This window comes from Triticum urartu, chromosome 1, assembly GCF_003073215.2.
Source record: "Triticum urartu cultivar G1812 chromosome 1, Tu2.1, whole genome shotgun sequence".
Lineage (NCBI taxonomy): Eukaryota > Viridiplantae > Streptophyta > Magnoliopsida > Poales > Poaceae > Triticum > Triticum urartu.
In genome coordinates this window covers 74143154-74215242 of record NC_053022.1, presented here as the reverse complement: position 1 = coordinate 74215242, position 72089 = coordinate 74143154, and positions in this window count along the sequence as shown.

Here is a 72089-nt window from a genome sequence, read left to right as displayed (position 1 = left end):
ATGTACGTACATGGTTGTATTTTCTTTCTTGCACACTGGCCGCTGTACGTACGTGTACATGCTACGTGCGCGCCTCTACATCGACCAGTATGTATGTACACGTTCATGACCAGAATGACAATGCTATGTACGCTTCGACCAGGTGGGTCCCGACTGTCAGACACTTCCTTGCCTGCGAAGATGTAGCTGGTGGGTCCCAGCAGTCAGGGGGGCGAATCATTTTTTTGCCCAGACACACTTCCTTGCGTGCGAAGATGTAGCTGGTGGGTCCTAGCAGTTAGGGGGAAACGTTTTTTTTTCATGAAATATGGTGGCCCGTCCGGTTAGTCCCTGTTGTCAGGTGGAGGAATAATTATTTTGCGCGTAATAAGGAGGCACTTCCTTGCGGCCCGCCATGGACCCAGCTGTCGGCCTCTCCACGTATAGTACTCTTCCGATGGAAGTCGTTCCTTGACCACGTTGACCACGCCGCATCGAGAGCACCAGGGCGGTGGATGACGGCGAGCGGCGAGGCCTAGGAAGGGGACGACGCGGAGCCGGGGAAGACGCATCAGTGGAAGCCCGCGTGGAGAGGAGTACGAGGGTACACTAGTTTGGCTGCGGTGTGAGGCTGCCGTCGCCGCAGGGCCTGGCCAGCGGTGGGAATAGTAGGAGGCGGTGAGGCCTCCGCGGCAGCATAGCCGACCACGGGAGGCAGGAGCATGCGGCACGACCAGCACTACTTTGGGCGGCTGGAGAAAGAAGACCAGATGTTGAAGAAGCAACTACGGCCGTTGGATGGACATTGTACGGTCATTGGAGCTAGAATCGTTCATATTGACTAAGTTGACAAAGCACTCCGTCCCCGTCAACTTAGTAGGCCCACAAGTCAGCCTCCCACCAAGGTGGGTCCCAACTAGCAGGGGGACTATTCATTTTTTTGTGCGTAATAAGGAGGCACTTCCGGTGGGTCCGAGCTGACAGCAGGGGGAACATTTTTTCGTTAAATACGATGGCCCGTCCGGTGGGTCCCAGTAGTCAGGGGGGAAATGTTTTTTCGCCAAATACAGTCGCCCATCCGGTGGGTCCCTGTTGTCAGGTGGAGGAATAATTATTTTCCACGTAATAAGGAGGCACTTCCTTGCGGCTCTCGTGGACTCAGCTGTCAGCCTCTCCATGTACAGTACTCTTCCGATGGAAGTCATTCCTTGACCACGTTGACCATGCCGTGCCGAGAGCACCAGGGCGGTGGACGACGGCAAGCAGCGAGGCCTATGAAGGGGACGACGCGGAGCCGGGGAAGACGCGGCAGTGGAAGCCCGCGCGGAGAGGAGTACGAGGGTTCACTGGTTCGGCTGCGTTGTGAGGCTGCCGTCACCGCAGAATAACAGGGGGTGTGGGTGAGTGGAGGGATGGCCTGGCCAGCGGTGGGAGTAGTAGGGGGCGGTGAGGCCTCCGCGACATCACAGCCGGCCACGGGAGGCAGGAGCAGGCGACACGACCGGCGCTGCTTTGGGCGGCTGGAGCAAGAAGACCAGAGGTTGAAAAAGCACTATGGCCGTTGGATGGACATCATACGGTCACTGTAGCTAGAATCGTTCATATTGACTAAGTTGACAAAGCCCTTGGTACGCGTCAACTTAGTAGGCCCACAGGTCAGCTTCCGAAATGGTGCACCCCAGATGTTAGGGGGAGGAATCATTTTTTGGGCAGGTGAAGCTAGAATATCCGAGATTGTAGAAGAAGCACAGCATCCGTTGGATGGACATCCAACGGCCACTACTGCTAGAACCGTGTATTGACTATAATAAGTTGACAAAGCCTTGCATACGCGTCAACTTCTTTTTTCAGGGGACGCGTCAACTTAGTATGCCCACAAGTGTCGAGGGTTTGGTGCGACATATGCCAACGGATGGCTTATCATGGTGGGGGCGAGTAGAACATCGCCGGTGCCTGGAAACGGGATGAGGCGAAGACATGCACGCCGGCGAATCTTACCCAGCTTCGGGGCTCTCCGGGGAGATAATACCCCTACTGCTGCTCTACGGGGTCTCCACATGATCACTATGGTCAAGTGTTTACACGGTTGCTCCTTGAGCTGTGTCTGGTGGTAGGAGAGGGCAAGGCTAGCTCTCTCCTTCTATCTGGTTTGGTATAGAACTATTGGGATCCAACCCTTTGCATGGGTGCCCTGGGGGTTTATATAGGCCTACCCCCCAGGGGTACAATGGTAATTCGACTAGCCGTGGGCCCAGCCGTCAGTGCCTCCGACCTCCGACTTCTCCGTCGACTGCTGGGGCCCGCCGACTGGTGGGCCCCGCCGACTGGTCTGGCACGGAGCCGACAGGCCGCGTCCGCCGCGGGCGGGTCTTGCCAGCTGCTGATTATTGTAGCCGTGCTCCTGATGACGCAAGCTTGGTCATGGGGTTGTGGCAACAGCCCCGCCGCCTGGCGGGCGATCACTGTGGCCACTCCCCATCTCTTCTTGATTAATGGCGCGTGGGCCCCGGGGGAGGGCACGGCCGACTCCCCCGGGCCGACTCCCTACGGGTCCGACTGGCGGTTCTCCCGCCGTCTCCCGAGGTCTCGCTGACTGGTGGGCCCCGCTCCCTCCAGGCCGTACAGACAAGCCGTCGTGGGTGCAGGACCCGGTACAGTGGTGCTGATGTCAGGGCAGGCCGGGTAACAGTGCCACGCCGCAGGGAGATCTTCCCAAGTACGGCGTGCTGTAGCCATGCCTGCCCTTGGTAAGGGGCGGGGAGTGGGCTTCATTGTAGCCACGCCCCTGCCCCGTCCCCTTCGATGAGGTCACGGTTTGTTGGAGTCGCCGGCCGACTCCCCAAAGCCGGCTTCTCTGGAAGTCGCCCCTGGGACTCGGCCGTGAGCAGGCAGTTGGCCACCTTGCCGTAGAGTCCCCAGGAGGCGGCTCTTCGCCCTGTGGTCTTGAGGGGCGCAGCCTGCCCCGATGTCTTGAAAGGTTATGGGGCTCGGGTTGGCCTACCCGTGGCCCATTACTCCGACAGTAGTCCCCGAAGCTGGTGAGGCGCCGCGGACGATCGGCCGAGAAGCCTCAGCAGTTTCTCTTTCCGGGTGCTCAACACATGGTCTTGATTGACTTCTAGCAGGCTGACTAGAAGGAGTCGGACTCGCCCAACTTGGACTCACTCAATTCCGACTTGCTCAGTAGTTCAAACGTCGCGGCGGGATTTCAAGTGGCGTGGTAGCTAAGCTTCCAGGCTGCCGCCCGTTCTTGGCCTGTCACGCGAGGACACGTGGCCAGGACGTCCTGCCAGCCCACGCGCGCGACGGGACAGGCCCGTAGGCGGGGCCTGCCACTACTGCACCTCGGCGCCCGAGCGGATCCGCTACGGCCCCGGTGGACGGTTGGGATTCCCGTGAAGTTACTGCATGCAATAACTTTACGTGGATCGTGGGGTTGCGGGCGCAGTAAATCCCCATGTCCGCCCCCTCGGCTTCGCAGCCCACAGGGCTATAAGTAGGGGGAACAGGGGGGCACGCGCGCCCCTCCTTCCCACTACCCCTTGCTTTCTTCCTCATCGCAACTCCTCGCTCTCCTGCTTCCTCTTCTCTTCTTCGCTCCGCCGCACGCCCAGGCTCCGGCGAACACTGCGGTGACAGCTCGCAATGAGTTCTTCCTCCGTTGCCGCGCCTCCCCCAGTGCGCTCCGACACCTGGGACGGCTCCGAAGTCCACGAAGACAATATCGAGTTCCTCCGCCGGACCCGTCGGCTTCCCGGCAAAGATCGCGTGCAGGTGCGTCTTGCGCCGGTGGGGGAGATTTCCCCCGCCCCATAGGAGGGCGAGCGGGTCATCTTCCGCTCGCACTGCCTGCGCGGGCTGGGGCTGACGGCGAGCAGGTTTTTCCGGTTGTTCATGGAGTTCTACGGCCTCCAGCCGCACCACCTCACCCCAACACAATGGTTCTGCTGTCCGCCTTCGTGGCTCTGTGCGAAGGCTTCCTCGGAGTCCTCCCCACCCTCGAGCTCTGGGGGGAGTTCTTCTTCTCCAAGCTCAGCACCCAGGCCGCGGGCGTGCCGGCTCAGTGCGGCGCCTTCATCGCCGTGCAAAGGACAGGAGCAGACAACCACTTCCCCTCCATCTCGTTGTTGAAGTCAGTGAAGATGTGGCAGAGGTCCTACTTCTACGTCAGGAACGTCGCCACGAGGGGTGACTGGGTCAATCTGCCGGCTTTCAAAGCCGGCCCGCCGGCTGGCAGACTGCCCAACTGGTCGTACCGGGCCAGGTCGCTGACGCCTGCGGGAGCCGGCGCCATCACGCGACTCCGAGTGTTGGCGCAGTCGGAGGGTCTGACTGGTCCGGACCTGCTGGCCGCCTTCGTCTCGCGCCGAGTTCTCCCACTCCAAGGCCGCCCTCACATGATATGCCAGATGAGCGGGGGCCGCGACCCGAGTCGGATGTGCACCAAGGACATGCCTCACGAAGAGGTGGCCCTTATGGTGAACTACCTCTCGGACAGCAGGCTCCCGGAGGACTGGCAATTCGGCAAGGAGCCATACTCCCGCGCCAACCCCCCGCCCGTGGTGAGTCGCCTTTCTTTTCTTTCTTTGGATTGTCTTCTTCTTGCCGAGTTTTGTTCTGATCAGTCAGCTTTGGTTAGAATCCCCTTCTTCACCCACCAGCCGGCACCTCGGGGCCGGCCCGTGAGTTCGTCACCGACCGGGCGAAGAGTGACGTCGACGACCCCGATCTAGGGGCGGCGGCTCTGGAAGACGACGCCGAGGGAGGAGGAGGGACGACAGGCGAGTTCAGGCCCTCGGCTACCTTCGCCGACTGGCGTGAAGACGACATCGAGGGAGGAGTCGCCCCTCGCCATCGGCCAGGAGCCAGCCAGCCGGGCGCGGGCTCTTCCACCGCGTCGGGCGCTCCAGGCAGCCAAAGAAACCCAAGGGCTCGGCTGCGGTGACCCAGCGGGACGAGGCAGCCGCGAAGGCCATCCGCTTCCGTAAGGAAGTGAAGAAGCCGACGTTGGTCTCTGCGTAAGTATTCTGTCTTCAAAGTTTATTCTTTCTTCGTGTTTTGTCTGAGTCTCTGCTCGCCCCTCTTTCTTCAGGGCTCCCCTCTCTCTTGAGCGGGTCGCCGCCGCCTCCGTCATGGGGTCAGCGGAGACGCCCGCCACCACTCGGCGGATAGACCCCATTGCCGACCTCCGGGAGGCGACAGAGCAGAATGCGCATGAGAAGCGCAACGAAGAAGAAGCCCTCCACCTGGAGAAGGCGGAGGCCGACAGGGCGGAGGCCTCCGCTAAGAAAAAACTAGCGGAGGCCGAAGTCGCCGCCGCGGCGAAGCAGCACGCTGAGGAAGCCGCACGCCACCAGTTGGCCTTGCTTGTTACCCCGCTGAACTCTGCGCTGCCGCCCCCGGAGTTCACGGGGCGGACTGGAGAAGCCGGCGGGGAGAACCTCGTCGAGGAGAGGGAAGGCGGCGAGCCCTCTACTCCGGGCGTGAACGTTCCGCCGCGGCCTCCGCCGCCGTCTGAAGGCGTGCAAGGTGAGCAGCCAGCGGACCCTCCGGTACCGCCGACCGAAGACGAGGCCGTGGCGAGGCTACTCCTTCAGGTCGGCTCGCCAGCGCGCCATCGTCTGGAGAAGGCGACTTCAGCACCCCGCCCCCTGGAAGCCGGCACCGCCAGCTCGGCGGCTCTAGACGCCGAAGTGACGAGCGCCGCACTTGTTGGGTAGGTGCAAGGAGGCAGCACAGGGCCGCTGAATCGGGCGCTCCTGGACATCCAGGCGAAGCTCCGCGCTGAGGGTGACGCCCTCCAGAGTTGCACCAAGGCGTTCCTAGCGTCGCGGGCAGCCGTCCGGGTATGGTTTTTCTTTGGGCCTTTGTTTTTCTTGTTCCTCTCTATGGGGGCGCGCCAGCGCACCCACTGGGTGTAGTCCCCGAGTTTCGGGCCGGCTGCTGAGCAGGCGGCCCCGAACTCCAATTGATGAACTTCTGGGTACTAACTTTGTCTGAAATGCTTGTTGCAGGATTACCACATCCTCCGCGTCACTGCCTTCAACCGTAATGTTGAAGAGTTGGGCAAGCGGACCGCCGACTTGGCGGAGAGCCGGAGTAAGTCCTTCCCTCTTTTTTCTTCTCTATGGGGGCGCGCTAGCGCACCCGCGGGCTGTAGTCCCCGAGATTCGGGCCGACTGCTGAGCAGTCGGGCCGGATCTCCCCGGCGACCTACTTTATTGACGACTGTTGTCTTTCTTCCTTTCCTTCAGGAGCCAACGCTGCTCTTCAACAGGAGCTGAGCGAAGCCAACTCCGCCCTGCTTGCCAAAGGGGAGGAGTGCAGTAGGCTCGCCACAGAGCGCGATCTGCTGGCCACTCAGTTGGCAGAGCAGAAAGAGCTGCTTGCAAAGTCGCAGAGGGAGGCGGAGGAGACGGAAACCGCCCTCTTGGCCGAGTTCGCGAGCGAGCGCTCCTCCTGGTCTGACAAGGAGGCGCTGCTGTCCTCCGGCTTCCACGAGATTGAAGACATCGTTGATGGTGAGTCCCTTTATTTTCTTTCTTCGAGCTGCCAACTTAGATCGTGCCGACTCCTGGTTTTTGACTTGCTTTTTCGTTTCTTTGTGTCTTTTGCAGACTTCTTCCCTGGGCAGTCGCAGGCCGCTATCCAAGCCATCGAGGCCGATCGTGAAAGTCGGAGGGCGGAGGGCGCGGAGATCACCGCCGATGCCCCCCGAACTCTTGATGAGCACATTTTGAGCATCGAGGCTCGCCTCCGGCCGGCTCACCGGATGCTGCGCCGGCTTCAGCGCGTAGGTGCCTAGGCGATTTCCGCCCTTTGGCCGGATATGCAGGCTCCGTGCACCCCCAGCCTGACGGCCAACTGGTTGGAGGTCGCGGCTGGTCGCCTCGAGGCCTGGAAGGGCTCTTCGGCCCGGGCTGGAGCGCGCCGGGCCTTGGAGTTCGTCAAGGCGTGGTACCCGGGGCTGGATCTAGACCGGTTGGCCACGCTTCGGTCGGAGGCCCAGCCGGAGCTGGCGGCTGCGGAAGCGCCCTCGTCAAGCGTGCTGCAGCGATTGCCGAGTACACCGACACAAGCATCTTCGTCCCCGAGCGGTCTGACGACAGCGAGGAGGTACCGCCGGAGTGGTTTGGGATGAACCCAGACTATGGCGAAGACTCGGCGGAGGTGATTGGCTCCAGCGTCGAGGAGGAGGACGAGGCGGAGGATGAGGGCGAGGCGGAGGCACCAGAAGACGGAGCAGACGGCCAGCCTCAGCCCGACCACGCCTCCAGCAACGAGCTGCGTGTGACCGTCCCGACTGCTGCCGGAGGCGATCAAGCTGAGACTAGCCGGCCGACCGCCCCGACGCCTGACGCTGGCGCCTCCTCCGACCCCCCGAATCCGTCTGCCGCCTCCTAACCTGCCGCTGTGTCTTTTGTTTTATCTGCTTCAGTAGTCTTTTGAAGAACTTGTTAATTCGCACAATTCCACCCGCGAGGTGTATTTTGAACCCCTACTCGACAATTCGGCCAAGGGCCTATGTTATATATATCTATCTTTTCTTGCTCATTGTTCTTTTGGTTGTTTTCCTTTGCCGCTTTCTCTTAGTTGCCTGCCTTGCCAATCGGACAGCCACTCTGCGGACTGTTGCTGGATCAAGTGCTAGGCTACTTTGGGAAAGCAAGTACTTAGCCAATTTCAAGATTGTTTGAGCAAGTTGGATAGAAAACGACAATCCGACTGTCTGAGAGTCGGTTTGTGAGAAAGGCTGGAAGCCGTCTTGAGCTATGTTTTACGCTTTGAGTCCTTAGCCATTTTTCATGCGAGCACGCATTCTACCTTACCTCTGCCCACCGTACAGTCGCTCTGCGAGCTGTGGCTTCTCACAGAAGATGGCTTAGGTGTTACACACTACTTGTCCGGCTGCAGGAAGCATTTCATAGTGCAAGGCGGCAAGTCCCCGGGCCGACTTTTCGAGCCCGGTGCCAAGCGGCATGACAAAGAGTAACATACTTGTAGGCATAATTTTTATCATACAGACAAAAGAGGGCAGTCCCCGAGCTCGTCTCGGGGGGCCCAAAGTCTTGGTACTTTAATACAAAAGGTAGCATGGTACATACTGCATCAACTGTAAAATCTTCGGAGAAGATTTGCATTCCATGGCCGCTCTGTCTCCTTGCCGGAGTCGTCCCTCTTGCGTGCTCGGGGCTTTTGAGCATCGATCAGGTAGTAGGAATCGTTGCCTAGTACTTTGCTGATGATGAAAGGGCCTTCCCAAGGCGGCGACAGCTTGTGCTGGCCGGCTGTTCGCTGGATCAGCCGGAGCACAAGGTCGCCTTCTTGGAAAGATCTTGGCCTGACCTTCCTGTTGTGGTATCGGCGCAGGCTCTGCTGGTAGATGCTGGACCGGCTGAGTGCCAACATCCGGCCCTCTTCCAGCAAATCGACGCCATCTTGTCGTGCTTCTTCTGCTTCCTCCTCGGTGTACATGGTGACTCGTGGGGACTCGAAGTCTATGTCCGTTGGGATGACGGCTTCGGCACCGTAGACGAGGAAGAAGGGCGTGAAGCCGGTTGACTTGTTTGGAGTCGTGCGCAGACTCCAGAGGACGGCTGGCAGCTCGTCGAGCCAGCAGCGAGCCGAGCGCTCCAGAGGCTCAATCAACCGAGGCTTGATGCCGGACAGGATGAGGCCGTTTGCTCGCTCTACTTGGCCATTTGACTGCGGGTGGGCGACGGACGCTAGGTCCAGTCGGATGCCCTGTGTTGCCCAGAAACGGGCCAAGGCGCCTTTGGCAAAATTTGTGCCGTTGTCGGTGATGATGCTGTGTGGTATGCTGTACCGAATTGTGATATCGGTGATGAAGGTCACGGCAGTCGGACCGTTCAGTTTCTTAATTGGCTTCACTTCCACCCACTTGGTGAACTTGTCCATTGCGACAAGTAGGTGAGTTAGACCACCTCGTGCTGTCCTGAATGGTCCCACCATGTCTAGACCCCAAACTGCGAAAGGCCAAGCAATGGGGATGGTCTTGAGCGCGGAAGCCGGCTGGTGCGGCTTGGAGCTGAACTTCTGGCACCCTTTGCATTTTTGGACCAACTCCTTGGCCTCTTCCAAGGCAGTCGGCCAAAAGAAACTGTGCCGAAAAGCTTTGGCGACGAGTGCTCTTGAAGCCGCATGGTGGCCGCATTCGCCTTGATGGATGTCTTTGAGGATCGCCTGGCCTTGCTCTGGCTCTACATAGCGCTGGTAGACACCAGTGACACTGCGCCTGACCACCTCTCTGTTGATTATGGTATAGGCTGCCGCCCGGCGTTGTACTTCCCGAGCTGAGGTCTCATCAGTTGGTAGCTCTTTGTTCACCAGGAATTTGAGGATGGGCTGGGCCCATGACGGTGCTGCTATTTCTTCGACTACCAGAACTGCGACTTGGACAAGGGCGGCTGGCCTGGGAGGCGGCGGGCTGGAGTCAACAGCCGCTTGCTGGGCTGATGAAGTCCCCAGGCCGACTGGCGCGGTCCTTGGGCTGAGTTCTGGAATCTTCGAGTCCGTCACCGCAGTCCCCGGGCCGGGCTCGACTGTGGCAGCTTTGGAGTTGCCTGCCAAAGTCCCCGTTCTGACTGCCGGAGCTCTGGAGTCAGATCCACCGTCTTCGGGAGGAGCCGGCACAAAAATGGAGTCTGATTCTGGTGAAGGCTTGACAGACGGCTTGAGGAGGCGTTGAAGGGCGACGCCAGATGGTATTGCTTGGCAGGTAGAGCCGATTCATGCCAAGGCGTCTGCTTGGTCGTTGTCGTTTCTTGGCACATGGAGGAACTCGCATCCTTCAAAATACCCGCTGAGTTGCTGCACAAGGAAACGGTAGCTCACCATGTTTGCGTCTTTCGCGTCCCAGTCGCCAGATGACTACTGGACCACTCAGTCCGAGTCGCCATAACACAAGATCCGGCGGATGCCAAGTTCTTTGGCAAGCCGGAGCCCGTGAATGAGCGCCTCGTACTCGGCCATGTTGTTGGAGGTGGCAAAATGGATTTGCAGTGCATATTTGAGCTTGTCGCCTTTGGGAGAAGTGAGGACGATGACGGCACCCAAGCCGGTGCGCATCTTGGAGCCGTCGAAGTGCATCCGCCAATGGGTGGAGTCAGGTGCTGGAGGCAGGTACTGGGTCTCGGCCCAGTCGATGAGGAAGTCGACCAGTGCTTGTGATTTGATAGCGGTGTGGGGCTGGTAGTAGATGGTGTAAGGAGCCAGCTCTATGGCCCACTTGGCCACTCGACCAGAGGCATCTCGGCTACGGATGATCTCGGCAAGTGGATCCGTGCAGACCACTGTGATTGGATGCTCTTGAAAGTAAGGCTTCAATTTCTTGGAAGCAAAGTGCACGCCATAGCACATCTTCTGGTAGTGAGGGTAGTTCTACTTGGAGGTCAATAGTACCTCGCTCAGGTAATATACTGGTCTCTGGACAGGTAGCACCTTGCCTTCCTCCTTGCGCTCTACTATAATGACTGTGCTGACTACTCGGCTGGTGGCGGCGATGTACAGGAGCATAGGTTCCTTGGGAGTCGGAGCCGCCAGGACGGGTGGAGTAGTTAGCATATTCTTCAACTGGTGGAAAGCTTTGTTCGCCTTATGGTTCCACTCGAAAAAAGTTGTCTTGTTCATGAGTTGGTATAAGGGGAGAGCTTTCTCGCCCAGCCGACTGATGAATCGGCTGATGGACGCCAAGCAGCCGGTGAACTTCTGCACATCCAACAGTCGGCTGGGTACCTCCATTCTCTCGATGGCCTTGATTTTTACTGGGTTGCATTCTATGCCGCATTCAGAGACCAGGAAACCTAGCAGCTGGCCGGCTGGTACTCCAAAGACACACTTCTCGGGATTGAGCTTGATCTGGAACCGGCGCAGGTTCTCAAAGGTCTCCTTGAGGTCTTCCAGCAGTGTTCCTCGCTTTTTCGTCTTCACCACCACATCGTCCACATAAACATGGGCGTTCGTGCCGAGCTGCTTGAGGAGGCACTTCTGCATGCAACGTTGAAAGGTGGCGCCGGCATTCCTTAAGCCGAACGTCATGGAGAGGTAGCAGAATGCTCCAAACGGCGTGATGAAGGCGGTCTTCAATTTGTCAGCCGGATTTAGCTTGATCTGGTGATATCCTGAGTATACATCCAAGAAGCTCAACAACTCGCATCCGGCTGTGGAGTCTATCACCTGGTCAATTCTTGGTAGAGCAAATGGGTCCTTGGGGCAGGCCTTGTTGAGGCTCGTGTAGTCAATACACATTTGCCATTGCTTGTTCTTCTTTAGCACCAGGACCGGATTTGCCAGCCACTCCGGGAAGAAAACTTCCATAATGAAGCCGGCTACTAGGAGTCGGGCTATCTCTTCTCTGACAACTCTTCTCTTCTCTTCTGATAAGCGGCGCAGGGGCTGCCTGACCGGCTTTGCATCAGATCGGACGTGTAACTTGTGCTTGGCGAAATCCGTCGGTACACCTGGCATGTCCTTGGGAGACCATGCGAAGATGTCCCGATTCTCACGAAGGAAATCGACGAGCTCGCCTTCCTATTTGCTGTCGAGGTTTGCACCTACGACGGCGTACCTCTCTGGGCGCTCCGGATCCAAGGGTATCCTCTTTGTCTCTTTGGCCGGCTTGAACGAACCTTCGGCTTCCGACTCCTTTAGGTCGGGCGATATCTCCGGCTGCTTGCCGGCCATCGCCACAACTCGCTTAAGGAGTCGCTTCTCGGCTGCAATCACCAGGGACTCGGCCAGCCGACTGCTCTTGGTCGTGCAAGCGGACGACTTCCAGTAGTCGCCGGCCACAGTCAGAATTCCCCTGGAACTGGGCATCTTCATCTTGAGGTAGGCGTAGTGGGGGACCGCCATGAACTTGGCCAAGGCGGGCCGACCAAGTAGCGCATGGTATGGGCTCTCAAGGTCCACTACCTCAAACCAAACAGACTCTCTTCGGAAGTGATCTTTGTCACCAAAGAGGACGTCAATCAGGATCTTGCCGATTGGTGAGCAGGAAAGCCCAGGAACAATGCTGTGGAACACAGTCCGGCTGTTCTGAAGCTGTCTCTGCTTGATTCCTAACTTCTCCATGGTGTCCTTGTACAGGATATTGATGCTGCTGCCCCCATCTATTAGAATTCATGAGAAACGCGCGGCCCATTTGTCCGTGGCAAAGGTGGCGTCCAGGACCAAGGCGTAGGAGCCCGGACTCGGCATCACTTCTGGGTGGTCAGCCCTGCTCCAGCTGATGGGCCTCTCAGACCACTGCATGAACTCTGGCGTCTCTGAGGCTACTGCATTCACCTCTTGTCGCTGCAGCCGCCTGCTGCGTCGATCATCAGCCACACTGGTGAACACCACGTAGGCTCCGTGCTCTTCAGGGTATTCGTCTTGTACTACGCCGACTGGCCTGACTGCCGGCTGCTGGGGCGGAGGCAGAGGCGGCTGCCCAGCAGGCGGGGGTGGCAGGAGGCCGTCTCCCTTGGCGATCCTGGTGAGCCAGTGGCACTTCCGGGTGGTGTGATTCGACGGCTTCGCGCCGCTATGGAACTTGCAAGGTCCATCCAAGGTCTGCTCGTAGGAGAAGGCCGGCAACCAGTTCGGCTTGCCGCCTTTCTGTCGCTTGGGCGGAGGCCGCTCTTCTGGCTGCTGGGCTTCAACGGCCACGACCTACCGGCTGCTGGAAGCCGGCTGCGGGGCCTTGTGCTTGTTGTCGCCCTGCTGTTGTCACCGGCCGGCGTCTGCCGCCGGAGTTCTTGGAGCATGAGGAGCTACTTTGCCAGTCGTGCTGATTTGAATTTCGGTCTTCATGGAGGAGTCGGCCGTAGCGTACTTGTCCGCTCTGATCAGCAGCTCGTCGAGGGTTTCTGGCTCATCGCAGAGGAGCTTGTGCTTGAGGAGGGTGCCTTCTCGGCACCCGGCTGTGAAGTACTCGATGGCCTGCACCTCGTGCACGCCCTCGCAGGAGTTCCGGAGCTCAGCCCAACGCGTGAGGTAGTCACGAGTCGACTCGTCAGGACCTTGCACGCACAAGGAGAGCTGACGAGGCTTGGGAGGACGCTTGTACATGCTGGTGAAGTTGCGGACGAATGCTTCAGTGAAGTCGACCCATCTATTGATGCTGCGGGGCTTTAGGCTGTTCAGCCATGTCCGGGCTATGCCCTGGAGCATGAGCGGAACGCACTTTACGGCGACACGCTTGTTGCCGTTTGCTATGCTGACAGCCGTGGAGTAGTCGACTAGCCAGTCTTCCGGCTTCATGGAGCCGGTATACTTGGGCGTGTCTCTTGGGAGCGTGAACCCTTTGGGAAAGGGCTCGTCCCGAATGCGGGGCCCGAAACAAGGCGGACCCAGCTCGTCTTCTTCTTCCAGCGCCAGGGACCGGTGAAGTCGGTCGATCCGGTGGCGGGCGTCATTCTCTCCAACTCCCTCTCGGCGGCCAAGGCGGTCACCGAGAGTCGGATGGTCAACAGGCGGCGGGGAGACTCGCCTCTCCTTGCGGGGAGGGGGAGGCGGATAGTCGTCCCATTGTTCCACTGCTCTCGGGCGGCCGTCTCGGTCGCGCTCTATGGTAATCCGAGTCTGACTGTGGCTGACAGCCAGCTCCTTGTCCTTTCTTCCTCGGGCACCGCCAGTCGGCGTCCGAGACGTCGCGCCTTGATCTTGGTGCGGGTCGTCATTTGGCCACTGCGGCGCCTCCATGCGGCAGCCGGCCTCGTTCTGCGCGGCGGCCGCGTCGAGGAGCCGCTGGACTTGCTCCATCATGAGGCGGCGCTCTTCGCCCTCGAAATTGTCCAGCTCATCCGCCGCTGCCTAGGCGGCTCGGATGTTCTTCGCTGGCGTGGCATACATGGGGCGGCTAGCCCCAAATAGGCTGGCGATGGCTACGCTGCGCTGCTGAACCGCGCCAAGGCGGCTGGGCCCTGCCGGGGACGGCGAGCCGCCAATAGCGCGATCCATCTCCCGCTGCTAAGCTTCTGACAAGCGTCTCATGCTGGCCAGCTTCTTCGCGCCTTCAACAAGCTGAAGGCGGCGCGCTTCTAACGTCTCTGCGTCAGCAACTTCCGGAATGGGCGCAGCTAGGTCTTGTAGCGCCGCGCCGAGTGAGTCGGGCGCCCCTCCGCCAGGGAACTCGTCATGACTGATGACCAGCACCTCAGTGACGGTGCTTCCGTCACTCTCCGCGTGGGGGAGAGGTTCGTCGTAGACCACCACGTTGGTGGGGAACGCGTCGATCAACACGGTATCGGAGTCGACCAGCATTGGGTCAGTGGAGCCTACAGACTCCAAGTCTACGGCAGGCTCGCTGAAAACGTGGAGTTGATCGAGGAGGCCCGCGAGGAGGTTTTCGGGGCTGCCTGCGCCTGCGTCAGACGTAGGTTCGTCGGAGAGGCGGACCTCACCGACAAGTTCGGCCAAGGAGCTGGCTGCGCAGGCGATCTCAACGCCGCGCAGCGCGTCGACGCAAACTTCATCTGGCGTGCCTGGCTGGCTGCGCTCGCCAGGGAGGAAAAGGGTTCCCGTCCAGAACAGATCTCTGGACGGCGGTGCACCATGCCCCACGGTGGGCGCCAAATGTTGGGGGTTTGGTGCGACATATGCCAACAGATGGCTTATCATGATGGGGGCGAGTAGAACGTCGCCGGTGCCTGGAAACGGGATGAGGCGAAGACATGCACGCCAGCGAATCTTACCCAGCTTCGGGGCTCTCCGGGGAGATAATACCCCTACTACTGCTCTGTGGGGTCTCCGCATGATCACTATGGTCAAGTGTTTACACGGTTGCTCCTTGAGCTGTGTCTGGTGGTAGGAGAGGGCAAGGCTAGCTCTCTCCTTCTATCTGGTATGGTATAGAACTACTGGGATCCAACCCTTTGCATGGGTGCCCTGGGGGGTTTATATAGGCCTACCCCCAGGGGTACAATGGTAATTCGACTGGGCGCAGGCCCAGCCGTCAGTGCCTCCGACCTCTGACTTCTCCGCCGACTGCTGGGGCCCGCCGACTGGTCTGGTACGGAGCCGACAGGCCGCGTCCGCCGCGGGCGGGTCTTGCCGGCTGCTGATTACTGTAGCCGTGCTCCTGATTACGCAAGCTTGGTCATGGGGTCGTGGCAACAGCCCCGCCGCCTGGCGGGCGATCACTGTGGCCACTCCCCATCTCTTCTTGATTAATGGCTCGGCCGACTCCCCCGGGCCGACTCCCGACGGGTCCGACTGGCGGTTCTCCCGCCGTCTCCCGAGGTCTCGCTAACTGGTGGGCCCCGCTGTCTCCAGGCCGTACAGACAAGCCATCGTGGGTGCAGGACTCAGTACAGTGGTGCTGATGTCAGGGCCGGCCGGGCAACAGTGCCACGCCGCAGGGAGATCTTCCCAAGTACGGCGTGCTGTAGCCATGCCTGCCCTTGGTAAGGGGCGGGGGGTGGGCTTCATTGTAGCCACGCCCCTTCCCCGTCCCCTTCGATGAGGTCACGGTTTGTTGGAGTCGCCGGCCGACTCCCCAAATCCGGCTTCTCTAGAAGTCGCCCCTGGGACTCGGCCGCGAGCGGGCAGTCGGCCGCCTTGCCGTAGACTCCCCAGGAGGCGGCTTTTCACCCTGTGGTCTTGAGGGGCGCAGCCTGCCCCGATGTCTTGAAAGGTTATGGGGCTCGGGTTGGCCTACCCGTGGCCCATTACTCCGACAACAAGTGTGTGGCAGAGAACTTATAGCCCATTTGCGATTTGTAAGAATGTACAACCCATTTTTTAATTCTAATGGAATTTACTACAACCCATTTACAGTTTGTTAAAAGTGCAGCCCATTTTCTAGCTAGGACAACGATTAATAATTTCAACCAACCGTTCAAGACAGAATTCAATAAAATTTCCCACATTTTGATGGGATCCGAAATATTTTTATCCCGAAATTTCTAGTCAGATTAAATATAAATTTGTATTGCGTAAAAATCTAACGAAACATTGCGCGCGCAATAATTAAAAATTAAGATTTTCAAAATCCATAAATAATATTTTATAAACTAATTTCATGCTTGGTGCATTTTTTATAGTTACTGCTCAGTTTTTATAATTACATCCCATTTATTATTTTTAAAGCCCATTTTCCTGTTAAGCCTAATGCATCCATCCTAGGAAAGATTTGTAGCCCAGCGGGGCGGAGAATAACAAGTTGACATTGCCTGGTTATTTCTCAAAAAAAAACGTATAGCTGGGCTAGCCATTTTCATCTTGAAAAAAATTAATATCTGGGCTGGATATCTGTCCTGGGCTAGACGGGCTACAGCCTGCCTAGCTAATACCCTGCTCTCCTCTGAACAACAACGAAAACATCGCCAAGAAAACTCTGCAGTGCTCATGCCTCAAAAACACAAATACTGCTCGAGCTGCTTGGTCCCAGTTGTCGGCCGCACCTTGCGCAATTCTCTCGTTTATATTGACTACATAGGTTGACAATGGTGTGGGACCATGATGTCAGGAAACTAGGAGGAAGCAAAAAAATATAGTTGTACATAATAAGGAGGCACTTGCGTACGTATGGCTATGGCCCTAGTGGGTCCCTATTGTCATCCAGTCAAAATAAAGTCATCTCCTGAATCCTCATGTTCATTGACCATGTTAACAATGCTCAGCGCCACAGCGAGCGCAACAACTCGAAGGACGACGGAGAGGGCCTCGCGGGCCCTAAGGATGGTCTGATACAGCGCCCGCTGCTCATTAAGGAAGCCAAGATCATCGGACACCTATGAGCACCTTCGAGAGACTAAGACGACATGAAACGATAAGGCCGTGCTTGGGAGCTCTGGTTTATTTCACACATGTATTAAGATACAAGTGTAATTTGCTCATCATCGGAAACAATGCATAAAATATAGGCATAATGAAACTGAGGGCCCGAGGTCTGTATGTAAAACCAGCGGGTTACACGTGTAATTTGAGAGACCGGTGTATATTTTACTAGTCGAAATCGACCAACCAAGCGCTCCGCCCGAGACCATCTGCTTTTATTTACAACCGTCAGTTTTACAAGCGGTTTTGGTTGGAAAATGACGATCCAATCACGGCCTTAGATTATGAGTTGGTCGTAAGATCATATGGTTTCACGTTTAACCTACCCGACTTGTCGTATAGGCTATGAATGAAACATAAGACGATGAACTTCTTAAGCACGGAAACAACAGAAGAGGATGATCTTCCTAACAAGCAAACCACTGGCATTAGATCGACATGCAAAACAATACGAAGCATTATTCTCAGGAGGCACGGTGAACAGCTCGTGATGCCGCATGCCACAACATTCTAAGCTCAACTTTGCAATCAAACACAAGGCCTGACATTACATAGACAATATTCAGAACAAACTCTTAAAATATCTTACATAAGTCAACATTCATGTGACTATGCATCTCAGCAGAGTAAATATTTACTTCTGAACTGAAGACAGGAATAGGAAAAAATAATCGACGTTGCTCACAGCAAAGGGCGTCCCACTCAAAAATATCAAATGCATGTCTTCTGGCTAACATCAATGAGCAAAAGTTGATAAGGTTTTCCAATTCCAATATATTAAACTAATGTCAACTTTGACAAGCTTTTCCCATTCAAAATATGTAATGCCTATGATTGTGGAATGGGCAGGGTTTGTCATCAGTTTGTCATCTGATAGTCCGGTGGCTCAAGGTGACGACGAATGATTAGAGAACCATTCGATGTATTGTGCATGATGTGAAGTATTATGGAGGACACGAACCATCCGAACATTTTGTGCAGTTCCACTAAAATCGAGCTGAGCATCCTTGTGGATATCGTATTTATAAGCTGCAAGAAAACAAAGACACAATAGCACACACATGAATATTGGCCCCAGTGTCAACCCACCAATTGGTGGACTAACAAACTGAAAATACGGTAAACAGATTACCATACCCAGATGCCCCGTCATTATTGCTTAGAATGACATTGATAGATTTGGAGTCCTGTCCTGGCTTCCTGTACTTGTTTGGGCACTTTTTGCCCAGTGCACTCCACGTGTTGTAGAGTTTCCTATGCTCTCTGTAGACTAGTCATGTCACCAACGTCTACTAATACTCTATAAAGCTTCTCGATCATTCCTTGTGTAATGTAGCGCAAACAGTGACTGCTTCTTTCTGCAAAGTGGTAAGACCAACTGGACCCAATAATGCAGCAGTTTTCCTTAGACACATTGGCTCCTTTTGTGTAGTTCAACTAAAATCAAAGTCAGAATAAAACCGAGCTTTAATTTTGATATCCCTGTAAGCAACAAAAGGTATAAGGGAAACAATTACTGAGAAATAACGGTTGATGACTTGTACTCCCAGAAGAAAAACATCTACTGATCTACCTTATCTTAATGGGGAACAAAGCAGGAGAGTAGCAATTCTCAATCAGTGTGATTCATTCATATTAACTGAGACATGATCTTAACAATACCTTGTTTCAACATGTATAAAGATCGACAAAGCAGAAAAGTATCATTCGTAAAACAATGTGACTGATTCATTTTAACAGAGACATTATCTTAGCAATACCTTGGTTAAACATGTAGAAAGAACTACAAAGCAGGATAGTACCATTTGTAAAACACTGTAACTGATATATAATAACAGAGACATTATCAGAACAATACATTTCTTAAACATGTACTCCGGCCGATCCCTAATAGAAATGGTACTCCCACCAATCCCTAACAAGTGTTGCAGTTTTGAACTAAGATTCAGTAGTTAATTCCGAGGAAAGTCGGTACTGACCTTTCAAGACGAAGATTTGAAACAACTCGTGAGGAAGAGCTGAGAGAGATCTTAACACATATATGGAAATCCGGTCTCATTTTGTGCAGTTCAACCAAAATTAAGCGAAGCAAAATGTCGCAATAGCAACAAGTTGAATAGATATCCCTATTTTAACAGAGGCAAAAAAGGAATCAATTACTGGCCAATAAAGGAGGATGAAACATGTGGCCACAAAAATGGTAATCCCGCCAATCCCTAACAAGTGTTGCAGTTTTGAAATAAGATTCAGTAGTTAATTCTAAGAGTGGCATTGCTTAATTTTACCAGCGGCATTAGATTAACAAAAAACATAAACAGTTCTAGGGAGAGTGGGCGCAACAACAACATGTGCTTCCATCTACTTATAAAGGGGGTGATGTAGAGTTTGTTGTAACAAAGCAACAAGCATAATGTCTGGGTTGGTCCCATTTTTGTTCACTACTTAATGGGAAAAGATAGCAATACAATAGCTTCAATTCAACATTTATTTAAAATAGTACCAATACAAGTAGCACAACATCTAAAACACACTGCACGATCATGTGGATGAAGGCAAGTACCAACCTGTCATGACGCACACAAGATCACGTACGAATCTGCCAACACAAATAGGAAATCCAATCTCGTTTTGTGCAATTACTCTGAAATCAAGTAAAGTCGTCGGTGTGACATTTAAGTTTGCTATAGCAACAAGTTGAATAGATATCCCTGATTTAACAGAGGCAAAAAAGGAAACAATTACTGCAAATAAAGGAGGATGAAACATGCGGCCACAAAAAGAAGCATCTACCTTATCTTGATGGAAAACAAAGTATAGGACAGTAGCATTTCTAAAACGGTTGCATTGATTCATATTAACAGAGAAATTTTCTTAAAATAGTTCAGTAGTTAATTCTGAGAGTGGCATTTCTTAAAATACAATAGCTTCAATTCAACATTTATTTAAAACAGAACCAATACAAGTAGCACAACATCTCAAAACACATTGCACGATCAAGTGGATGGGACATGGGACATGCTAGCACCATGTGCGTCCACACGTATAAATGGGTGATGCAGAGTATGTAGCCAAGCAGCATATCTACGTTGGGCCCAAATTTGTTCCCTTTGAAACTTTTTCCGATGTGAGGGCAGCAAATCTAGTCCTGCACAAACTACCTGACCCCCCAGTTTCTTTCCCTTTTCAACAAAGAGTTCGGTTCCTTACAGATGTGTGTACTGGGTTACCCCCTTTTCTCCTTTTCGACCAACAAAGCGGCTGGATAGCTAGTCTATACTACTTTCCCTCCCTCCTTTCCTCATTGAACCACGTCCTAGATTCATGCTCCACCCCACCGCACCCTTCTTTCCTCTTTGAACCTAGACCTAGATTCGACTATAGAATCAAAGAAGATCAGCATACAGCTAGACCAATGACAGTTTCAAAGAAACTTATACCTTAGGGTTGTCGGGATGTGGCAAGGCGTGCAGCGGGAGGTCGGATCTGCCCACACTACATACGACAGTGAGGAAGAAGGGGTCGGTGGCCCTCCCGCATGATGACCCACAAGTATGGGGGATCTATCGTAGTCCTTTCGATAAGTAAGAGTGTCGAACACAATGAGGAGCAGAAGGAAATGATAAAACGGTTTTCAGCAAGGTATTCTCTACAAGTACTGAAATAAGTGGTAACAGATAGTTTTGTAATGAGATAATTTGTAACGAGCAACAAGTAACAAAAGTAAATAAAGTGCAGCAAGGTGGCCCAATCCTTTTTGTAGCAAAGGACAAGCCTGGACAAACTCTTATATAAGGAAAAGCGCTCCCGAGGACACATGGGAATATCGTCAAGCTAGTTTTCATCACGTTCACATGATTTGCGTTCGGTACTTTGATAATTTGATATGTGGGTGGACCGGTGCTTGGGTGCTGTTCTTACTTGAACAAGCATCCCACTTATGATTAACCTCTATTGCAAGCATCCGCAACTACAACAAAAGTATTAAGGTAAACCTAACCATAGCATGAAACATATGGATCCAAATCAGCCCCTTACGAAGCAATGCACAAACTGGGGTTTAAGCTTCTGTCACTCTAGCAACCCATCATCTACTTATTACTTCCCAATGCCTTCCTCTAGGCCCAAATAATGGTGACGTGTTATGTAGTCGACGTTCACATAACACCACTAGAGGCTAGACAACATACATCTCATCAAAATATCGAACGAATACCAAATTCACATGACTACTAATGGCAAGACTTCTCCCTTGTCCTCAGGAACAAACGTAACTACTCACAAAGCATATTCATGTTCATAATCAGAGGGGTATTAATATGCATAAAGGATCTAAACATATGATCTTCCACCAATTAAACTAACTAGCATCAACTACAAGGAGTAATTAACACTACTAGCAACCTACTAGCACCAATCCCTGACTTGGAGACAAGAATTGGATACAGGAGGTGAACTAGGGTTTTGAGATGAGATGGTGCTGATGAAGATGTTGATGGAGATTGCCCTCTCCTGATGAGAGGAGCGTTGGTGATGACGATGGCGAGGATTTCCCCCTCCGGGAGGGAAGTTTCCTCGGCAGAACAGCTCTGCCGGAGCTCTAGATTGGATCCGCCAAGGTTCCGCCTCATGGCGGCCGAGTTTCGTCCCGAAAGGTTGCTTCCTATTTTTTTTCTCGACGAAAGACTTCATATATGAGAAGATGGTCATCGGAGAGCCACCAGGGGGCCCACGAGGCAGGGGGCGCGCCCTAGGGGGGGCACCCCCACCCTCGTGAGAAGGGTGTGGGCCCCCTGGTCTTCATCTTTGGCGAGGATTTTTCATTATTTATTATAAGGTGTTCTGTGGAGTTTCAGGACTTTTGGAGTTATGCAGAATAGGTCTCTAATATTTGCTCCTTTTCCAGCCCAGAATTCCAGCTGCCGGCATTCCCCCTCCTTATGTAAACCTTGTAAAATAAGAGAGAATAGCCATAAGTATTGTGACATAATGTGAAATAACAGCCCATAATGCAATAAATATCGATATAAAAGCATGATGCAAAATGGGCGTATCAACTCCCCCAAGCTTAGACCTCCCTTGTCCTCAAGCAAAAAGCCGAAATCAAAAAATATGTCCATATGTTTAGAGATGAAGGTGTCGATAAAAATAAAATACGGAGATGAGGGCATCATGATCATTCTTATAACAACAACTTGTATAATTTTTGTCATATGATATCTAATGCTAGAGTAATAATTCAATCACAATATCAGGTATGAATCGTAAACTTCATTGAAAACTAACAAACTACAATCTCGGTCATTGAAGCAATTGCAATTTATCATAACATAGGAAAGAGTCAATGTATAAGAGCTTTTCAGCAAGTCCACATACTCAACTATCATATAATTTTTCACAATTGCCGACACTCGCGCAATACTTATGGGTATGGAGTTTTATTGGGACACAGAGAAAGATAGAGGCTTATAGTCTTGCCTCCCAACATTTTACCTCAAGGGTAATGTCAACAGTAATAGTTCATGAAAACTCACATCCAATTAGCCATATATACCAGGATCTTTCCAAAATACTGTGCTTGCCAAAGGATAAAGTGTAAAAAGGAAGGGTGAAAATCACCATGACTCTTGCATAAGGTAGAAGATAATGATAAAAGATAGGCCCGTCACAGAGGGATGCACAAAATCTTAATGCGAAAGAACGTCACTTTATATTGCCCCTTGTGTATGAACCTTTATTATGCATTCCGTCGCTTTTATTACTTCCACATCACAAGATCGTATAAAGCTTATTTCTCCCACACCAATCAGTCATACATATTTAGAGATCAATTTTTATTGCTTTGCACCGATGACAACTTACTTGAAGGATCTTATTCAGTCCATAGGTAGATATGGTGGACTCTCATGGCAAAACTGGTTTAAGGGTATTTGGAAGCACAAGTAGTATCTCTACTTGGTGCAATGAATTTGGCTAGCATGAGGGGGAAAGGCAAGCTCAACATGTTGGAAGATCCAAGACAATATAATTTCTCTCAGATGTAAGAAAACATCACCCATTACGTTGTCTTCCTTGTCCAATGTCAACTGTTTAGCATGTCATATCTTAATGAGTGCTCACGATCATAAAAGATGTCCAAGATAGTATATCTATATGTGAAGACCTCTCTTTCTTTATTAATTCCTATTAATTGCAACGATGACCAAAACTATGCTTGTCAACTCTCAACAACTTTTATTCATCATACTTTTTCTATGTGAACTCATTACTCTCCATGAGATCCATATGATCTCTTTGTTTCTTTTTATTTCTTTCTCTTTTATTTTATTCACTTAGGATCATGGCAAAAATATCAAGCCCTTGACTCAACACTAATATTTATTATATAGATCACTGACTCGCTTACATACAAGGATAATAAAGCAAAACTCACAACTAGATCACGCCACAAACTTTATTCTACTAGATCAAAATACTACTAATAAGATCGAACTAAGGAAAACGGTAAAGGTAGGAGTTGTGATACGATACCGGGGCACCTCCCCCAATCTGGGCGGTTGCCAAGGGGAGTGCCCATACCCATGTGATTATGTCTCCTTGGTTGGTGAAGAAGGTGGAGGTTTTGTTGATGATGGATAGTCACACATCGAGCGTAGGAGGTCTTCTAACTTGCGGATAATGCCCTTGAGTTCGAGGATATGCTCCTTAAACAAAATATTTTCACATGTGAGATACTTATTTTGTATATGAGCCAACTCAATCATCTTGAAAGCTTCGATTTCTGTAGGGGTAAGAAGATTATGATCCAGTTGAAGGGTGTCTTCTGTTGCTGGAACTTGGTCATCCACGGCCTTCTTGATCCCTTCATCCTTATTGATCTCCATAGGTTCTTCTCTCTTCTGCTCTATCTTCATTAGCCAAGCATCATTGCCCTCATGGTTGGAGGAGGAGGGAGACGACATAGTGCCTGGTTTTGAAAACCCTGACAGAAAACAACTCGAAACAAAGACAGGAGATTTTTGCTTGATACGGGAGTCAAAACCCCCGGAACATTATATAATGAATTTTTACCGACCAAAATACGTATCATGCAAGAAAACGGAGTCCGGAAGGCACACGAGGAGCTCACGAGGTATGGGGGTGCGCCCTAGGGGGGGGGCGCCCTCCACCCTCGTGAGGCCCTCGTGTCCTTCCCGGACTGCTACTTAATTTTATATTTTTCTAAATATTCCAAAACAGAGAAATATTGCCTTAAAAATTGTTTTAGAGTCGGTGTACTTACCGTACCACATACCTATTCCTTTTCGGAGTCTGAAACGTTCTGGAAAGTGTCCCTTATGTATTCCTCCGGGGTTACGGTTTCAATAATATTGGTTTCAACATTTATGGGATTACCTAAGATATAATGTTTGATTCTTTGATCGTTTACCACCTTCGGATTTGTGCCTTCGAAGTTGTTGATTTTTATGGCACCGGAACGATAGACCTCCTCGATAACATAGGGGCCTTCCCATTTAGAGAGAAGTTTCCCTGCAAAAAAATCTTAAACGAGAGTTGTATAGCAATACATAATCACCTACATTAAACTCATCCTTTTGTATCCTTTTGTCATGCCATCTTTTAACCTTTTCTTTAAACAACTTGGCATTTTCATAAGCTTGGGTTCTCCATTCATCAAGTGAGCTAATATCAAATAACCTCCTTTCACCGGCAAGTTTGAAATCATAGTTGAGCTCTTTAATAGCCCAATATGCCTTATGTTCTAGTTCGAGAGGTAAGTGACATGCTTTTCCATATACCATTTTATACGGAGACATACCCATAGGATTTTTATATGCAGTTCTATAGGCCTATAATGCATCATCAAGTTTCTTGGACCAATTCTTTCTAGACCTATTGACTAACTTTTGCAAAATTAATTTGAGTTCTCTATTACTCAATTCCACTTGAACACTAGACTGTGGGTGATACGGAGATGCAATTCTATGATTGACGTCATATTTAGCAAGCATTTTACGGAAAGCACCATGAATAAAATGTGAACCACCATCATTCATTAAATATCTAGGGACTCCAAACCTCGGAAAATAACTTCTTTAATCATTTTAATAGAAGTGTTATGATCAGCACTACTAGTTGGAATAGCTTCTACCCACTTAGTAACATAGTCAACAGCAACTAAAATATGTGTATATCCATTAGAGGCAGGAAAAGGTCCCATATAATCAAAGCCCCAAACATCAAACGGTTCAATAACAAGTGAGTAATTCATAGGCATTTCTTGACGTCTACTAATATTACCAATTCTTTGACATTCATCACAAGAAAGGACAAACTTACGGGCATCCTTGAAAAGAGTAGGCCAATAAAAACCGGATTGCAATACCTTATGTGCAGTTCTATCTCCCGCGTGGTGTCCTCCATAAGTTTCGGAGTGGCACTTGCGTAGGATCTGTTCCTGTTCATGCTGAGGTACACAACGTCTAATAACACCATCTACTCCTTCTTTATAAAGTTGTGGGTCATCCCAAAAGTAATGTCTCAAATCATAGAAGAACTTTTTCTTTTGTTGGTATGTGAAGCTAGGTGGTATAAATTTAGCAACTATGTAATTAGCATAATCAGCATACCAAGGGGTACTACGAGAAGTACTTATGACATTTAGTTGTTCATCAGGAAAACTATCATCAATAGGTAGTGGGTCATCAAGAATATTCTCTAACCTAGATAAGTTGTCTGCAACGGGGTTCTCAGCTCCTTTCCTATCAACAATATGCAAATCAAATTCTTATAGCAAGAGAACCCATCTAATAAGTCTAGGTTTAGCATCTTTCTTCTCCATAAGATATTTAATAGCAGCATGATCAGTGTGGATAGTTACTTTAGAATCAACAATATAAGGTTTGAACTTATCACAATCAAATACAACTGCTAAAAGTTCTTTTTCAGTAGTAGCATAATTTCTTTGAGCATTGTCTAGAGTCTTACTAGCATAATGGATAACATTTAATTTCTTATCAACTCTTTGCCCTAGAACAACACCTACAACATAATCACTAGCATCACACATAATTTCAAAGGGTAAATTCCAATCAGGTGGCTGAACAATAGGTGCAGAGACTAATGCTTTCTTAAGTATTTCAAATGCTTCTACACAATCATCATCAAAGACAAATGGTATATCTTTTTGTAATAAATTATTCAGAGGCTGAGAAATTTTTGAGAAGTCCTTGATGAACCTCCTATAAAATCCGGCGTGACCAAGGAAACTTCTTATACCTTTGATGTCCTTAGGACATGGCATCTTTTCAATAGCATCAACCTTGGATTTATCAACTTCAATACCTCTTTCAGAAACTTTATGCCCCAAGACAATACCTTCATTAACCATAAAGTGGCACTTTTCCCAATTCAAGACAAGATTAGTTTCTTCAGATCTCTGCAAAACTCGATCAAGATTGCTCAAGCAATCATCAAAAGAAGATCCATAGACGGAAAACTCGTCCATGAAAACCTCACAAATCTTTTCACAAAAGTCAGAGAATATAGCCATCATGCATCTTTGAAAGGTAGAAGGTGCATTACATAAACCAAAAGGCATATGTCTATAAGCAAAAGTACCAAAAGGGCATGTAAAAGTAGTCTTTGATTGATCTTTAGCCGACACAGGTATTTGAGAGAAACCATAATGACCATCTAGAAAGCAGTAATGTGTATGTTTGCATAATCTTTCTAGCATTTGATCGATAAAAGGTAAGGGGTAATGATCTTTCTTAGTAGCCTTATTTAATTTGCGGAAATCAATTACCATCCTATAACCGGTAATAATTCTTTGTGGAATCAATTCATCTTTATCATTAGGAACAACAGTAATGCCTCCCTTCTTAGGGACATAATGAACATGACTTACCCACTGACTATCAGCAATGGGATAAATTATACCTGCTTCTAGAAGCTTTAGTATTTCTTTCCTTACCACTTCTTTCATTTTAGGATTCATACATCGTTAAGGATCACGAACTGGTTTGGCATCTGCTTCCAAATTTATTTTATGTTGACATAGAGTGGGACTGATGCCCTTAAGATCATCAAGAGTATATCCAATAGTAGCACGGTGCTTCTTCAGAGTTTTCAATAATCTTTCTTCTTCATGCTTTGAAAGGTTAGCACTAATAATAACAGGATATATCTTCTTATCATCAAGATAAGCATATTTAAGATTATCAGGCAACGGTTTAAGCTCAAACACGGGATCACCCTTAGGTGGAGGAGGATCCCCTAGGATTTCAACAGGCAAATTGTGTTTTAGCACAGGTTCTTTTTTAAAGAATACTTCATCTATTTCCCTTCTTTCATTCATAAACATATCATTCTCATGGTCTAGCAAATATTGTTCTAAAGGATCATTAGGAGGTACGGCAATAGAAGCAAGACCAATAATTTCATCCTTACTAGGCAATTCTTCTTCACGGTGTTGTCTACTAAATTTAGGGAAATTAAACTCATGAGTCATATCATCCAAGCCAATAGTAACAACATTATTTTCGCAGTCTATCCTAGCATTAACTGTATTCAAGAAGGGTCTACCAAATATAATGGGACAAAAGCTATCTTGTGGAGAACTAAGAACAAGAAAATCAGCAGGATATTTAGTTTTCCCGCACAAGACTTCAACATCTCTAACAATTCCCATTGCTGAAATAGTATCTCTATTAGCAAGTTTAATTGTGACATCAATATCTTCTATCTCAGCAGGTGCAATTTCATGCTTGATTTCTTTATACAAGTCATAAGGTATAACACTAGCACTAGCACCCATATCACATAAGCCATGATAACAATGATCTCCTATTTTAACAGAAATAACAGGCACGCCTACCACAGGTCTATGTTTATCTTTAGCACAAGGTTTAGCAATTCTAGCAGTTTCACCGCAGAACTGAATAACATGCCCATCAATATTATCAGACAAGAGCTCTTTAACAATAGTAATATTAGGTTCAACTTTAACTTGCTCAGGAGGTGTATATGTTTTAATATTGCTTTTACGAACCACAATTGAAGCTTTAGCATGATCCTTTATCCTAACAGGGAAAGGTGGTTTCTCAACATAAGAAGTCAGAACAATAGGATCATTATAAGTGACAGTCTTTTCTTCAACTTTAATAGGTGCAGCTACTTTTACTTCTATGGGAGGATGATATTTAAACCACTTCTCCTTAGGGAGATCAACATAAGTAGCAAAAGATTCACAGAAAGAAGCTACTATCTCAGAATCAAGTCCATATTTAGTGCTAAACTTACGGAAAATATCGGTATCCATAAAAGATTTAACACAATCAAACTTAGGTGTCATCCCTAACTCCTTAGCATTGTCGAGGTCCCAATATTTAGAGTTGCGTTTAATTCTATCCAATAAATCCCATTTGAATTCAATAGTCATCATCATAAAAGAGCCAGCACAAGAAGTATCAAGCATGGTGCGATTGCTATCAGAAAGCCGAGCATAAATTTTTTGAATAATTGTTTCTCTTGGAAGCTCATGATTGAGGCATGAATATAACATTAATTTAAGCCTCCCCCAAGCTTGAGCGATGCTTTCTCCTTCGCGAGGCCAAAAATTATATATAATTGCGATCACGATGAACAAGATGCATAGGGTAATACTTTTGATGAAATTCCAATTTCAATCTTCTATAGTTCCATGATCCCATATCATCACATAGCCTATACCATGTCAATGCGTCTCCCTTCAAAGATAAAGGGAAGACCTTCTTCTTAGAAACGTCATCGAAAATACCTGCAAGCTTAAATAATCCACAAACTTCATCCACATATATTAGGTCTTCATTAGGATGCTTTGTTCCATCTCCTATAAAAGGATTAGCTAGCAGTTTTTCTATTATACTCGAAGGATACTAAGGGAGTCCTGGATTAGGGGGTGTTCGGGTAGCCGGACTATACCTTCAGCTGGACTCCTGGACTATGAAGATACAAGATTGAAGACTTCATCCCGTGTCCGGATGGGACTTTCCTTGGCGTGGAAGGCAAGCTTGGCGATGCGGATATTCAAGATCTCCTACCATTGTAACCGAATTTATGTAACCCTAACCCTATCCGGTGTCTATATAAACTGGAGGGTTGTAGTCCGTAGGCAATCAACTCCATACACAACAATCATACCATAGGCTAGCTTCTAGGGTTTAGCCTCCTTGATCTCGTGGTAGATCTACTCTTGTACTACCCATATCATCAATATTAATCAAGCAGGAGTAGGGTATTATCTCCATCGAGAGGGCCCGAACCTGGGTAAAAAACATCTTGTCCCTTGTCTCCTGTTACCATCCGGCCTTGACGCACAGTTCGGGACCCCCTACCCGAGATCCGCCGGTTTTGACACCGACAGATACTCATAAGGAATTTCATTTTCAATAGGTTCAGTAGGTTGAGGATCAACTCTTTGCTCTACTGGTCGGGGTGAAGATACCCCGAACAAGCCCCTCAGAGGATTACTTTCCATAGTAACAAGTGACAGTAAATTTCAGCACACTATATAAATTTTTCCTTACCAAATTCCACCTACCAAAGGCGCTTCACTCCCCGGCAACGACGCCAGAAAAAATTCTTGATGACCCACAAGTATAGGGGATCTACACCTTTCGATAAGTAAGAGCGTCGAACCCAACGAGGAGCAGAAGGAAATGATAAACGGTTTTCAGCAAGGTATTCTCTACAAGTATTGAAATGAGTGGTAACAGATAGTTTTGTAATGAGATAATTTGTAACGAGCAACAAGTAACAAAAGTAAATAAAGTGCAGCAAGGTGGCCCAATCCTTTTTGTAGCAAAGGACAAGCCTAGACAAACTCTTATATAAGGAAAAGCGATCCCGAGGACACATGGGAATATCGTCAAGCTAGTTTTCATCACGTTCATATGATTCACAATCGCTACTTTGATAATTTGATATGTGGGTGGACCGGTGCTTGGGTTCTTTTCTTACTTGAACAAGCATCCCACTTATGATTAACCTCTATTGCAAGCATCCGCAACTACAACAAAAGTATTAAGGTAAACCTAACCATAGCAAGAAACATATGGATCCAAATCAGCCCCTTACGAAGCAACACATAAACTGGGGTTTAAGCTTCTGTCACTCTAGCAACCCATCATCTACTTATTACTTCCCAATGCCTTCCTCTAGGCCCAAATAATGGTGAAGTGTTATGTAGTCGACGTTCACATAACACCACTAGAGCTAGACAACATACATCTCATCAAAATATCGAACGAATACCAAATTCACATGACTACTAATACCAAATCCTCAGGAACAAACGTAACTACTGAAAAAGCATATTCATGTTCATAATCAGAGGGGTATTAATATGCATAAAAGATCTGAACATATGATCTTCCACCAATTAAACCAACTAGCATCAACTACAAGGAGTAATTAACACTACTAGCAACCTACTAGCACCAATCCCGGACTTGGAGACAAGAATTGGATACAAGAGATGAACTAGGGTTTTGAGATGAGAAGGTGCTGATGAAGATGTTGATGGAGATTGCCCTCTCCCGATGAGAGGAGCGTTGGTGATGACGATGGCGATGATTTCCCCCTCCGGGAGGGAAGTTTCCCCGGCAGGGTTCCGCCAAGGTGATGACTGGATCTGCCAAGGTTCCGCCTCGTGGCGGCGGAGTTTCGTCCCGAAAGGTTGCTTCCTATTTTTTTCTCGACGAAAGACTTCATATAGGAGAAGATGGTCATCGGAGAGCCACCAAGGGGCCCACGAGGCAGGGGGAGCGCCCTAGGGGGGCGCCCCCACCCTCGTGAGAAGGGTGTGGGCCCCCTAGTCTTCTTCTTTGGCGAGGATTTTTCATTATTTATTATAAGGTGTTCCGTGGAGTTTCAGGACTTTTGGAGTTGTGCAGAATAGGTCTCTAATATTTGCTTCTTTTCCAGCCCGGAATTCTAGCTGCCGGCATTCTCCCTCCTTATGTAAACCTTGTAAAATAAGAGAGAATAGCCATAACTATTGTGACATAATGTGAAATAATAGCACATAATGCAATAAATATCGATATAAAAGCATGATGCAAAATGGACGTATCACCGCACAGGTGTTGGGTGAAAGAGAAAAGCGCAGCCGGCAGTGGATTGCCTCGCTCGCCAAAGGCGATAGAGTGAACGCTGCACCTCCTCCCCTTCCCGGTGCGACGGGATCCGGACGCCACCTTCGCCAGCTGTGAGGGGGGTGAGAGAGATAGAGGCCACAACGCAGTCTTGTTTAGATCTGGTGAAGAGGGTGAGAGACAGTGAATATAGCAAACCCTAGCAAAGGAATGCCGAGCCTCCAGCATGTGTATATATATATATATGTAGTGCGGCGAGAGTGTGGAGAGTGCAAACCCTAGCGAACAAATGCTGAGGCTCCAGCTTATATATATACTGTAGTACGGACTGAGCTCTGGTGCCTTAACTGCACCTGCTTTTGGCTGTATGACAGGTGGGCCAGCCACATTTTGGGCCCACCTGTCATAAACCCAAAGGCAGGTGCACTAAAGTCAATGAAGCTGCGTCCATATATTACTCGTGTATGCGACTAATATATAGTGGAGTGGTTTTCTTATTCTCTCCATAACAATCGTTTTAAATTGTGTAACTACGAAACAGAACTCTTTATTTAACATACCAGTGAAGAAAAACTACTGTCCACGCGTCCCGGTCGCACTTCCTGTCCTTCACGTGCGGTACACTACCCTCCCTTAAGTGAACAACCACACATGCACCAAATTATCGGAAACGTGTGAGAGTGTGTACAAATAAAGAATTCTAATTTCAACTATCGGAAAGGTTTGAGAGTATGTATAGTTTGCCCTCTCTAATAATTATGGTTTGTTGTGTTTGGCCTAAACTTGGTCAAACTTTACGAAGTTTGACTTCAGTCAAATCTAATATGCGGAGTAAATAAAAATGGAGGGCTACTACGTCCATCCGGGTTTTTAGTCCACACCATTTTTTAATCAAAGTTAATAGTTGTACAAATAAAATTACAGGGGAGCTGGAGACAAAGCTGTGAGAAGTCTTAGAAATAAATACAAAACTTATGCTCTTAGTACCAACGTCAATCCTTCTTCGAGGAAACATTTGGTTCATAGCCAATTGTGTGATAGAATTGCACCAACGTGAAAGACGACTGCGTCTCCAACGCAACCAAGGTGAACTGATGAAGGATATTATCTTGGTGGGTAACAAGCAAAGAGCACTGATGGAAGACATGTTGTTTTTCATTGAGAATCGATCAGCTTCACCGGCCGACGCAACCATGAGGCGCAACCATGAGCATCGATAGGTCATCGTGGTGATGCATCATCAATTTGGCATCAAGTTTGGGTGAGGCACCTATGAAGTTCGACAAATCCTCACTGTGGTCCGTTTCTTCTCAGTAGTCAAGCTCGAGGAAGGAAGAACCACGTGGCAGAGGACAGTGAGGCGGAACAACAATGGCCATCCAATTTTGTGCAGTTCCACTAAAAATTGAGGAAGACATGCCCAGGTATGGAGATACACATCGTTGTTTCCAAAAATATAAAAAGGGATATAGTGTTGTTACTTTGTTTTACAAGATTAACAATGACATCTCAATTGTCAATAAGAATTATGAAAAGTACACCAAGAAACAGAAGCATCATGATTATCTTGATGGGAACTAAACCAGGATACCCGAGAAAAAAAGCATTTCTTCATTTAACCAATGATAGTATTAGATTAGCAGCAGCAATAGGAGCATATGGACAATGACCGCACAACCACCATGTACTTTTTGTCAAAACAACATGTATACCTCCAACGAGGCATAAATCAGGACAACTTTTCGAGTGGCATTTCCTCTATAATAGTAGGTGATGTTAGACTAGCCGACGAACCCTAGCTACTATACATGGGGAGCTAGGGAGTAGTCGCATCGAAGAAAGCCCGCATGCAGCGACCTAGGGAGCTAGACCAGTACAAGAAGTTATACCTCAGGTGGGCGAGATGTCGCTTAGGCGGGCGGGCGGGATCTGCCCACACGACGGCAGCGAACAAGGGCATGGAGGACCTTCATCCGCGCCAGCAACGGCTCCGAGAGGACGGTGCGCATCGGCTTCCTCCATCGCCGACGGCGACAACGTTAATGCTACACCTCCTCACCTCCTGTAGCGGACGGGATTCGGCCGGATCTGTGACCACCGGTGAGGAGAGAGATAGTGTGGACACTGTCATCTTGGTTTGATATGAAGAGGGTGAGAGAGCGATATGCGAGAAACTCTATCAAACAAGAGGCTATAATGGAGTAAAACAATCTCTCCATAGCAGTGGTTTTAAATAGAATACGCGTGTTCCTGGAAAAAAGAAACGAAAACTGGCGGACAATTTTTTAACGTACCAAGAAAGAAAACTCGATCAGAAACACGCCCCCGCTTCCAGGTCGCGAGAGTCGTCACACACACACACATAGACATAGACATGCATATCTGTGTTTACGTAAAATTCCATTTCCATTTCCATCTCCAATCATATTTGTCCAACTGGCACATTATTTACGTTGTTAATTATATATGCAACAATATTAACGTACATCATCTCTTGTTTGCGGGCGTCCGGACCGCTGCCACGGCCGCTCCTGACCAACCCGAACCCTCTTCATCAGCCGCGCGTGCTTCCCGCCCGAAACGGTCAGTGCCGCATTCATGCCCGGGCATAGCGGATGCGACCTCTCACTGGCGTCGGCATTGAAGTGGTGCGCCGGCTGAGAGAGCGTCGCCCGCGCCGCTTCCTGGTGCGCGCGTCTGCTCCGCGTTCAAAGGTCGCAATAGCCGGCCATAACATGCATGTAAAAAGTTCTTGGGAGTCTATGCCACAACTAGCTGTCCTCCCCCAACTCGTCAATTTCTTCCAGTAGTACCAGTACTCCATGTCGCGATCCATTGACAAGCAGGCAGGAAAGTTATCGTATACTCGGTTTGCGGTGAGTGGCATGTCGAGCGACCGTGTGGGGTCGAGCCGTGGAGGAGGGTGAGACACGAACGCGACATGCGTGATTTAAACGTTGGTTTTGCTCGATGGCGCGATCCAACGAAACGAAACGTTGGTTTCTCTCCGTTTCCATTTTTTCTCCGAAAAAAATGGAAACTTTCCACTCCATTTTCATTCCTACTCCAAGGTTGCCCCGTTACAACATTCCATCAAATAAAAAGGAAAACTAACATGCATGCTGATGCATCTCAATGATTCACAGATCATAGCCAATATTTACTTCACAACTAAAGACAAAAGTTGTGAGAGCGTGTACGAAAGAAAAACTACTGATGGGGTCACTACGACTTAAACCCTAAACCCTAAACAGGATTTAATTTCCTAGCCAGGTAGAACCTGTCAAAGGAAAGACGGCTGGCACCCTCGGATCATATGATGCTTTTGTGCAGTTCCACTAAAATCGAGCTGAGTCCCTGATGGCAAATATGTTGAAGAAATGTGATTAGAATAATAGTACTGGCACTTGTTCATGAGACATAAACTCATCACAAGTAGAAGCTGGTAGAAGTAAAGAAAGATCGACATGGGGATGGAGCTACGTGGGGAGCTGCGGCAGTGGAGCAAGTCGGCTCCAAAAGGAAGATGGACTACCTGGGACTTCGGGCTCTAGCTAGAAGGGTAGTTGGCACGCGGCATCGGCCCATACCGCGGTGACCCCCGATTGGGACACACCGACTGTGGATTTTCTCCCTTGCCGATGTCGACCGCGTCTACGCAGAACATTGTTCCCTTCCCCCAGCTGCGGGATCAGGCCGGATATGTGACCAGTGGTGTGGCCACCATCATTATATGCTTGTGAAGAGAGCAACCCAAGCAAGCAGGCTTGTAGCTTAGGCTCCTGCTAGTGTATATATAGTGGGCTTCTTTTTCTCTCCATATCAACCATTTTATATTGCGTACATGTCATTGAAGAGTGAAATGATGGTTGCTTTGTCCGACTAACTTACTCTGTGATTTGACTGCTCCTTTAGTGGCCCCTACACGTACTCCCCCTACGTGTATGCAACAGTCACACGTACACATGGATGCAAAAACGCGCGATATGCCCTAATGCATGCATGTCCGAGCACATGACGGAACACACACGGTCACGCTCAAGTGCTCAACCTACACATGCATGCACACACATACTCAGCCAGGGTGAGCTAGTGACCGTATAAACACCGTAAAATGTATATATTGAGCGCAATGAGCGTATTATGAAGTCCACTGAACGAGGAGAAGCTTGCAAGATGGGAGAAGCTTGCGCGCGGTGACTCGCAACAAAAGGAGAAACTTTTGACTAATGCAAGCTCTCCTTCGCTTAGGCGATGGACGTGCAACAGTTAATTCGGCGTCAGATTGCCAGAAGCATACATTGTACTAGTACTATTATTGTTGCACTTCCCGAAGAGGCAAACAACCAAGCGCAAAGTTTACTGGTACTAGTACTACTACTATAGTCTGTAGACTATAGAGGTATGTACTATACTAGTACTAGGAACTAGATGGAGGAGCGTCTGCACTCTTACAATATTTTTAAAATGTGATAAAGCAATCTTCAACACATTTGGTTCTCTTCGAGGGTTCTCGCATGTGATAATGGAAGTTGATTGCATGGAACACTCGCCACAATTCTCGCTTAATTCTGGCTCGTATCCTGTTACAAATAGGAGCGCTTGGTAATATTTCCTATTTTTTGTTATTCAGCATGTAAACAGGCCAGCAAACCTTGCGGCGCATCTTTCTCGAACCATGCTTGCTGCACTTTGAATGTGGCCGAGAGCTGGCTTGATGAAACACCTCACTTCCTACTTTTTTTGCGGGGTACCTCGCTTCCTAGTGACTAGTGTCTTGGCTGATCGTCTTAAGAATGCTTATATATGAATAAAGCTCTCTCATTTGGTGTGTCCTCGCAAAAAAGATTAAGCATTATTAACCGGAAAGGAGGGAGTATGGACTAGCACTACTTGTTGGTGTGTCCCGTCAACTCGCAGCACAAGGAGAAGCTTGCAGGACAAGGTGAAGCTCGCTTACCCCTTTTGACTAATGCAACATACCCTCGCCCAGGCGGTGGACATGCATCAGTTCATTCGGAGTCAGATTGCCAGAGGCATACACTGTACTAGTACCGAACATGCGGAGCAACATCATTTTTCGACTTCACGAAGAGGCGAAGAGCCAAGCGCAAGCTTTAGTAGTACGAGTAGTACTACTACTAGAACCACATGGTGGAGCCTTTGTAATCTTATTTTTTAATCTCTGATAAAGTACACATTTATTTCGGAGAAGGGCGGAAAACGGCAGCCCAACATGTAATGATGATATCGATATACCATGCTCAAATATATCTTGGCCTTCATGCGAGCCCGTCTGTGTGTTCTTGCTCCTCGTCTCTCTCAAGGAATGGTGGGTTGGCCATTTTGCCGTCAATTGAGATCAGTTTGCTCAAACTCCAATCCCACATGTCAGTGATATGCCAAGAGGAGGTGCGTTGACCGACTGGCCATACACGTACTTGGTTTTGCACCTTCATACTACTCCTCCCTCCGTCATAGTTTACAGGGCGCGCTTCATTATGATGCATTTCTCTCAATGCATTTCCACCACTAGAGAGACTTTAGACGCGTTTGGTTTAATGCTCAATTAATTAGGGCGTGGTAACCGCAATTTTCTCTCGATGTAGTACTACGGAGTGGAGTAAGTGCATGCATGTGTGCACCCGGGGTGGAAGCACTACATGCATGTGTGTACACATTATTTCCTCTAGTAATAGACGTCGTGCTATAACTACCAATGCTATTTTTTAGGCCGATCGCTAGTCGCCTTGGTCCCAGAGATTTTCTCTTTTTCTGAAGTGCGCTCTATAAACAGTGACGGATGGAGTAGTATGAGCGGATTCAAAGAAGAGCGTATTGATGGTTGCTTCTTCCGAGCAACTTACAGTGGGAAAGGTGGGGCTTATCATTTGACTGCTCATTACTCACTATTAATGCGGCGCAACGACCGGTCTGAGTCTCCCATGCGGCTGTGTACTACCCCCTCGATTCTTAAATATACTCTGGAGTATTTGTCTTTCTAGAGATTTCAATGAGTGACTACTCAAATATTTGTCTTTTTAGAGATTCAAATGGACTACTACATACAGATGTATATAGACATATTTTAGAGTGTAGATTCACTCATTTTGCTCCGTATGTAGTCACTTGTTGAAATCTCTAGAAAGACAAATATTTAGCAACGGAGGGAGTACACATACAAAGCAAAATGAGTGAATCTACACTCTAAAATATGCCCATTTGAAATTTCTAAAAAGACAAATATTTAGGAATGAAGGAGTATAATTTTGTGCATGGTACATGGACCCGGATGCCAAAGAGGCTTCTGGCAATGCTATCAAGCTTCTAGCATTTGTTTACATAATTGTCGTACTATACAAATAATTTTCCAGCGACATGAAATTGTACAATGGTGTGAGCTTTCAGCTTTTGTTTCGTGTGTCTTGCCATCGATGCTCCTTCGGAAACAATAAAAAACTAACTTCCTTGGTAATCAGAGCTAATATTTACATCACAACTGAAGGCAAAGTTGTGAGAAGGTGTTACATTAAAATTGATCCATGCTTTCATTGGCAGCAACGTCCCCCCAGCTCTGTCTAAATCAACAAGGCATGTTGGGAAAAAGTAGCTGTCTGGAGCATGCAACATTCCGATCATTTTGTGCAGTTCCACTAAAATAGAGCTGAGTGTCCCTGTTCCAAAGATATTAAGTGTGATTATGATAATAGAGGACTGCTGATGAAACAATAAACACACAAATAGAAGCCGGTCACCTTTGCAGTCTCTCTTAAGACTAAATAGTTGGAGAAGATTAGGCTCGCAGTTGGATGAGGAGGATAGAGCAAAACCAATCTCCCTTTGTGTAGTCGCACTAAAATGTAGAGACGTTGCCCGTGTGACATTTTGGTAGAACTGCACAAAACACTCTTAAGAAAAAAGTGATTTGTGCAGTTCACCAAAAGGTCGCAATAGCAACAAGGTGAAATGGATAGCCCTGTTTGCAAAAAAGAGGTAGAAGGAAACAATTACTCGCCAATAACAGTTGATGACACATGCGACGGCAAAAAATAAGCATATTCCTTGTCCTAAGGAAAGATAATAACACGGTTGTGTTTGTCTAAAATAGTGTGAGGATGAGATTGCAATATGGAAAGTACGCCGGACGAGCTACGTTTTGGGCAAAGAACTATGGAAGATCCACATGCAGCGACGTGGGAAGATGGACAGTGGAGCAAGGCCGAAGGGGATACCTGGAGGTCGTCGGGATGTAACTAGGTGAGCGGCGGCGGGCGGAATCTGCCCATACTATGGCAGCGAGCAGGTGGCGTAGGCCCTACCACGCTAGAGCTTGGTCAGAGAGAACGACATGTACCACAGATCAGGACGTGCTGCCTCGGCGCTGTCGAACGGAGAAACGATGCATGTCCTCCCTTTCCGTCGACGGACGGGATGCGGCCGGATCAGTGACCAACGGTGAGAGAGAGAGAGGCCACCACAGCCTTGTGTGAGATACACTGAAGTGAGACAAACCAGGTAGGCAGGCTCCATTGTATATAGTGGAGCGGACTACCTTTTTCTCCATAAAAATCATTTTATATTCTGTGTACGTGCCATTGAGTGATATAACTTTATTTAAAAATAACGCGCCAACGCATCAAGTCGAACTTTGTTTCGTGCACGCATGGTACACGACCTCCATAGGTAAACCACTGCTACACGCGTTCAAAATAGCACATGGGCTGCCATTTCGTAGAGAAATGAGCTCCACCATGTATCCCCGCATGTGTGGCTGGGCACGAAGCGTGAGTACGTGCACGGTGCACCTATTCTCTTCTTGTATACGTACACCACCTGCGTGGGGTTGTGTGAGAGAGATACAAACATAGAGAGATAGTATAGTGTTTGGGTTCGTGAGAGTTTTTTTGGGGGGTGGGGGGTGGGGTCAATCAAAAAATGTAACATATGCAATGTGTGTGAAATAGAGTCCTGGATATATCATATATATAGAGGGGGCGATCCACGAGAAGAGAGTGGAGGTATCATCGGCTTGAGGTGTCCATAGAATGGAAGAGAGGGATGATGATGTGTGTGTGCGCGCGATCGATAAAGAGTGCCATCAAATTTGTGTGTGCCCACGTCAAAGATATAGAGTGGCTGGCCTACTAGAACGTGAGAGGGGACAGGTCCAGTTTGTCTCTGTGGCATGGATACCTACCTACAGCGCTCGACTATCAGTGTGTGGTGGGGGGGGGACGGAGGCCTAATTAACTATAGAGGTACAATGGCTGGTATATGTGTGGAGGAGGAGAGAGGCCTACCTCATGTATTAAGGGAGATCGATCTACCTCATGTACTAAGGGAGATCGATCAACATCCATGCATTTCTGTAGGAGAGGAATAAGGTTGGGAGAGAGACATAGCTAGAGTGTTGGAGGGGGTGGTAGTGGAGTTGCTTCTAACAAATGGTGGGATAGGCTTGCTAGACAACCGGAGGGCACACCTGCAATATCAATAAGAGAGGGGTTGGCTGCCTGTCTATGCACGTGCGTGTGAGAGATGGGTCAGGAGGCATGCACGAATGATGAGGGGGGGGGGGATATGGCTGTGGTAAGCAGACATAACTACATAGGAAGATCAATCGTCCTTTGTCAGAGAAAGGAGAGACATAACTTGTGAGGTACGTCGATCGATGGGGGGGAATAGTTAAAGTCAACCTAGGTATATGTTGGGAGATCGATCGGTATACATGCATGTGTGTGTTAGAAGCAAATGAGGCACGAGGAGAAGGATAGAGAGAGAGAGAGGGATGCATCTAGGAGGTGGTGCGAGAGTCATACTATATCAAGGGGGAAGGAGTGTGTGAGTACGAGATCGATGAAAAGAGTGGTGGGAGTGAGGCATGGACGGTGATAAGAGAAGAGGGGAAGCTTGTGTTTTGTGCTAGGCACACCTGGCTAGAGAGGCATATCGATCGATGTGTGCCGTAAAGAAGGAGCTGGGGGGCCTACACACACCGTGGGTGAACGACCTAAAGTGAAAAGACGAATTTGCGCGATGGAGCTAGAGAATGCTAAGGGAGGGTGAGAGGGATGCGGGCGTGTGCATGCATGAGAGAAAGTTAGCGCTAGCTAGCTCCAAAGATGAGAGGATTGTGTGGGTGTAAAAGACGAATAGAGATCATACTTCCTTATAAAAAGCGAATTCGGATATTTGAAGAATTTATCATAGTGTTTTAAACCGACGCATATGTGAATATATATAACGGTGATACACATGGTGTGGTTATGAACATGTTATACTAGATATAATATATTTTATCTCTACTCTTATGAAAAACGGAGTTGTTGATGATAGTGTGCCTGCCATCCTGCAATATAGGCCGCCCGATTTATATCTGACGGATAGGAAGGAAACTATGGCAATTTCGAAAAAAATATACCCACACCCCTCTCCATATTTGCAAATTAGGCCTCCCCTTGATCATGTTGATGTTTTGTGGAACGCATGGGCATCTTGCTAGTACTACGTATAATATATAGGAAATTGATCATAATTTGGGCTAATGTGTGGCTTTTGCAGCTCAGGTCTAAATACTTGTCATAATGTAGGGGGCGGGGCACAATACTATGTGTGATAAACATGGTGTACACGTATGGAACATGGTTTAGATTATGAATATATAGTTAGTACATCAAATGTACTATTATTTGGAATCAACATCAAGTGTATTCAAAAAATAGAATTCGAGTTCATGTAGTACACATAGTTCATATCTATCTCTATAGTAATCATGTGGTGTGTTATTAAGGTAATACACGAAACGAATTCAAATTCAGTTCGAATTGTAGCGGTAGTATAGACATTTCGAATGCACTAAAATGTTGGTATGAGTAGGTTACATGCATTATACAACAAGCGAAAAAATTTAATTGGACATAATATGGATTCATACTCCCTCCTTCCATCTATATAGGGCGTAATGCATTTTTTAAGACCGCCTTTGACTATTGGCAAGATTAATAGTACATGACAAGCACAATGTGAAAATTATATCATTAAAAGAACCTTTCATAGACGAATTTAATGGTGTGCTTTGTGTAAGTTGCATGTCATATATTATTGCTCTAATATTTGGTCAAAGTTAGCATCGAAAAACGAATTAGGCCCTATATAGATGGAAGGAGGGAGTAGCTTTGAATAGCATTTTATGGTAAAACAGGGCAAGACTCTCTCTTTGTGTGGTGTGAATATTTTTAATTTTTTTCGTTTTCTTTTTGGTTGAGGGAAGTGCAAATTGATTTGGTACGCACAAGTACAATATTACATGTTAGGCTTGTCCCTATAATTCAACCCGTTCCTTGTTATATCCCGAAAATTCAGATATCCTGCTCCCAAAACTGGCGCCTTCACAACCCACGCGAAATGCTGACACGCGAAATCCCCCTCCAGCTATCCCGAAATTACAACACGTGCGAAAACTCCCTCCAGCTGCCAAATCCCGACATGCGAAATCCCCCTTCTAACCATGAGCCGAAAGGGCCGCTAGTTCAAATAAATGGGGGGTACTTTTGTAACACACCCTACATTTTGGACAAGCGCGTCCCTAAGTCATGGTTCACCCCTCCCATCGCCTCCTTTTTGCCATTCGAAATCCTAGGACGCCATAACCTCTCCGCTCCAGCCGCGAAACCCCACCCTCCTCCGTCCGCCACCTCACCGCTGCCCAACCGGAGCCTCTTCCCCGACGAGGTCGTCCACCGCAACAGCTCGACGTCCCTCGTCCACCTCCCCGAATGAGGATCCGTCCTCCATCTCGTCGTCTCGCCGGTTCAGCCACCCCGTCCTCCACCTCCAAGGAGCTGATCTGACGATCGCCTCGTCTATCGCGGTTGCTCCATCCCCACAGTGCCTCCTTAACCTGCTCCATCGGAACCATAGCATCCTCACCGACTCCTCGGATGAAGCCAAGGCCTACTCGGTGCCACCAAAGAGGTTGTACACTCATCACATCACACCTTCTCCTTAGCTCGACCTCCCGGCGCCGACGATGCTCCATCCCGCACTCCCATGGAGCGGCTATCATGAAGTCGGCGCTGCGAGCGACATCTCCACGACGGCTCTCCCCTAGTGCGAGGCCCTTTCGGCGGTGGCGTCCCTACCAGCCAGATCTGCTACTGTTGCTCCGGCTCTCGCTCGCTCACTCGCGCTGCTGCTGCTGCTCCTGCTCTCTCTCGATCGCTCGCTCGCCCAGCTGCTGCTGCTCTGGCTCTCGCTCACTCGCTCGCTCGCGCTGCTGCTACTGCTCTCCCCTCGATTGTGCTGCTGCTCTGCTCCGATTTAGCTACACTTCAGTCGACTGAGTCGAATTTTGGGTCAGTCGATTTTTAGGGGGTGGGGGGGCTCGCCAGAGTTAAGGAAGAACCACCCGCAACGGGGACGGGGGCTCGTCGGAGAGGTACCCCACTATCTATCTTAGGGTTCAGGGTGGGGGCGGGAGGCCTATAGGGCTGGCCGCGACGGCGGCGGACCAGCGGTGGAGAGTTGTTTCGGGGCGGCGAGGCGGCACTGGGGCCGATGGTTCGGTCGGTGGTGGCTGGCGGCTTAGGGGGGTGCAGGTTGAAGATGAACTGCAGGCCCTCCCTAAACTACATGTCATGTGCCTCTCTCCTACCATTGTGTTCAGTTTCGACAGTAACATTCAGGTTCCACAGTAAATTTCAGTTTCGACAGTTAAGTTTAGAGTCAACAGTTTTTACCTCATCTGTTGTAGTCAGGTGGTTTTTGGTGATGTAAATTTTACATCTATTTTACATCATTTATTGCAGATGCTATTAGAATCCCACTTGAGATTGATGATGGCTATCTTGTGCTGCTTCAGCCTTGATGTCTTACGGCTCACCGGGGCTGCTCCAACGACAGAATGATCCATCATAACAGAGCAGTGCCCTGGACGTCGTCTACAGATTCCTCAGATCTTCCTCCACACCTCCGACAGCCACCTCTGCCTCAACTGCTTCAGCGACCAACCCAATGATGCCGAGGTCGACACGGCTACGGCAAAGAGGTTGTACACTTGTTGCATCACTTATTACTATACATTCATGTCAATCCATTAGGGCTATTTTGGTTCGACGGAAAAACATAGCAATAGGGAATTTTTCAATGGCACTCTACTATTCAATTATTCATGCATTTTGTTGAAAGGAATGAAGCAAAACATCCACCTGGACCTACTTTTCAAAATCCTATGCATGAAAACAAGACCAAGTGCATTAGTGTCAGAATAACATTCTAACTATACACGCTTTCATATGGTTTCACTTTATTTTGGCCATGTTTCTTAGCATTCCTCTGCTCTTCCAATTCCTGTAAACCAAAAACTCAAGTTGGCAGAAATCTTGTGTTTACAAATCCTCTATTTACCATGTGCATTCCTATCCTATTCCGGTGTGTTTTCCTATCCCTGCGTTTTTAGAATCATGCAAGCCAAATGAGCCCTTACAGAATTAGTTCAGTTACAGGTAGGTGTCGAAGGGAACTTTGTGTGGTTTGTCCTGCTCCTGCCGCGACGTCGTCCACCTCAACTAAGCTGCTCCATCAACGGAAACATCCACCAAACCAGACATCATGACTCTTAACCGTCTTTCGCCGCCTCAGATCTCCTTCCCTACCGCCGGCACCCACCGAAATGGCATCACCATCATCGACTCAGCAGATGAACCTGAGGAGTACATGGGTCCACAAGAGAGGTCACACTCTTTTGTTTCTGCTTATGTTATGCATTGCTTAAAATTACCTGCTACTTTATCGTCCTGTTCACCTCTTGGACTCCAAGTCAGGTCCAAATTAATGTTCAAACTTGAGTTATAAATTAGTTGTGGGGCACATATCGAGGAAGCAATGAATAATATCTCTGTCTAATATCTGGTTCACCTAAGGTATGCCTATGTTGTTCATCTTGGAGATAGAAGACTTGGTAGTTTAATCCTGTCCACCTTACTAATGAACTGGTTCACTGAAATGAGTTTCATATACTAGTACATGCTAAACCTGTTATGTGTCTGCTTGTTTCTTCTTTTAGAATGCTGACAGAATATTGGGGAAGAGTGCCTTATTAAGCAATAGTAAAGGAAGTAATGTAGGTAAGATTCAGGATAGTGACACATCCTTGTTGGTCTCCAACAAAGCTGATAAAACTACTAAGGAAGACTATCTCGAAGACAGTGAGACAACCCCAAAGTTCTGTCTTGGTTTAGTGTTTGAGTTACTGGCCACTACCGCTTGCATAAGCTATTAAAACTCACTGTCTGAATCAGTTCGATTTCTTGAGTCTCAACTACAAGCTGAAAGAAATTGATCAGTTGTGTTGCGACAAGAAGCGGAAGGACTGCGGAAGTCCGTGGAGCATTCAGATGCATACTTTCTGGTGCAACAACAAGCATTGGAGGATTTTAGCGACACACAAGACAAAGCTAATAAGCTTGCTAAGTTTATTGCCAGCATGGTGGATACCGCGTTTCCTGAGCTCTTCTGAAGTTGTTTCAGTTATGCTCTTGTTTTGCCGCCGCGTTTATTTGCACTGGTGGCCAATTTTGACGGCCAGTGTATGTAATATGCTGCTTTGTTCCCTATATTTGCATTGGTGGCGAACTTTGATGCCTAGTGGATGTAATATGTGTAAAAGCGGTAATAGGCTAGCGTTAATTGCTTGCTTATTTATTTCCTTATTGTCTTTTTTAGTTGTTTGCTTGTAGCTGCAGTTCTTTTTCTGTGTTTTTCTAGTGGCCCCAATAACTTATTTTTGGAAACTAGGCCAAAATAATCATGGCAACATACGGACTGTTGTAACCATGGGCCTCCTGCGGGACGTATGATCCATGGGCCTTATACGGGCCGTAGGATCCATTGGCCTTCTATACGGGCCGTAGGATCCATTGACCTTCTATACGGGTCGTAGGATCCATTGGCCTTCTACGGGCCGTACGATCCATGGGCCTTCTATGGGCCGTAGGGTCCATGGGCCTTCTACGGGGCATATCATCATTTCGCCAATCATGGGTTGTACGATTCATGGGCAATAACGGGTCGTTAATAGGCCGTATTTGATAACTCTATGAAAACAGCCCAACGGGTTTTTTGACATGAAAACGGCCCAACGTATTAACAGGCCACAAACGGGCCGACTGTAACCACGGGCTGAATTTGGCCCACGAGCAAAAAATGACAGTAATGGGCTGTAAGTAACCGAATGCTAGAAATGAGCCCAAGAATAAATGGGCCCTGAGAAGGCCGAAAGATAACATGGACTGGAAACGGCCCAATGAAATAATGGGCCATTAATGGGTATAAAGTGATACACTGTTCATTATGGGCTAGTTTTACCACGGGCTGTTAAGAGGCCGAGGGTTACTAAGGGCCTCATATGGGCAGAAAGACATCATGGGCCGTACATGGGCCGGAAGTTAAAACGGACTGGAATTATATTGGACTGCCCAGATGACGCTACCGGGCCTAATTCGGATAGGTCGTAAACGGGCCCTGGGATAGCGGGCTGTAAATGGGCTATATGCGAACAGGCCGTTAACAGGCTTGCCGTGGGCCGGCCCGCCACCTTTTGACCAAGTCAAACGGGCCGGCCTTTTCACAGGAATGGGCCTCTGTTGGGCCGTGCCACGTGTCGACGTATCATAGGCGCTTTGGGTCCAATGAGTGGATGACATCTGTCCCAACGGTGTGCTGACACGTGTTTCCTCCAGCCAATGATGATTTTACACGTGGAAAATCCCCATGGGTCGGGCCTGTTAATGGGTTATCGGATCCAAAACCGGACCCGATAGCTTAACGGCGTTCGGTTACGGTGGATGCCACGTGTTGGTCACCCTTGATGAAAGCACTTCTGTGACACACGATTTATCGTCATGGAAGTGGAAACTTCCGTGATGATAATTCTGGTAATGTCATGGAACACTTCTATGACAGGACAGGTATGACTATCTTGATTCTGTCATAAATTTACATGGATGTACATGCATGACAGAAAACGTGACCTACTATGACAAACAGGTATCATCACGGAAGTGTATTTTTTTGTAGTGTACGGCGAACCGATCACTTCGAGTGGACGGACGCGGCAACAACCGGACTAGAAGAAATAAAAACCCTTCTAGCGAGAAACCCAATCCTGGCCGCACCAAACATCGGCGAAGCCATGTTGCTATACATATCGGCAACACATCAGGTGGTGAGCGTCGTACTCGTCGTTGAACGAGAACAGGATGGACACAAATTCCCGCTTCAGAAGCCAGTATACTACGTATCCACTGTCCTTACACTATGCAAATGCTGGTACCCCCATTATCAAAAGATAGCATACGCGGTCTTCATGGCATCCCGAAAGCTAGGACACTACTTCCAGGAGTGTTTGATCACGGTGGCTACCGAAGTACCACTCAACGATATAATAAACAACCGCGATGCCACAGGCCGGATTGCCAAATGGGCCATTGAAATCCTCCCATTTGACATTACATATAAACCGTTTCGAGCTATTAAATCCCAAGTACTGGTTGATTTCGTCACTGAATGGACAGAGGCCGAACCCCCTAAAGAGTATGGCACATATTCCAATTGGGTTATGTATTTCGATGGCTCCAAAATGCTGGCACGACTAGGAGCGGGCGTCGTTTTAACGTCCCCTACTGGAGATGTCGTTCAGTATGTACTCCAAATACTATACGCAGACTCCAATAATGCAACCGAATACGAGGCCTTATTGCATGGTCTCCGGATGGCCGTCTCCATGGGCATAGAACGCCTGGAAGTGCGCGGGGACTCAAACCTCGCAATATCTCAAATAAATGGAGACTTCAATGCCAAAGACCCGAAGATGGCACCTTATCATAATGCTGTCCTAAAAATGTCGGCTCGGTTCGAGGGCCTCGAGTGCCATCATCTGGCCCGAGAAAGTAATCAAGCGGCGGACGTTCTTGCTCACATAGGCGCTAAGCATGACCCCGTCCCACCTAACATTTTTCTGGAAATGCTTTTTAAGCCATCCGTGGTGTGGCAGGGGGGGGGCAACACTAGTCCAGATCCGAACACAACCCCAGATTCCGAACACACCGATATCGTCTCAGAGGCTCAACCACCGAAATAACACCATCGGCCCATCTCATTATGGCAGTCATTGCCCAATGGACTGAACCCTTCTTGGCCTACCTTAATAAGAAGGAGCTTCCCGAGGATTAGGATGAGGCCCGCTGCATTGTCCGGCGTTCGAAGGCCTACAAGGTTCATTACGGAGATCTCTATAAGAAAAGCGCTACCGGAGTTCTTCAAAGATGTATCTTCGAGGAAGAGGGGCGGCAGCTCTTGGCTGAAATTCACGCCGGAGTCGGCGGTCTCCACGCTGTAGCTCGGGCCCTTGTTAGCAAGGCCTTCCGTATAGGGTTTTATTGGCCGACGGCCCGAGCAGATGCACATGACCTTGTCCAACGTTGTGTCGGATGCCAACTCTTCGCCATCCAAAGCCATATGCCCCCACTTCCTTACAAACAATCCCCATCACTTGGCCATATGCGGTTTGGGGACTCGATATGGTCGGACCCCTTAAAGGAGGAAGCCATAAGAGAAAGTATCTGCTGGTCATGGTGGATGAATTCGCTAAGTGGATAGAGGCCAAACCAGTCAAAACGGCCGAGGCGGGGCCGGTAATAGATTCCATATCCGGCGTGGTACACCGTTATGGTGTTCCACACAGCATCATCACCGATAATGGCTCTAATTTCACAGCCGATGAAGTGAAAACTTGGTGTGCTAATCTAGGCATTAAGCTCGATTATGCCTTTGTCTATCACCCGCAGACAAACGGTCAAGTCGAACGGGCTAATGGTCTTATTATGAGCGGCATCAAACCTAGACTAGTGCGGTCTTTGAAAGAATCAGACAAGCACTGGGTGGAGGAACTTGACTCCGTATTCTGGGGGTTGCGGACCACGCCCAACCGCACTACTGGATATACACCTTTCTTCATGGTGTACGGTGTAGAGACAGTGTTACCCTGCGACATTATTCATGTCTCACCTCGAGTGTGCATGTACGAAGAGAGAGAGAGAGGCCGAGCTTGATCGGTAGGACAACTTAGATGCCCTGGAGGAGGAGTGCGACGTCGCAAAATCCTGTTCCCCATTTTATCAATAGCAGGCTCGCAGGTATCAAAGCAGAGAAGTGCGGGCCAAGACAAACAACGTTGGTGAACTCGTTCTACGCCTGCCGGAGAAGAAAAAGGACAAACTCAAGCCCAAGTGGGAGGGTCCCTTCATCATTGACACAGTTCTCACCGGAGGAGCGTACTGCTTGCGTGATGTGTCAAACAATCACCTGAGCCGAACCCCTGGAATGCAGCCAGACTCCGACGATTCTATGCCTAGCGCCGAACTCTGTGTTTGTCTCCTTCCTCATGTTATTAACATTATTTTTTCTCTCTTTTCGTTTTTCTCTTTAGCCCTACGGCTTTAGTACGGCTAGACCGTGCTCCCCTGATGCGTACATATCCAAATATGTACATCCATTATACGTGGGGGCTTCTTGTACAAAAGCTTGCTATTATTCTTCGAGCATCATGCTCACCACATATGCATTCTTTCCATATGTACCTTTTCTTCGCCATTATATGCATCGATATGACTTAAGTTTTGGCCAAGCTGGGTTGCCTGGCTCCTGTGCTTATGCCCTACGTTCCCGTTAGTTCGGCTAAGGCATAAAGGGAGGACATCTGCGATTGTTACTGCCAGGTCATCCGAATGTGTACCTCAGACTAGGTGAAGCTGAAAACTAGCATTCTTAAGGGAATATTCGGTCGGTGAATTAAAGAAGTTTCCGCATTCACTCCATTGTGAAACCCCAGAAGTTACATACTCTACGATTTTTTCAATCACAGTTCGGACATGCACATTAAACGCATGCACACCCAGGGAAAGGAACCCTTAACGGAAATATTCTCTTTGGAAGATGTTTCTTACATAATGTAATATAACATAACTAGTCGGATACACATTGTCTGTTCAAGCAACTATGACCCCTACACCCGGTTCCCATGCATACCCCGGTATATTCTACCACTAGGGTATTCGGAAACACTCCGCACCTTCGGGTCCAGAGGTCGAAGCGAAAAGGTCGGCCATGACAATTGTTTTTACAATCCAGCTAGAAGGAAAGTACATAGTAACTTAGGACTTAAAGACTTCCTCCTCTATACCGTCCAATAGGCGGTCTAACTTAAAATCCTATTGGGAATATCTCGCGGCCACCTCTACTTGGTCATATACTAAACTAACGGGAATTTCTTCCCCATTTGACCCTAGCGGTCCGAGTCGGGCCATGTGATTCGGATCCAGCTTGCTATACTGCGTTTTTACCATGGCCCAGGCCTCTCGTGCACCCTCTCGGCAGGCCGGTATCTTCCATAGTCGGATACGCCGCCGCGCTCCCTTGAACAACTCTACAAGCTTCTCCATACCCCCTGGAGGGGAGGCGGATGGCCATAAGGCCTTGGCTACACTCCGCATTGCCTGCCGAGCTTGCTCGTGTAACTGCGACAGCCCTTGCAGAAGATCACTTAATGATCTGGACACCTCCTCTTCAGGACGGCCCGTCAACATACCTGCAATCACAGCTATATCAGCTAAGTTTACCCCCAAACTGTTATAAGATAAATTTGGCCACATACTGAAATATGCCGCCTCGCAGCTTTTTGTTCTCCTTCACGGATTCGGCTAGCTGGGCTCGCACATCTTTCAGTTCTTCGCCCAGTTTGGTGTTTGTATCCTGGAGTTTGTTTTTCTCCTCTCTGACTCGGGTCAAAACGCGCTCGCCTGCCGCATGTTGTCTCTTCGCCTCTTTTTCGATCGTTTGAGAGGCCTTCAGTTCCTCTCCCAGTTGGCCCGATGACCCTGTTATGAGACAAATAGTAGTTGCAATACAGCTGGCATATAAATTTTTGTTTCTCGATGGAGGGAAATATTACCAGAGGACGCCTTCTTGAACTTTTCTAGTTCGGCGGTAGCAGCAGTTACCTGTGTCCGGCCCTGCTCCAGCTCTTGGGCTAGCATGTCGTTCTTCTCCATAAGATCCTAGTTATACAATGCTCCTTAAAACATTTGTCCCAACTGCTTCAAGTCTCGGGGGCTACGGGCACATGGTTATCAAATTCGGACAAGGTAAACTTACCTGCACATCTTTCAAATGTTACTTGGTGGCTCTGTTAAGCCCATCTCAAGCAGCTCGGATGTATGCATCAGCCGAGCTGAAGGCACCGAACGCCTCTTTTGAAAAGCGGGGATTTCGTAAAATGGCCCTCCGGCGCCGGTGATTCATGGCGCTCTCCACTTCCGAATTGGTGAAGGACATATTTTCTGAACCCTTGGCAGAAGGACAGTCCGGCGCCACTCCCATATCGGGCCCCGTCTCTTCGGCTGGGACCGAATCTTGGTTATCAGGAGTACGACTGGTCGGGTCCCCGGACACAGTCCGTCGAACCTTTTCCCTGATACAAAATGAACATGTGAGTCATAGTTGGACGCAACTGCTAAAAAGAGCATAGTTGCAAACTTGCCTTCCTCTTCGAAGGCCTGCCCAACGTAGGAGCCGCTCTCTCCGGACATGCCCTGGGGACAGCACGACGAGCCAAACGCCTCCCCTTCTGAGCACAGGATGGTGCAGTGAGTGAGGAAGAATGAGAAAAACCTCTCGGACAAAGTGTCTCTTGATTACTTACATGAGAAGCAGGGAGAAGACCGGGGTAATCGGCGATGATAGGTACATCTGTGCCGTCATAGCTCGTCTGATAGAAAACTCCATCTCTGAGCTCCACGAATATGTCCGGATCTTCCTCATATCCGGGGTCAAGATCCCGATTGTGATTCTCCGGCTGAGGGGCTGGGTAATGGATCCCCTCGACAGCCTTTCACCATTCCTGTCATGAATGAATAAGATACCGCCCTTCAAAAATAATTTAGGGAGAGGAGTCGAATAGTGGAGTTAGAGCTTACCCAGCTAGGAGAATTGTACATGGAAAACCCGTCTCGATTTTGGAGACGGGTGAACTCCTCCTACTCCCCTTTATACAGTTCGGCCAATATTTTGGCTAGAGCGGCGGGAGTCTTCGGGCCCTTCTGACCACAGCAGGAGGCATCATCTTCCCCATTGTAATGCCACATGGGTAGCCCTCTATATTGGAGTGGTTGGACCCCCCGCATTATGGAGACCGCATTACCTCGACTATTGATAATCCGGACTGGGCGAGCATCTTAATCTTACCCAGCAGTAGACTGATCTCTACGCTATCCTCTTCCTCAAGGCTCGGAGGACGCCAGCTATGGCGCTTCTTCAATGGAGCACTTGAAAATTCAGGGAGGCCCATCCGGACTGGGTCGGGAAGAGCAACGTCGTCAATATAAAACCATTCAGAGGTCCACTCTTCGGAAGCTTTCTTCGGTGTGCCGGATAGGTATCCGGTCTCAGCAATATACCATATTTCGGCCCCGCCCACCTCAAATATCGATCCCTCGTGGTTGCGCGGGACAAGACAAAATAACCTTCTCCACAAATCAAAACGGGCTCACAACCCAGGAATAGATCGCATAAAGCGACATAACCCGCAATGTGCAGGATGGAGGCTGGGGTAAAATTGTGTAATTGGAGGCCATAATACTACACAGGCCCTCAGAGGAATGGGTGAATTGGAAATCCCATGCCCGTCAGCAGATAGGGGAGGAAGCACACTCGTTCCCCCGCAGATGGATTGGGGAAATCTTTCGCCTGGGTTTTGCCGTTGAAGGAAGCCAACCCTGCTTGAACAGGGATCAGATCTGCAGGGGGGAGAAATCCCTGCTTTTGCAACTTCGCTAATTGGCTATGGGACACAGAGCACCTCTCCCACTCGCCTTTCTCTGGGTTGGAACGGGAGGAGGAGCTGGGAACGCTAGCCATGTTGGAATGATCTTTCCTTGCAATCTCTGAGGATTTTTTCCACGTGGTGCCGAATGGATATGAGACCCAATCTCTTTAAATATACGCTCTTTCTTGCATGGCCAGGGTGTTATTTGCAAAAAATAACCTGACCGTCCGCATTCGCCCGACACATGGAAGCTGAAGTTATCGATGCACAGAAGTCGAGGGGTGCGGCATTGAACTGAAAGCCGAATACATCACTTGGAAGATGTCAGAGGAGGAACCCGCCTTGCAATGCCGAAGACAATATTTGCGCCGAACACCTCGTCATTGAAGCCTAGTTCGGGGGCTACTATGGGAGTCCTGGACTAAGGGGTCCTCGGGCGTCTGACCTGTTAGCCATGGGCCGGACTGATGGGTTGTGAAGATACGAAGACCGAAGACTGCACCCATGTACAGACATGACTCTCCTTGGCGTGGAAGGCAAGCTTGGCGACCAAATATGTAGATTCCTTTCTTTGTAACCAACCTTGTGTAACTCTAGATCCTCCCGGTGTCTATATAAACCGGAGGACTTAGTCTGGAGGATACTCATTATCATAACCATTCAAGCTAGGCCTCTAGGATTTTAGCTATTATGATATCGTGCTAGATCAACTCTTGTAATACTCATATTCATTAAGATCAATCAAGCATGACGTAGGGTATTACCTCCATAGAGAGGGCCCGAACCTGGGTAAAACATTGTGTCCCCTGTCTCCTGTTACCATCGACCTTGGATGCACAGTTCAGGACCCCCTACCCGAGATCCGCCGGTTTTGACACCGACAGCATGCGGCCGTGGTCAGGCAGCGGATCCGATGTGTCGTGCCACACGGTTACTTCCCGCGTGCCCATAGGAGCGGAGGCCGCACCAGTGGCCACAGGATCCCCTGTGCATGCCGCGTCAGATTCCTCTTCATCAACACCTGATTCACCTGGATCGGCTGTGGCGAGTGCACCTGCAGTCCAACCTGTGGCTTCTTCAAGAATCATGACCAGACTACAAAAAAGTATATGAAATCCTAAAGTAAGAACAGATGGGACTATACCATACGATATGTTGTGTATTTCAAAAGAACCAACAACTGTGAGTAGTGCACTTGATGTCCCAAATGGAAGAAGGCAATGGACGAGGAATATTCTGCACTTATGAGAAACAAAACCTGGCATCTTGTACCAAATCATAAAGGTAAAAATATAATTGATTGCACATGGGTATACAGAATTAAAAAGATTGCAGATGGCTCCATTGATAGGTATAAGGCACGTTTGGTTGCAAAGGGCTTCAAGAAACGTTATGGCATTGATTATGAGGACACCTTTAGTCCTGTTGTGAAAGCTGCAACTATCAGACTTGTGCTAGCCATTGTTGTGTGAAGAGGATGGAGCCTAAGACAGCTAGATGTACAGAACGCGTTTTTGCATGGTGTTCTGGAAGAGGAAGTGTTCATGAGACAACCACCTGAGTATGAAAGAAAGAAACTTCCACATTTTGTTTGCAAGCTTGATAAAGCACCCTATGGCTTGAAACAAGCACCTAGAGCATGGTACTCCAGATTGAGCTTACAATTGAAATCTCTTGGCTTCATTGCTTCAAAGGCTGATACATCCTTGTTTATTTATAACAAGGGAGGAGTAGTTATTCTCTTGCTTATATATGTTGATGACATCATAGTTGCAAGTTCTTCACAAAATGCCACTAATGCTCTTCTGCATGACCTGAGTTCAGAGTTTGCCTTGAAATACCTAGGTGATTTGCACTTCTTCCTAGGTATTGAAGTCAAGAAAACTCAAGATGGCATTATGTTAGAGTAGGAGAAATACATCACTGGACTTTTGTCTCGTATGGGAATGAAAAATTGTAAGCCAATACCTACACCATTATCTTCTTCAGAAAAACTCTCACCATATGTAGGAGAGCCACTTCAAGAGGAAGAAAGTACAAGGTATAGGAGTACTTTGGGAGCATTGTAATATTTAACTCTCACACGTCCAGATATCTCATTTGTTGTCAACAAGGTTTCTCAATATCTACATGCACCTACTTCTGCACATTGGACAACTGTCAAGAGGATTGTAAGATATGTGAAGCATACTATGGGAATAGGACTTCATTTCAAATGTTCTAATTCCACTCTTGTGAGTGCATTTTCTGATGTTGACTGGGCAGGATGTAGTGATGACAGAAGATCAACTGGAGGCTTTGCAATATTTTTTGGGTCTTATCTCATTTCTTGGAGTGCCAGAAAACAAGCCACTGTGTCATGTTCAAGCACAGAGGCTGAGTATAAATACTTGGCTAATGCAACTACTGAAGTTATTTGGGTTGAATCACTTCTCGGAGAATTGGGAGTTAAGAATAATCGTGTCTCATGCTTATGGTGTGATAATTTGGGTGCAACATATTTGTCTGCAAATCCAGTGCTTCATGCAAGAACAAAGCACATAGAAATTGATTTTCACTTTGTGCAAGAGAGGGTTGCAGCAAAGAAACTGAGTTACGATTTATTCCTTCCAAGGATCAAGTGGCAGATGTTTTCACCAAGGCACTACCAACAGGATCATTTGAGGACTTCAAGAGCAACCTTAATTTAGGATAGTTGAGATTAAAGGAGGGTGTTAGAGAATATGTAATCTCAACCTCTTTCCCTTGTTGTATCCTTTTCAAACTCTTGTAACTCTATGTTGTACACCAAGGCATCTCATGCCCCATATCAATATATACAGATGTGGCTCCCCTCAATGGGAGTAGGAACACTCGCAATTCTTACACATTTAGATGGAATGCGAGGCGCGCTAAGCAAATCTACGACATAAAGGGAAAAACGTTGCACATCTAGCATATATTACAAGAAATTACATGCATCGGGCAATCAAAGATTAATGCTAGTGCAAATAAATGAACCGAACCTAACGATCTACAACGTCACAATCTGCAACCTCAGCGCAGAACAGATGACGCCCATAAGCATGTGGGCAAGTTTTTCCTGCTTTGCTACACTGTCTCTAAAAACATTGATCAGTTGTTGTTGCGCTAGAATGTGCACCTCTGATTCCTCCACCATTTCCATCATTGCTTATGCCACTAATCGGTTCACAAACATACATTTTCTCCATTGCATTCGAGAAAAAGGAAACTAAATAGATTCAGATGGCGATTTTGGCAGGCTTGTATTATTGATAGTGGAGAGTGTCTCTACCACTGCATCATAATATAAATTAGGAGGGGAACTGATGAAGCTATGTACCTAGGGTAGGGTCATGGATCTGTCCAACATACCCTCCCCAAGGACATCTCTACAAAGAATCAGAAGCATTCGAAGAGAAACCATCATCCACTCGACCATGAAGATGTGTTCACTCGACCACCTTGAAGACACTCGACCACTAGAAGATGAGGAGCCCTTCGCTTCGCAACGGTCAGGGTTTAACTATAGCTTTATGGACATTTATAGCACTTTACTTCGGACGTTACCACTAACGCTCCTCCTTTATGAACATTGAACCCTATGTAACGGAGGGGAGCTGGGGTCTTGGCGCACTCTATATAAGCCACCCCCTCCTCTGGGACAAGGGTTCGCACTTCCTGTAATTCACACACATATATCAAGTCGACCGCCTCCGGGCTCCGAGGCATAGGGCTGTTACTTCCTCTGAGAAGGGCCTGAACTCGTAAAACTCGTGTGTACAACTCCTCCATAGCTAGGATCTTGCCTCTACATTCCTACCCCCTATTCTACTGTCAGTCTTAGAACCACGACAGTTGGCGCCCACCGTGGGGCAGGTGTCTTAGCGACTTGTTGGAGAAGTTGCAATTTTTCCGATCCCCTTCATCATGGTTTCAGGCGGAGGTTTGGCTGAGGACCGCGAGATCCGTCTTGGCGCGCTCGTTTTTGTCGCCGACGACTCCGCTTGGCTTCAGGAGGCTCCACTCAACGTCGACGCGCTCCCCGCCCGCGGGGCGACGCACTTTCGCGCGTGCATCCGCGACGTCCTCCTGCGGTAGTCGTCGACCCAGTATCAGTCGACTCCAGCAGCTTTCCCCCTCCCTGCGGCCCGCCGGAGCAAATGCTTCGGTCGGTCGAGGCTTCAGTGGTGGGTGAGGCATGCGGTGGCCCACCAGTCGGCCACTCCTCAAGTCGCGGCGATCGAGCCCGATGAAACTCTCTACGGCTTGTTCGATCTGTCGACTGGCTCCTTAGAGACCGCATCCGAGTGCGACAGCAGCGACCCAGCGGCTGATGTTCTGATGGTCAATGGACCACGCAGCCCTCCTGGGTTCACCCGTGAAGACGGAGGCGACGGGAACGGCGATCCATCGCGCGTTCATGAAGAGTACCGCCCCGAACCCCTCTCTTCGCAGCAGAGGGAGGAACTTCGCCGCCAGAACATGGATGCGCTGCATACTCCTATAGTTGGAGAAACCCCTGAGGCCCAGGCCTTGGAGCAGGCGCGCTTGGCCAACTTGGCTAAGCACACTCGACTGGAGAACCTCCAGCGCGCACTCGATGATCGCGCTCGGCAGCGCGCTCCCGAATCCAGTTGACGCCAACTTTTTCCTCCTCCGACTCAGGTGTACCGAACCCCGATCCAGAATCTAGCAGCTGCTGCTCGGATAGCGGAGTCGATCCAACCCTCCCAGTCAGAAGTTGGCCGAGGTCTTGTGTAGATCCGATCCTTTCTCCGGGCGGCGGGAGAACAGAATACGGTTGTATCTCAGTCGCGGAATAGGATCCATAGTAGATGCGTGGTTGCAGACACAGTTCAGTCAGCCCATAGCCCAAGATCGCCCCCGAGGCGTGAGGGACGTGGAGATCGACGAGATTAGTACAGAAACTGAGAGAAGTATGATCACCGAGTCGATCGCGATGATCGTCATCGAGTGCCCACGCCTCCCCCAAGGAGTGGGTCATACGTGCCTCGGCAACATGAAGACAGACGCCCTCACAGTGTTGGGCGGGGTATTCCAGTCGACCCCAGGGAGCCAGGCTTTGATGCGAGATCTATTCTCGTTCAGGGCTTGGTCGACAGAAACAGAGCTCACCGAGAGGGCCATGACAGGGATCCGCAAACCAGCAACAGAGCGCATGTCTCAGGACCAGACTGCTTCAGCAGAGCTATCAGAGGTGCAGTGATTCCCCCCAACTTCAGGTTGGCGACTGGAGTCAGTAAGTTCACTGGTGAGTCCAAGCCGGACACTTGGCTTGAAGACTACCGAGTGGCTGTCCAGATTGGCGGCGGCAATGATGAAGTGGCCATGAAACACCTTCCTTTGATGTTGGAGGGCTCGGCTAGAGCATGGCTGAATCAGTTGATGCCTAGCAGTATTTATACTTGGGAAGATCTCGCCCGAGTGTTTGTCAGAATATTCGATGGCACTTGCAAAAGGCCGACAGGTTTGACAGAATTACAGTGTTGTGTTCAGAAACCGAATGAAACTTTGAGGGATTATATCCAGAGATGGATCACCCTACACCACACGGTAGAGGATGTGTCAGATCATCAGGCAATTTGTGCCTTTAAGGAAGGTGTCAGGTATTGGGAGTTAAATATGAAATTCGGCCGGACGAGAAATATGACTTTGGCTCGGATGATGGAGATTGACACCAAGTATGCCAATGGTGAAGAAGAAGAATGACTCCGGAGTGGCAAGCACAAAGCAGTCGCCCACGAAGCCGGAGGAGGAAACTCCGATCGGAAACAGAAGCGCAAGGCCGAGCCAGCTGCTCCTGGTGAAGCCTTGGCTGTGGTTCAAGGAAATTTCAAGGGGCAGCCCAAAGGGCCATGGAACCCCAAGAAAGTAAAAGATCAAGATGGAAATGACGTGTTGGATCTGCTGTGCCTCATCCACACCAAAAAAGATGAAGAGGGTAATTTCATTTATCCGAAGCACACCACTCGGCAGTGTCGGCTCCTAATCCAGCAATTCCGAGAGAAACAGCCCAAGGAAAAGGAGAAGGAAGCAGACAAGGCTGGGGATGAGGAAGGGGATGGTGATGGTTATCCCCATGTGAATTCCACTCTGATGATTTTTGCTGATGTTGAGAGCAAAAGTTGATTGAAAGTCATCAATAGAGAAGTGAACATGGTCGCTCCGGTGACACCCAGTTATTTGAAGTGGTCACAGACTGCCATTACATTCGACCAGTCCGATCATCCGGCACACATAGCCACCCCTGGGAGGCAAGCACTGGTGGTCGACCCGGTGGTCGAAGGCACTCGACTGACAAAAGTCCTGATGGACGGTGGCAGTGGCCTGAACATACTGTATGCATAGACGTTGAAGGGAATGGGCATTCCGATGTCCAGACTCAGCGAGAGCAATATGAGTTTCCGTGGGGTCATTCCAAGCAAGAAGGCTGCATCACTCGGCCAGATTGCTCTCACTGTGGTTTTCGGTGATTCCAAGAATTACTGCAAAGAAAAGTTGACATTTGAAGTTGTGGATTTCCAGAGTGCTTATCATGCCATTCAGGGCAGGCCAGCTTATGCACGTTTTATGGCTCGACCATGTTACGTGTATCTCAAATTGAAGATGCCTAGTCCCAAAGGGGTGATCACTATCTATGGTAATCAGAAGAAGGCAGAAGAGTGCTTCCAGAAGGGCTCAAAGATCGCCGATGCTCAGATGGCGGTGCTAGAATTGCAAGAATACCAGAAAAATGCAGATCTGAGTGATTTGTTGCGAGCCAAGAAGCCAGCCACAGATTCAGCATTCCAGTCGTCTCGTGAAACGAAGTCGATTCACATTCACCCGACAGACCCCAATGCTGCTCCGACTCACATTTCAACCACACTCGACTCCAAATAGGAAGAAGTGCTCATCCAGTTACTCCATGAGAAGTGGGACATCTTTGCATGGAAGCCTTCTGACATGTCGGGTGTTCCCAGGGGACTGGCTGAGCATCATTTGCGAGTCGACCCAAAAGTGAAACCAGTTAAAGAACATCTTCGACGGTCCGCTGTACAGAAGAGAAAGGCAATCAGTGAAGAGGTGGCTCGGCTTTTGGCAGCTGAGTTTATCCGAGAGATTTACCACTCCGAGTGGTTAGCCAATGTTGTCATGGTCCCAAAGAAGGACGACTCATTTTGCATGTGCATTGATTTCAAGCATATCAATCGTGCTTGCCCGAAAGATCACTTTCCTCTACCTCGCATTGACCAGAGAGTCGACTCGACTGCTGGATGCGAGCGTTTGTCCTTTTTGGACGCCTACTCCGAGTACCACCAGATCCGTTTGTACGGAACCGATGAGATAAAGACAACTTTTATCACCCCATTTGGGTGTTTCTTTTATGTCACAATGCCATTCGGTTTGAAGAACGCTGGAGCCACATTCATGCGGATGATTCAGAAGTGCCTGCTCACTCAGATCAGTCGGAATGAGGAAGCATACATGGATGACATTGTGGTCAAGTCACATAAAGGTTCCGACCTACTGACTGACCTTGCTGAAACCTTTGCCAGCCTCAGAAGGTACGATATCAAGCTCAATCCATCAAAGTGCATGTTTGGAGTTCTGGGCGGAAAATTACTCGGTTTCCTCGTTTCCGAATGAGGGATCGATGCTAACCCAGAGAAAGTGGGTGCTATACTCCGAATGAAACGCCCTGTGCATGTGCATGATGTCCAAAAGCTTACTGGTTGCTTGGCCGCCCTAAGTCGATTCATTTCTCACCTCGGTGAAAAGGCGCTGCCTCTTTACCGACTGATGAAGAAATCAGATAAGTTCGAGTGGACCCCAGAAGCTGATGTAGCATTTGCAGAGCTAAAAGCCCTACTTTCCACCCAGCCATTGCTTGCTGCTCCAATCAGCAAAGAGCCTTTACTGCTTTATATAGCAGCCACTAGACAAGTCGTTAGTACAGTACTTATGGTCGAGCGGGAAGAAGAAGGAAAAGCTTATAAAGTTCAACGCCCAGTTTATTATATTTCTGAAGTCCTGACTCCGTAAAAGTAGAGATATCCGCACTATCAGAAGCTCGTCTATGGGATTTACATGACCACGAAGAAGGTTGCACACTATTTCTCTGATCACTCTGTTACAGTCGTCAGCGACGCTCCATTGTCAGAGATTCTGCACAACAGAGATGCAACTGGTCGAGTGGCAAAATGGGCGATTGAACTCCTTCCCTTGGATATCAAGTTTGAGGCAAATAAAGCTATCAAGTCCCAAGCAATAGCATATTTCCTCGCTGAGTGGATCGAACAGCAACTGCTGACTCAAGTTCACTCGGAGCACTGGACCATGTTCTTTAACGGATCCAAAATGCTGAATGGTTCTGGTGCTGGGGTAGTACTGGTATCCCCCTGAGGAGACAGGCTCAGATATGTCCTCCAGATTCACTCTGATTCCTCTAACAATGAAGCAGAATATGAAGCACTCCTGTATGGGTTGCGCATGGCCATTTCACTCGGCCTCCGTCGCCTCATGGTCTACGACGACTTAGATTTGGTAGTCAATCAAGTGATGAAGGAGTGGGACGTCAGAAGCCCAGCCATGACTGGTTACTACAACACGGTGAGGAAGCTGGAAAAGAAGTTTGAGGGGTTGGAGCTCCATCACATACCCCGACTGAAAAATCAAGCAGCCGATGACTTGGCAAATATAGGTTCCAAGAGAGAAGCCATTCTCAGCAATGTGTTTTTGGAGCATATTCACACGCCGACAGTTCAGGAAGATCCTTTTACTGAAGAGCCCCCGCAGCCTAAGAGCGCCACAGACCCAACTGAAGTCGAGGTCCCAGTCGTGGTCGACCTGATCATGGAGGTGATGGCCATTACTCCCGACTGGACAGTGCCCTACATTGCATACATCCTCAGGAAAGAACACCCAGAGGATGAGGAAGAGGCTCGACAGATCGTCTGTCGATCCAAGGCCTTTACTGTGATAAGAGGACAACTGTTCAGGGAAAGCGTGACTGGAGTCGGTCAGAAATGCATAATACCAGAAGAAGGTCGAATGATCCTCAATGACATCCACTCGGGGACCTGTGGTCACCATGCGTCCTCTTGGGCCATCGTGGCTAAAGCATACCGAGCTGGATTCTATTGGCCACGAGCAAATGAAATGGCGAAAGATATAGTCGACAGATGTGAAGGCTGCCAGTTTTACTCCGACATGTCTCACAAGCCAGCGTCAGCCCTGAATACCATCCCCTCATCTAGCCCTTTGCTGTTTGGGGACTAGATATGGTTGGACCATTGAGAACTGGCAGGAGCGGCTTCACTCATGTGCTCGTTGTAGTCGACAAGTTTACCAAATGGATCGAAGCAGAACCTATCAAGAACCTTGAGGCCAGCACCGCTGTCAGTGTTATCAGAGAATTGACATTCAGATATGGAGTTCCACACAGCATCATCACAGACAACGGGTCAAACTTCAATTCTGATGAGTTTAGAGCTTTCTGCGCTTCTCAAGGCACATGAGTCGACTATGCTTCAGTCGCTCACCCGCAGTCAAATGGACAAGTAGAAAGAGCCAATGGACTAATTCTCAAAGGACTGAAACCCCGACTGATGCGTGATCTCAAACACGCAGCAGGTGCTTGGGTTGATGAACTTCCGTCAGTTTTGTGGGGTTTAAGGACAACTTCTAATCGGTCAACCGGACGAACTCCTTTCTTCTTAGTCTATGGGGCCGAAGTTGTTCTGCCAAGTGACCTGCTCCACAACGCACCCCGAGTCAAGCTCTTCTCCGAAGAGGAAGCAGAGCAGGCCCGGCAAGATTCAGTCAATCTCTTAGAGGAGGAAAGAGAGATGGCCTTGATCCGGTCGACCATTTATCAGCAAGACTTGCGTCGATTCCATGCCAGAAATGTGAGGGGTCGAGCCTTTCAAGAAGGAGACCTGGTTCTTCGAGTGGATCAACAGAAACCACACAAGCTCGCCCCGGCTTGGGAAGGCCCCTTCATCATCACGAAAGTTCTTCACAACGGAGCATACCATCTTTATAGTGTTGAGCATCAGAAAGACGAGCCACGGGCTTGGAACGCGGAGCTGCTCCGCCCCTTTTATACTTAAGCACTCGTTCGAATAAAACGTAATAAGAAACAGCTTTGTAATTTGTTTATCAAAGACAAGAGCTTACGGTCCTCTCATACGATTGTTGTTGTTCTTATTTACTTCTGAAATCCACCAGTGGGTGGGCTTAGTCGCGAATCCGTTTCGCCTAAGTTCGAAAGAAAATCCGACCGAGTGGAGAGCAATCCTCCCACTCGGGGGCTTAGCTGTAGTCCAGTACTCGCCTAAGTTTTCTCACTCGGAGACTTAGCTGCAGTCCGGTACTTGCCTAAGTTTGAAAAATCCTACCGATTGGAGAGCAATCCTCCCACTTGGGGGCCTAGCTGCAGTCCATCACTCGCCTAAGTTCTCTCACTCAGAGGCTTAGCTGCTGTCCGGTACTCGCCTAAGTTTGAAAAAATCCTACCGAGTGGAGAGCAATCCTCCCACTCGGGGCCTTATCTGCAGTCCAGTACTCGCCTAAGTTCTCTCACTCGGAGACTTAGCTGTAGTCCGGTACTCGCCTAAGTTTGAAAAATCCTACTGAGTGGAGAGCAATCGTCCCACTTGGGGGCTTAGCTGCAGTCCAACACTCGCCTAAGTTCTCTCACTCAGAGGCTTAGCTGCAGTCCGGTACTCGCCTAAGTTTGAAAAAATCCTACCGAGTGGAGAGTAATCCTCCCACTCAGGGGCTTAGCTGTAGTCCAGCACTCGCCTAAGTTCTCTCACTCGGAGGCTTAGCTGCAGTCCAGTACTCGCCTAAGTTTGAAAAAATCCTACCGAGTGGAGAGCAATCCTCCCACTCGGGGGCTTAGCTACAGTCCAGCACTCGCCTAAGTTCTCTCACTCGGAGGCTTAGCTGCAGTCCAGTACTCGCCTAAGTTCGAAAAAATCCTACCGAGTTGAGAGCAGCCCTCCCACTCAGGGGCTTAGCTGCAGTCCAGCACTCGCCTAAGTTCTCTCACTCGGAGGCTTAGCTGCAGTCCAGTACTCGCCTAAGTTTGAAAAAAATCCTACCGAGTGGAGAGCAATCCTCCCAGTCGGGGGCTTAGCTGCAGTCCAACACTCGCCTAAGTTCTCTCACTCGGAGGCTTAGCTGCAGTCCAATACTCGCGTAAGTTTCAAAAAATCCTACCGAGTGGAGAGCAATCCTCCCACTCGGGGGCTTAGCTGCAGTCCAGCACTCGCCTAAGTTCTCTCACTCGGAGGCTTAGCTGCAGTCCAATACTCGCCTAAGTTTGAAAAATCCTACCGAGTGGAGAGCAATCCTCCCACTCGGAGGCTTAGCTGCAGTCCAGTACTCACCTAAGTTCGAAACATATCCCTATCTGCAAGGACAACGAGATGCAGGTCGACTGCAACCTTCTCCTTCGGAGCTACGGCACAAGTACAACGTACGCTCCATCCCTATCCACGAGGACGACGAGGTGCAGGTCGACTGCAACCTTCTCCTTTCGGAGCTACGGCACAAGTACAACATGCACTCCATCCATATCCGCAAGAACGACGAGGTGCAGGTCGACTGCAACCTTCTCCTTCGGAGATACGGCACAAGTACAGCGTGTGCTCCATCCATATCCACAAGAACGGCGAGGTGCAGGTTGACTGCAACCTTCTCCTTCGGAGTTATGGCACAAGTACAGCGTGCACACCATCCCTATCCGCAAGGACGACGAAGCGCAGGTCGACTGGAGCCATCACTTTAGAGCTGCATCTCCAGCGCAAAGACTATTCCGAGCAGTGAACAAAGTCCATTCAAAGGCAAAACGCAAGCACATTTGGAGATAAACCAAATTCGGATAAATCCTGAAGTTCCAAGCAGCAAATCAAAAGAATTCGGGCATCCAGCCCGAAGGAGTTTAACGGTTACAACCATTACTCGGCATTCCTAGGAAAATTTAAAGCAGATTCAAGTCTCATAAGTTTGTTCACTCGGCAAGAGGAGGGCTGGCAAGCTCCACGAATGAGTCTAGGTTGATCCCATCAGTGATCCGAGTAGCGGCAGCAATGAAAGTCTCCATGAAGGACTGGAAGTCATGCTTTTTGGTGTTAGAGACTTTGATCGCAGCCAGCTTGTCTTCACGAGCCTGCTTGCAATGGACTCCCACCAAGGCCAGCGCCACGTCAGCGCCACACCGGGCGGAGGACTTCTTCCATTGTTTCACACGGTCAGGGATCTCGTTCAGTCGAGCCATCAGGGATTCCAGGCCATTTTGAAGCGTCACCCCTGGCCAAAGCAATGAGTCGATTCGGGAGACTACCTCCTACAGGCACATGAGGTAGCTTGTAGTGCTGGCGATGCGGGACTCCAGTCGGAGCACGTTCATTGCAGTTTCGTCGCAAACTGGAGAAGCGATAGGGTCCAGACCCGTCTCGACCTTTCCAGTTTCCTCGTCGAAGTCTTGGCAGAATTCTGCAGCCAAAAATTAGTGAGTCGATCGAGCAGGATCCGATCGCAAGCATCAACACAGTCGGTTTAAAAGAAATACCTTCCAGCGTGAGATAGAGCTTCTTGGCAAGAGTCCTCAGATAAGCTTCCGTGTCATTCCTCTTGCGGATCGCGGACTCCAGCTTTTCATTCAGGGCAACCTTGTCCTTCTTCAGACTAGTCACTTCATGGTTAGCTTCATTGAGACAAGATTTCAGTTTGTTCACCTCCCCTTCCAGCGTTCCGACTGAAGGAAGCTTCTGGTCTGCGAGAGCAGTTTTATCTTGGGCTGCTTTTTGCGCGGCTGCGAGGTCCGAGTCCTTCTTATCCAGAGCCAACTTCATTTTCTCTGCAAAAGAAGCAATCGAATCAAACAAGAGATCAAAGAAATATATTGAAAGTCAGTCGACAGCCAGTTACCTTCCATACCAGCAGCTTCGTCTTGAGCTTTCTTCAGATTCTGCTGGGCCAATTCCAAGTCGAGGTTGAGTTGCCTCTGCTTCTCCTCAAGTTCAGCAAACTTGGAAATAAGAGTACAAGACTTCTGCAGAAGGCAAAAGACGGGTCAGTCGATAAGATCAAAGGTTGTTTACTTCTGAGTGAATAAAACCTAAAGAAGTTCGCTTAGACCCCAGCCGACTGCACACAGTCGACTGCGGTCTCGGGGGCTACACCCAGCGGGTGCACTTGGCGTGCCCCCGCTGATTAAGACCCAACTCGACCGGTCCACCCAGACCAAGTCAAAAATAAGGGTTGTTCAGACCACAGTCGACTGCCAGCAGTCGACTGCGGTCTCGGGGACTACACCCAGTGGGTGCACTTGGCGTGCCCCCACCGGTTCATATCCTACTCGACCGGTTCGACTGAGTCGAGTGGAAGAAAAGAAAAAGAAAGGAAGGTAGAACTCAGACCCCAGTCGACTGCCAGCAGTCGACCGCGGTCTCGGGGACTACACCCAGTGGGTGCACTTAGCGTGCCCCCACCGGTTCAGATCCCACTCGCCCAGATCGAGTGGAAGAACGCAAACAACAAAACACCCAGTGGGTGCTCTGATTTGACGCAAACAACAGGAGATTGTGTAGAAGAAAATTTTTCGGGTAGCATATCCTCATAGAACAAGAGCAGTCGGAAAGCCTACTTACCTGGACATTGGCCTGAAGAGCAGCACTGGCGTCGTAGGCAACCTGGCTATTCGCATGCACCGTCACCTGCTCCATCATCACGTCAGCCTGTCGGATGGCTTCCGCAGCCGCTTCCGACTGGTTGTCCGGGACGGGGTAGCTGGTGAAAAAGAGAGCAGACGACCCAGGTGTGGTAGCTTGGAGCTCCGTGGCGTGGAGTTGGACGACTGGAGGGATCACCGGTGCAGTCGACGGTGCGAGGTGCTCACTCGACAAGGGTGCATCGAAGGTTACAGAGGCCCTGCCCGCGTCTTCAGGTTGACGGACGGGTGGTGTTGTTGTTGGCCCTTGCCGAGACATCTTGCCAGCTGCTACCTTCTTGCTCTTCCTTGGCTTAAGAGCCACATCTTCATCGTCATCTGGAAGATCGATGACGTTGGGTGGAGCTGCAAGATAGATCATTCGACCCCAAGTGAATCAAGAACAAGATCATAAGAGTTTATACCTGGGTTAGAGGTAACCGCGTCTTCCATCTCCTCATCTCGGTACTGGAGAAAAGAGGTTCCTAACATAGCAGCACTACAAAGACTCGCATCCACTCGGTTAAGTTCTGTTACTCGGGTCGACGAGAAGAACAGGTCAGATGATTATCCGGAGATAGTAGGGACGATCACTTTGATCCTGGGCAAAGCCTTTGGCAGTTTGGAGGAGGTGGCTTTCGGTGCTTTCGGCGCTGGAGGCGGCACAACTTTAGGCTGCTTCGGAGCCTTCTCAATCGGCATTGGGGAAGACGTCCTGGGATGCTTCGAAGACTGCACAATCGGCGCGACCACCAGGCCCGGAGCGCTTGCCGGGTCATGAGCGTGTTCGGATCTCCTCTCCTTGCGGGGAGGCGAGTCGACCTCTTCATCATCAGTCGATTTGTCGCTCTCCTCGTCCTCCTCGGCATCCTAGTACCCTTCGCCACTCTCGCCCCCGCTCGCACCTTCCTCGACGTCTTGATCCTGCACTCCGTTGGGCATTGAGTACATGTCGATGAGGGCCTGAAAAGACAACGATCAAAATAAATTCAGTCGACCATCAACAAGATGTCACATAGTGAATCAGAAAGATACTTGATAAAACAGAATCATACCTGCTCCGGCTAACGTGAGTGGTCGAATGGAATCACCCTCCTAGACCCCCGAGGGTTGTCTTTGTTGCTGGTGATCCCCATCAGCCACTTCTCCAAGGTGTCCTCGCTGACGTCCTCTGGGTGGATCCGAGTGGAATCCTCGAGCCCAGAGTACATCCACATCGGATGATCACGTGCTTGAAGCGGTTGGATGCGTCGACCGAGAAAGACCTCCAGCAGGTCCATCCCAGTCACCCCGTCGCGGATGAGTTGGACGACTCACTTGACCAGCACCTTGACCTGCGCCTTCTCTTCTGGAACCACCTTCAGGGGGGCGGGCTTCTCCACTCGAGCCAAAGAAAAGGGAGGAAGTCCAGTCGACTGACCCGGGGTCGGCTGGTCCTTGCAATAAAACCAAGTCGACTACCAGCCTTGGACCGAGTCGGGAAGGATCATTACTGGGAAGGTGCTCTTGCTCCTCATCTGGATCCCCAGGCCCCCGCACATTTGGATCACTTGCGTCCTCTCATCACTCGGATTGGCCTTTTTGACCGACTGGGAGCGGGAGGTGAAGATGTGTTTGAAAAGACCCTAGTGCGGTCGACAGCCCAGGAATTTTTCACACATTGAAACGAAAGCAGCCAGATAGACTATGGTGTTTGGAGTGAAATGGTGGAGCTGAGCCCCAAAGAAGTTCAAAAAGCCCCGGAAGAAAGGATGGGGAGGCAGCGAGAATCCGCGATCTATGTGGGTGGCGAGGAGAACACACTCACCCTCTCTTGGCTGCGGCTCGGTCTCGTTCCCTGGGAGCCGTGCCGACTTGTGGGGGATCAGTCCCCCCTCCACCAGGTCGTCGAGGTCGTCCTGGCTGATCCTCGAGCGGATCCAGTCGCCCTGGATCCAGCCCGGCAGCAGGCCGGATCTCGACGAGGATCCGCCCTGGCTGGTCCGCTTGCCCTTCGCCTTCGTGGTTGCCTTCTTCGCTCGCTCCAGCGCCACCGTCTTCTCTTTCCCCATGGCAATGGATCGAGTTCGAGCGAGGGTTCGGCGACGAGAGCAGAAGCGAGCGTGGCGGAGAGGTCGGAGGAAGAAGAAAAGAGAATGGGAGCGCACGAGGGAGAGGTCTGGTCCGATGCCTTTTATAAGATCGTTCCCCGAGTGACTGACTGGTGGACCCAGACGATCTAAACATATCCCGCAATAGTCGCACGCATAGTACGTGGCGAAAAAGGTGGCGCGGAGATCGAGGAGACTTGCCTAATCCGTCCCGATTACCATGGTCTCGCCCGTCTGGCGCGCTTCTGAAAATTCGAATCCCGTGAAATCCGCGGGGAGCAGAGCAACTTGCCAGACTGAAGACAAACGCCCTCTACATTATCATTCGGAATTCTACCGTGAAAATTCACTTGACAAAAACCAAGAATGGACCAAGGCGACTGAAAAAGGAGTCGACGTCGTCTCCTCAATTCATTGTTCCAGGACGAGATATACTCATAGCACAAAGAATGAGTCGGAGGTGTTCCCTACTCCTTCCTCACTCAAACCCTCATCCATTCGGCGGATAATGATGAAGCTATGTACCTAGGGTAGGGTCATGGATCTGTCCAACATACCCTCCCCAAGGACATCTCTACAAAGAATCAGAAGCATTCGAAGAGAAACCATCATCCACTCGACCACGAAGATGTTTTCACTCGGCCACCTTGAAGACACTCGACCACCAGAAGATGAGGAGCCCTTCGCCCCGCAACGGTCAGGGTTTAACTATAGCTTTATGGACATTTATAGCACTTTACTTCAGACGTTACCAGTAACGCTCCTCCTTTATGAACATTGAACTCTATGTAACGGAGGGGAGCTGGGGTCCTGGCGCACTCTATATAAGCCACCCCCTCCTCTGGGACAAGGGTTCACACTTTCGGTAATTCACACGCATATATCCAGTTGACCGCCTCCGGGCTCCGAGACGTAGGGCTGTTACTTCCTCTGAGAAGGGCCTGAACTCGTAAAACTCGTGTGTACAACTCCTCCATAGCTAGGATCTTGCCTCTACATTCCTACCCCCCTATTCTACTGTCAGTCTTAGAACCACGACAGGAACCGAACAGATTAATCAAGAGTTATTGCCATTTTACCTGGCCTAGATTTATTAGAAAGAAACAATGGGGTTGCCTTGCTGTTTTCAGAGTTTGTCTTCTTATCTTCAGCAGCCTGCACCAAATTAACACACTAGCATTGCTATCATTGGCCAGGTTAGATAATAGGGAAGCAACATTGATACAACGAGTTTGGGCAACCAGACCACAGCAGCCTACACCAAATTAACACAATATGACATAGCTATCATCAGCCAGGTAAGGTAATACGAAAGCAACATTGACACAATGAATTAATGGGCAACCAGAGCAGCAGAACAATTCAGTAATGTGCATGATATCAGATAGTACACTCATGTAGCTCAGTATGCAAAACTACCAGGTAGTTTTCCTTGCAAAAATCAACATTGTCGCCTTTAATTATACATTTTGCTACAACGAAATTTAGATCAAATAAAGGTTGGATTCACGTCGATTAACAACAGACAACGCTAACGCCCACATGTGTGGTGGGAGCGAAACCCGCCCACACGCCCTATAACACACAAGCTGCGTCACGTCAACACATGCATGCATGTGGGAATCTTTTTGGATTTTCAGTTTTTAAAATGTTTTATCTCTTAAATGAAAAATCTGACTGAAGATCCATTTTCACCATTAAATCCCTCGTGACGAGATCTCATATCAATATATTTCGACGAATTTTTTTGGGTTAAAAGTTGCCATGTCTATTGCACATGAATTGCCATGGTGTCTACACTGAAGTTGCCATGATATATTTTAGCTATTTTCTTCTACATTTAAAAGTAAATTTTGACATTTATAAAATGGAGAATTAAGAAACTAAACTTGCCATGAACCAAAACTAAAATTGCCATGATACATGCACTTAAAATTGCCATGGTTCATACAAAAAATAATTTTCATGGTCAAAGTACTGGAGTTGCCATCATCAAAATACTAAAATTGCCATCCTCTACAAACTGAAATTGCCACATGGCAACTTTAGTTTAAGCACTGTGGCAACTACAGTGTAAACATCATGGCAACTTTTGGGAAAAAAACATTCGTCGAAACATATCAACATGGGGTCTAGTTTTGAAGATCTTGTCGAGACGGATTTAATGGTGAAAATAGATTTTAATTCGATGTTTAATTAGGAGATAAAACATTTTTACGACGAAAACCAAAAAGATTCCTGCTGATGTCATCTGTTCACATGTGGCAAAATGAGTGGTAAAGGAGGCGTGTGGGCGATGTGCAAGATGCCACACGTGTGGGCGTTAGTTTTTTCCTTAACAAAATATAGGCTGGTGTAAAAATATAGTGATACACAATAGGTACTTACATCAACACTGGAGCACAGAGAATTCCTGCAAGATACTTTCCTCGAATACAATCCCAGTGCAGAAAATCTTCTATCCTTTAAGCTTATTTTCTAAAAGAGAGATGGGTAAGAAACATGTAGAAAATATGTCAGAATGCTATAAAATTTCATGATGCGAGGATATGCACACACTTCTTAGAATGGAGTTGACAAAATTTTGCTGGACTGGAGCAAACTAGTTCTTTGGCCATTGGAATCTGCTTACTATCAGTAGGAGTTGGGTTTCTCTGTGCTGGAGTAGTATCTATGAAAACTGGAGTTGGTTTACAATCTCCTGGCGTTTGGATCTTTTGCAAAGACTTTATTCGAACCCTTGAAATTCTAACATAGCCGTCTTACCCTTGCATGCCTTATATAGAAGAATGGTGCTTCAATTATAAAACATGCTACAACAGAGAGATGGAATAGGTACTGAAGAATAGAAATGCATGACATATTGACATGTATTCCCTCCATCCAGAAATAAATGGATGGGTCTAGGCGTATTTCAATTCTAGATACATCCATTTTTATCCATTTCTGTGACATGTAATCCGGACGGAGGGAGTATGATGTAAGAGGTAGGGACAAGACAGGACAACAGTGTAAAAAACACTAGTTAAATGTAAAACTGTATGCTAGCGGAATACATACAGAAAACCACTAAGGCAACATATGCATGTATGATTGGGAAACTAAGATGGCGTTGCAATAGACCACTAGAACAATACTTCAATGTAAAAAACATGGTATGGTAGACAGATGAAGTACATACTGATGAATAAAAATGCATAAGGTATTCAGAAGCATGATGTCCAAACTAAGCAGATGGCATTGCGATAGAGTAGAATGACAGTACTTGAATTTGAAAACATGTTATCATGAATGGAATAGGTACTGAAAAATAGGAAGGCATGACATATTTACATGCATGATCAGCAGGCTAAGCACATGGCATTGCAACAAAGTAGATGCACTCTAGGATATTATATGCATCTTATACCCATATCACGGGCCAAGTTAGAGGAAGGACCTTGTGGGGTGAATAGGATTCATCATCTTTCTACAATTCTTTTGAAGAACTGCCTTTACATGGTCCATCATATTGAGTATCATTGACGTCAAGATTGTTGGCCGTTACATTGCTCCGTGAGGTTCTTGTGGATAAATCAGTGTGTGCAATTATATCTAACATGCATGGAAGAAAACTAGTATTTAGATTTATGTAATGAGTTCCTGTAGGATACGACATAAATAGTAGGTCTGGGGTTACCTCGCAGCAACCGGTCTCAAAAACTAAACGGAGAACACAAATGAAAGCTACAGAATATGTATCGTTTGTACTCGAGATTAACTAGATGGCACACAAAAGTATTAAAGAACAACATAGGTAATACTACAAGTGGTATAATACTATAATCACCAGCCTGTGGGATACCATTGGCTGATGGATGGTAACTATGGAACAACGTAACCTAAAGAACAAGTCTCTTAGCTAAACTATGGAACAACGTTAACTCCTGAGCAAGACCCATAAGAGATCAGCATGAATATACAGGGAAATGTGATAACCTATTTCCCATGCTTAGATGAATAACAAAGCCATAAATGTTGCACACAAGTAAGATGAGGGTACAACCTATCTGGCCGCCATCCATAGTAGTGAGAATCATGTGCTAACTTGTCGATGGCCCTGCAGTTGTTGTGACTGTCCATGTTGGGCACACACATTTGATGCAGGGAACTATTGAGTGGGGACTATAGCCCCCTTCTGGTGTATGCTTCCCTTGTTGGAGCAGCTGCGGTGAGTCGGAAGACGGTTTGGCTGAAGATGCAGAAAACGCATAATGTTAAGTATGACACATATCTCTGATCTGAAGAAATACCCTAAGAGATCAACAGTAAGGTATGAGAGTGGTCACACGTCTATTGACTGAAGACTAAATTGGGGTCACATGATTTTATTTTATTTTGGTATTGTCCGATATACGTCGGATGCTTGATGGCCATCTTGTGCCTCCCGGCTGATACTGTTTAGAATCTTCCCCGAAGAGCCAGCAACCACCAGCAGAGCAGTCTGCCTCCGCCATCCA